Raw genomic sequence first — 72,089 nt, forward strand, 5'->3', positions numbered from 1 at the left:
GCTTAATTGCCTCTCAGGTAGTCTGACAGGAGGAAGTTTCTGAGCTTTTATTTACAAATATTATCTTTAACAAAAATCTGCTGTAATGAATATAAACGAGTGATCTCCTTGCCAAAAAAACATACATCCAAATAACAGACTATAATGTTGAGTGTCCCAAGTTTCACAGAAGACAGTAAGGCACTGAAATAGAAGTCAGCAAAAAAATTTGAAATCAACTATCAGCTTCAAGTTCTACTGAGTTATTGTTGTACTTAATAACTAGCAGAACACAATTTTTGCCTAAAATCTAGGAAATATCTTATTTCAGTCATTCACCTCTTGATGCACTTGTTCACCTCCTTCTCATGCCTGAAGAACAACTACTTCCAAACACCTCCATAATTAAAGGAATTTTCTATGGAGATTTGTAGCTTCCAGATACACAAAGACCTATCTTCTTACTTTCAATACTCTTTCAAATGTTCCCTTATTGAATTAACAAAAAATATATACACGTCATGAGCCTTAAATTTATACATGTGTGTATATGCAGACAGAAATTAATAGTTATTTACATATACACATAGAAAAATGAACAGAGATTGCTTGAGATGCTTGCTTGGGCCATGCACAGTAGCTCGTGTTGAGGTATAATGAAGCACCACTAGACAGAACAGTCACTTGTGGCAGGTAGCTAAGAAATTTCAATAAAGTAAACTCTCAGTATTATCAAAATTATACATTTGGGGCTGTTAGCATGGCCTAGAAAAAGATGAGGACAGGCTCATCTCATTAAATGAGAAGAAATAGTGGAATTAGCTTGAATCTAATTACAAGCCACACTATCTAATGTAAAAACATGACTGTTTTTTCACTCCCATTCATTTTGGCTAGTAATTAGTTTTGGCCTCTAAAATGCCACCCTTTAATCATCCAAACACAGATGTGATTTGCCGTGCAATTTAATCTTGCTTTAATGAAGAACTAATGGACGCATCGCAAATTACTTTCCCTGTTGGAGAAAAATTCTATTTCCTGCTTTTCAAAAGATCAAGAGTATCTTGTGATAATAGCCCAAGCGGCCCTGGCAGCCTCGTCGCACAGAGCAAACAAGCTCTTTTACTCAACTCCCAATTCAATGGAGAAAAAGAGGCTACAATTAGCAACAAAGCAGGGGAAACGCAGCATTACAGCCGAATCACTTTCTGCAGCTCAACCCCCAGCAACCACTGCCTTGTTAGAGCCAGGTCTAAAGTGTCAGGAGCGAACAATGTGCTGTGATAAATTACTCTCTTCAAACAGCTGCACTGCTAATTTTCAATTATACACACAAATGGCTCTCAGATTGGAAGAAAATGGAGTGCATGGGGAGAACAGTAGTAGATTTCTATGTTTGTTTGGTGGTGAGTGTGGAGGCGGGAGAGTGACATCCTGAAAAGAAAGCTGTAGCATGCAGAGTCAGTATTTCAACACCAGATGATGAGCCCTCCCTAATCTTACAGAACCTGGTGGCTTCCTTTTCCCATCTCTGCTAGCCTGATGGAGGAAAAGAAGCTGAACAAGTTAGACCCCTTTTATAGTAAAAAGTTTTAACCATTGCCCGCATCTCTAGCCTTGGCAGCAGATGCGAAACAGCTGAACAACTTGGAGACATGGGTCTCAGAAGAGTTGATTCCCTTTTCCAGCTTTTCAACAGGAAGGCAGTGGATTCCATGTGCTTCTTTAAAGGGGAGATGTGCTGAAGTATGTGAACACAGGATTTTGTGTTGACTCTGACCATATGACATGTTTGGTGGCAGCACTTATTTCCCCATGACAAACATAAAACTCATTGCCATCCAAGCAACTACTGCACCACCTCCTGATGCTGTTGGATTCAGATGACCAGGTGTACAGAAATTACTTGGAAAAAGGTGCTAGTGAAAATAATGAGGGGTTTTATTGAAGTCCCAAATCCTATTTTTAAGTGTTTAGGATGAAAAATGTAATATGGAGGAACAACTAGGATTAGGACCCTAATTTTAATGAACGACAGCACTGGGGAGCAGTAGGTGAGGCAGGGGTGATTTATAATTTTTTACCTGCCCAAATGGAGATAACTTCTTAAAGAACATCTTTCCTTAAGGTCTGATACTCAGATACCATTATGTGATTGTTGCTATTTAATTGAATGTCCAAGAAGTAAACATTTCAAATCCTTTAAAAATCTGGGGCAATTTTTATATTTTAATAAGTCTAGGGAGAGAAAAGGCAATTTTGGCTGATGAGAGTAGGGAATCTACAACTGGAAAATTATAATATGTTACCTAAAGCAATGGCAAGGTTCCTAAAGTTCTTTATTTGTATACAGTGATGATCATTTGCCAAAAATGGCTACTGATCATAGCTCTCACAAAGACATGGGAGAGAGAGGACCCCAGTATATAAAGAGAATGATGCAAAGATGTATTTTCAACAACTGCATATTACTATAGTTCCTTTGATTTCATTATGAAGCAATAGCATTTCAATTTACATCCTTTAAAGTTCTGATTCATAATGTTTTCTCTTTGCATACCTTCAACAGCTTCATACTAACCCTAAGTTCAGAGTGAGTTGTGGAACAGATTTTAAGGTAATTGTAGCCCACAGTATCCCTGAGATAGTTAAATATGAAACACATTATTAAAATGTTTATGGAAAGGGTTGGCAAAGTCATCAGATTTGTTTTATAAATATCTATCATTTCAAATTAAACGGGCAAAAAAAATGTAGTTGATTTTAATACTTTTCAGCCTAGCTTTTTTTCTGCTTCCAATAAATGCTAACATTGTGTCTCCTAATTATAAAGCGCATTACCATACAAAAAGGATTATTTTTAAATTTAAAAATGCCAGTCACAATTTAAAATTACTTTTCTCAAATATGGCTCCTCAGAGAAGCTAAAGAGAGACGAGAACGTAAAGGGGGGTTGGAATGAGAGGGGGAGAGAGAGGATGCAATATTGAATTGTAACAAGACACTTTTATTTTTTTGCTGAAGTGGGATTTCACTCCCTCTAGTTTATAATCGTTACAGAAATTTAAACCTCAAACCATTTCAGTCCAAGCTTATCCTAAGCTTGTTAGTGGTTTCTGATGCTGCATATGATAGTGCTACAGCATTACCATAAATCAGCAGAATTAACTATGATCTTCAGAAGCATGCCTGAAAGTGGGTGACAGAAGTCTGCAATTTGGTGCTCTGAATATTATGATAACATTCTATATTAAATGTTTATAATCTACTTAGAGCTGAGCTTCAAGTATATTTTATATTTGTGATTTACCCAATATTAGAAATCATGGACAATTATGTCTTTCCATGCCTATGTTGTTTGTAATATCCAAAATTAAAGAATATATAAAAACACAAGGTAAGTTTTTTTCCTACCAATGAAATGGTATTAATATTAAGAAGTTAAGGTTTACCTACAGGTTCAAAAATTTTAATGCACCTTTCAATAAATATACTTTACTCCTTTCCATTCACATATAAAATAATCTACAGCACTGACCGGATTTCAGAAACTCCATCCTAATACAATTTACAAACTCTCTGCTGGCATTGGAGATACAGACTCAATTTTCCTTCCAGTCTTCCTAAAAGTAACATATCTAAATTATTCATCTAAGAGTAAATAATGATGATGATTTGCAGAGAATAAAATCACAAACTCAACAGTTTCGATAGGACAAAAATCAATGTTACCACATTACACAAAAATATGTTCTGATCCTAAGCAAGCATGATCCAAAATCAAAAAAAATTCACTGCCTGTACTAGGTGGGGGACCCCATTTTTTCCCTGTTTCAGTTGCTAAAAAATTAGCAGCTAGCATTTTCCTGCATACAGATATAATTACAACTGGCTGCAGGACAGCAGGAGTAGATGCACTGTTGTCAGAATGCCTAATTATGAATATGATAGTCCTGCTGCTAAAAGAGTCTTGAGAGGCAACAAACTCTATCCTATATAAATCAATATATCTCTGTGCATCCTAGCACAAGTAGGTTGAATTTGTAGCAGCTGATAATGTTCATAACTCCTCAAATAATTCTTAACAGGAGCTACAAAACAATGCAGTTTTTATTGTTGAAAATTATGGTTTATACTACCATAAATAGAAACCTAGTAGGTGATCTTGGTTTATTTTTTTTCTGAGGACCATTTCCCTACAAACATCAGCAGGCTGAACTTGCTGTGCCAGCTATCAGACATGGAAGGTAAGACAAGGATACTTGACAAATCCTATTGTAACAGGGTGACTTAATCCTGATTTCAGAAAGCTTTTATAATTAATGGACAAGAAAAACAGAAGCTAAAAAGTCCTTTGCTGTTTCTAGACCATCTTGAGGCCTCAAATTGCCTACTATCTACTGAGACAAATGCCAAACAGAACCAAAATATGACCTGCATATGGTGTATGAGTCTTAGGTTCTTGTGTGCACCCATATTATTAGCACCCTGCCCACAAAGCTCCTGAGCTGGTGACTGGACCAAAGGAGGCTAAGGGTGTCATACTGGGGGATGCTGAAAAGGTTGCTCTTCCAGAGCACTGCAGGGCAGCAGCCAGGAGTCTCAGGGACTCAGCCTTTCTTTTTCCAACATGTAGTTCATGCTGATGAGCTAGACCAACAGGAGCACAACTGGAAGCCATGGCAAGTAAAACAGAAGAAAATGCAACGTGTTCTTTCAATAGTTCCCACCCTAGACTATTCTGAAGGCTCAGAATACACTGAAGAACACTCCAGCAAGTTGGTTTGCTGTAAGTTTTGTTAGAGCTTTTAAGTTTCTCTAAGCTGCAGCTTTTTCCAAGTCAAGGACAAGAGCAGGGATTTACCCTCACAACATTGACTGAAATGTATTTTTTGTGCTAGTATGAAGACTACGAATTAGCATTTTGTGATGTTCCTGAAATTAGAAGCCCCATGAACTAACCACTTTATGATATTTATGCTTTGCTTCATAATGCATTCTCCACAGATGAATCAAAGGGCCAAATGCAATTGCTGTTGTGAGATAATAAAGCATGAAGTGGTGTGTTTGGAATTAAATTTACATAAGACGAAAGATGGTGGGAAAGTTTCTGATGACAGTAACAATCGGTGAGCTCGCTGTGGTGCTGGCTTCTCAGAAACTGCTGAACAAAACACTGCATCAGGAGCATGAATAATTAAAGCAGTATCTGGGGATTGTATCAGTTTAAAAAGGAAGAATAAAAGTTTTCTGGTATTTTCCTGAGTTTTAGGATCAAGACTATGTGTAGGACCTGTATCAGGGTTTTTCCCCCAAAAATAGTCTCATAATGCTATGCAGCCTCCTGGTTTTGTTTTTGCCTCTCTCATAGAGACATATTTTATAGTTAGCAAAGGGTCTGTTGAATTAACGGGGCAGACTCCTCCACAGAGCTCCTGGATTCATGCAAATGTAGCTTCAGCCTTTCATTTTTCACCTTTCACCTTTTCACCTTTCACTCACTTTCCATGAGTGTCCCTGACTCCCCTCTGATGCTCCAGAATGGCACTGGAAGGGGGCAGCCCCTGCCTTGCAGAATGAAGTCCCTGCAATTGCATCACAGTGTTATACAGGGACTGCAGCCTCTCCCATTGCCCAGTGCTTTGTGAGCCCTCAGAATGGAAAAGCACATGGTAATAAATAGTATCATTCACATATTCAATGTACCTCACAGATATTAATAAATTAATATCCCTCTTCCCTCACATCATAGGTTTCATCTTATCATTGAGATAGCACCTTGAGAAACTGAAGTACAGAGAAATTAAAATGTTTCCAAACATTTTGCTTTCTAGAACATGTGAGGCATCTGGTTTCAAAGACTTTGCATGTCTGCAGTTTTAAGCTGAAATTATTTTTGAGGTGTGTGAATACTCAGGCCTTTTAAAGGCATGGCTAGTTATGCCCAAAAAAATAGACGTTCCTTCAAAAAACAGGTGACACTACCTATGCCAGCAACACATCCTGCTTGGCATCACGTGCCACTTTGGTGGAAGAGGCAAGACTGGAATTCAGGATTTCTCAACTCTTAAATCTATTCAGCCATAAAAGTTACTTAAAATAGTTGTTGTTATTATTATCTAGGAATGATACTTTTCAGTTCTGTTCCTCATCAGGATGAGTTGAGAGGCTGGTGACAGCCGTAGGTATCACAACTTTTTAGTCCAGAAATTAAACTTCTGAAAAGTTTTAAATGTATCATTTGCCACATAGTTTCTTTTTCAAGTGAGAGCACTAGATTTCTCTAGAGCAAGAGGATAGTGAGCAGAATTGCAGGCAATAAGTGAATATTGTTCCCCTGCCCTATGCAGGCTGAACCACTGCAGGCTGGGGATAGCAAAGTGACAGTGAGCGATAAGGAATGGAGGAACTCATCCTTCCAAGGAGTCTGAAAAAACACTGCCAGGTTTTTGGGCCTGAATGTTTTTATCAATTATTATCCTAGAGATATTCTCACTGGAGATAAGCACCATGAGACCTCATCAAGACAGTTTGTAACCTCTGAGTAATCAGTTAAAAAAAAGAGAAGAGTTTCCTTTGGCTGATGAGAGCAAAGGGTTTTGCAGGCTTTTTGCCTGTGCCCAGGTTATGCAACCTTTAAGGCAATGACAAAGCCTCCCATCTTATTCATTAAGGTCTCACTGAGTTTCAGAAAACTCTGAAGTTGGAAAGTATCTTCAAATGTATGTTTCCTAAAGAGATTAGAAAGCAGAACTCTAGTTAGCTTTTGTCTGTCTGTTTTGCTGAGGGTGTTATTCTAAGAGCATGCAGGAGATGAATGATCAACACTGAAAACCTTGACGCTTCTTTAAATGCCTTATTTTCATTTTTTAAGAAATATGACAGCAAGAATTAGTACTGGCTCTTCTATTTCAATAATGGTAGTCATGTTGAAATGACAACAAACATCATTACATTTACATGCACATTTATGCAGACAAAAATTGTCATTACTTATTTTGGTGGAACATTTTATAATTTGCCCTATAAACAAATAAAATCTGTATAAGCTGTTTTTAGCCTTCAGCAGTATGTCAACACAAGCAACTTAGAGCAAGACTTACTGACACTGGAAAGTATCTCCTTCCATTTTTAAAGTGCTTAAGATTAAAAATCTAGCATTTATTTTTCAGTTTTCAATAATACAGTGAAAATACTTTTGGATTGCTGGTTGGAAATATAAAGCAGATGGTGGAATGCCACGAAATGTTGTCTATTTAAATGAAAAGGAGAGGAAAATGAAGGTATGTCCATGTGCCCATTATGACTGTTATGTTCTAAGTAGGAAATAAAATATGATAAAAATAAGATGTAAACAGAGAGATAAGTATACTTTCTCTTAGTCCATTTGCAATGAGCAGTTATTCTAATGTTCTGCCACCATAATATCTTTCTCTGCTTTCACTTCTGACTTTTGTTTATGCTGTAATAGCTGTTATAATCAACTGAAACACTTTGTACTACCCTACAGAAGTCTTATGGTTAAGGCCCTACGTACTAGAACACTTCATACACATATCTGTTAAGCATCAAAAATAAAGGGGAATATTGCACAGGCAAAAGCATTTTTTAGCATTGAAGGAACTCAACTGTATTTTCTAAGATTTATGTGTTTGAATGTGCAATTGGGTAATGCCAAAAGACTCAGGAGGGATACGGGCAGAGTACGCATTAGCAAGATGGAGCTCCAGATCTGCAAGTGCAAGTCTTCCACAACTAATACTGGATTTAAAATAAAGGTAACAAAAGAAAGAGATCAGCTATTAAACTATAGAAGACAGCATGGGAACAAACTTGCTGTTACATTTGATTTGTCATGAAAATTTGTCATGGAAGGAGGTCTTGGATCATCTTACCAATAAAGGGGGGGCAAAGAACATAACTTGCTTTAAGATGGATTTTCAGAAATTTATGATCAGAATTATGTGACACATTTGTGACTGCAAGTAACAGATGTAGTGATCTAAGCTGGTTCAGATAGCCTTGCCCTAAGTCTCTATGCTAGATAATAGGATCACATAAAAATTAGCACTGATGAGACCATTTGACAGAGAGGTAGGTACAACATGGCACAGCATGGAGAAGAGCAGATCTGGAATGAAAACATTCAAATGTCCTTACATTTCAGCTCTTCCATGCCAGCAGGATTCAGATGTCAGCAGATGGTGGCAAAGTATCTGTGCACCTCGGCACAGAAGTTTCATATTTTTAATATCTCTTAAGTTAATTCTTCTCTCTCTTTTATACATTTGCTAACAGTGGCAAGTGATTCCAATAGGGAGGGACTTTATGAACCAGAGCTTGTAAAGAGCCTTGCAATCTATCTGCCTGAGTGTTACCATCTGAATGTTACCAAGACCAGCATTTTCACCTGAGAACTTAATGGCTCTCTTTTATATTAACTCTGTTTTCAATATTGGTTACAATGGGTCAAACTCTGTTTTTTAAGTAGAGTGTTATAAACCTGGATTAGCCTCACTGAAGTAAACATAATCATTCTACATTTACAACCATGCAGCTTACCTGAGGATTTTATTTTCCTATTTCTCAGAGCCCTTAGTAGTCAAGATAGCTCCGTAGAAGTACTGAATATGGAGGACAATATAAACTTTGCTATCAGAGTAAACCAAGTAAAAAGTCATGTAAGTGTGACATACATGACTGCTGATATAAGAAACTGAATAAGCAGCTGAAGAACAGCTGGACACAGTCACCTCACCAGGGTCAGGGTGACAAAGGATGACTATCTCTGCCACATGCTTTGGGTCAGTGTCATTGGTTCCAGCAACACAGTCATATCTTCCCTCCTTTTTGAAATTCAAATGTGGACAAAATACATTGCCAACCACAAAGAATCAGTACAAAGTAATACAACCCATTAAAGGAGTAGCTACTGTTAACTCCTGGTAGTTGTTACTATTGCTTCTTGAATTAAAAAAAAGAAAATAAAACTTAAAGTTTCACTTTGAGACAAACTACCTTTATGTTCCCTCATCCTCACAGTAAAAAATTATGTAATAGTGTACAGGATATGGACTTAAAATAGTCTTTTATTTGTTTTCCTGGCCTCAGAATAGAAAATACTGTGTGGTAATCACCACTTATTGTTAAAGAAGGCAAGAAGGCATAAATGTGGAAAAAGGTGCTATGCAGGATGTACCTTCAGGTATGAGAATTAATAGAAAAAATTCTTAACATTTTTTAATGAGTTCAAAAAAAATAGGGAAAGCTCCATTCGGTTAATTCAAATTTGAATTCATTTGGTTGCAGCATATTTGTTGCTATTTTAAAATACTTTGAACAATATGTGCCTAGATTTTATGTTAATGAATAGTGAACATACAGCAAGTAGAGAAATATGTGGTTTGCTCCTCTCTCCTCATTTAGCTTAGAATAACATTGACATACATTTATTTAGTTTTAGTGTTGTCTTATTCAGAAAGATCAAGACTCTCTTGAGGATGTACAGGTGATAAGCATTTACAATTGATTTATTATCAGTGGGTGAAATAACATGAGGAATTATTTAGGCAAAGCTTGGTTTTTAAGCTTGGAGAAGGGTGAGAGAAACATAAAACTAAAACACATTTGCACCAGGAGAAAGAAAGAAAGAAAGAAAGAAAAAAAAGCTATTTAAAAGCTTGTCATAAATGAAAACAATTTACTTGTGCCAGTGTCCTTAAGTGCCACAAACTCTTCTGCTTCTGCTGCTACATTCTCTAATGCATATAGCACATCTCATCTAATCTGTTAGTAAAATCCTAAAGTCACTTATGTCAGTCTCTAATGCAAGCCAAATGAGCCTTCCCAGTAATAAGAAGCTTCGCAGAATTAGTTTTCGTTTTGCAGAAAATTGCCATTGGGGCTGGCACTTTTATCTAAAAATTTCACTCGTGCATAAGCAAAAAACTCATATATTATTTGGTTACATTCCATCAGTATGAGAAATAACATTGTGAGAATTCTATGCATGCTAATGATATATAGAAATCCACCTGCTTTCAGATAAAATGAGTTTAATTTTCTGTTGCCCACTGCCTGGTTGGCCTTTCATAAATTACTTATGCACAGCTATTATTAAAATAGAGGGAAAGCAAATTAGAAAGTCCTCATATCTCTCCACTGGATTTAACCAAGGCAGGGCTGTGACAGCTAGAGTCAGCGTTTTTTGAAAAAATTCTGCTCTCTTGAAAAATTTTGCATCTCTATACAATTCTATGCCACTGTTGTAAACGTTCTGACCTGCCTTCTTACCAAATTAACCTAAATCCTTTCTATTTTTCAACATTAATGGAATCCTCTAGAGTCCTGCTGATATATATTAAAATATATTTATTGGTTAATTTGAATTCCAGCATTTTGTACCTCATTTCCCAGTACTTCTGTTATATCTGAACAGCTTGGAGCTTTAGCATTAGAAACTTACAAATTAAGATAAATACATCGGACAATTATCAGATCAAAACAACTTAACTTTCATTGGAATATATGATTGCACATTTCCCTTCCCTATGAAAGAGAAAATGAGGACTGTCTGCTTGAAACAGTTAATTGGATTTGAAAGTACTGTACATTTCAGCAATCGGTGCAGCTTTTGGTTGGTCAATGACTACTTGACCTCCTGGTTTTCCACCAGACAATTGGTTTTCATTTCTTGAGGGTCTTTTAAGTCCATAGTTCATGGTGACTTTACGTTTAATTTTCTGTTAATGATATTATTTTGTTCTTTTAAGATAAAACTTTCTTGTGATGTTCTGAGCAGCAGTGGCAATCCCATTACTGTGTGAGGAAGGACACCTTCTCAAATTGCATTCTTTTAATATTGCCTGTACTGTTAAGCTATTTTTAAATGTAATTTTAAAACTTTGGGTTTGTATTTCATGTACATTTAAACTGACACTCTGCTCCTTGAAAAAAAATACAAAGACAAAAAAATGTTAAATGCCATTTTTGTCACCTGCCCAGTCAAAATTCCATTTCTAAGTAGCTGGGTCCTGATTCTTATCAGCTACTGGTTTAATGCCTTCCACTTTGTAGGCTGACTCCTGATTAGAAGTGGTGTGGGTTAGTTTGGGCCAAGTATGTGCCCTACAGGTGTCAGGCTCAATCTCTCCATTTTCAAGGCCATTAAATTTGCATCCACACCGTATAATAGTGCATTAAGCCTGTCCACGCAGCAGGCAATTTTCTAATGCTGACAACAATTTTGTCCATAGCTGACATCCCCAGTGCTTTGCTAAACCCAGCCAATCAGTGCTGGCACTAAGAAGTCTCTGCAGTTTGTATACTAAAGCAGCTTTCCTAGAGTCTTGAAGCAATTATTTTGGAGGAGTTTTTCCACTAAATTTACATAAAATGCATATTTATTTGTTAGCTGCCATAGGTATTATTTCATATTGCATTTTCAGAGGGGACTAGAGACACACAGTGCTGGTCAGCTTTCAGACTGTTGTTTGATGTTAGAGCCCTGCAAATCTAACAGCTACCTGCCACCAAGGGGGACCCATTTCCTCTGCCTCCACCATGCCAGCTCCCACAGTGAGGCAGCTCACAGGAGTAAACCAGGAGAAAATGATCCACTTTTTTCATAAGTTTAGTTTTCTGATAGTTGAAGTTCCTTAGCTGGTTTAGCTGGAGCCTGCATAAATGTGAACCTGGGGAACAGAAGCAAGAAAGAGAATACTGCTGGCAAAGGGAAGGAAGAACAGACAGCAGGCAGCTATTAGACTGACTTAGGTCACCTTAGGTATAAGGTGAGATCACTGTCCTTGATTCTCTTCAGCAAATTCAAGTTCCAGTGAAGAACAAACCATTTCTCAATGAGGTCTTTTAATTGTCCATCCATGAAAGAAGGCTCTGGATAGATAGGAGAATGAAAAAATAACAGTAGGTGTTAAACAAGACATAGATTGCAAAGAAATGGAGCTCTGAAAATCTGGAAACAAAGCTAGAAGTTTGGGCTCCTAAGTGAAGAAAGAATAAGATGAAAAGTCTGTTTATGAAATTTTGGTTTCTGGGTCTTAATTTCATGCAAACACAGAGTGAGTAGGAGGTGCTCAGTGTTGGGTGCTCTCTGTCGTAGGTGGCACAGTGTGGTGACACAGCTTTGGTAGCTTTCTGGACTTGGCAAGCTTGCCCTCTGGTGATGTAATCCCTTGGGCCAACACTCAAGATCTTCAACTGAGTTTTAAGACACTTCTAGGCACAGCTACCAAAAGTTCTGTCTGTGGAGAATGAGTGTGGGTCCATCTTCTTGGGCAGAGAACAAAGAAGTGTGACCATTTAAGCTTTGCTCAGATCAGTAACTTTTTTGTCTATGGTTGTGAGAATTTTAGACTGTACTTCCTTCATAGTCCAGAGTTAACACTTGGTGTCCATCTCTCTCCACCCTTTAATGACAATTTAAATTATCATAAATTTACTTGAAGCCAGGAATGTTCTCTAATGGAAAGTATATGTTGCAAAATTAGTGATAAAATTGTAAAAAAATAGGAGGTAGGGTACAGTGGTATGTTTCACACATTATTATATGGTTGCATGCTTGAATAAATTGAAATGTACAAAACATTACAGAAAAGTGCTCTCCACAATATCTGATTATTCCCTGCAGCTTCCTATCCCTCCTGATGATTCAGTATCTGTAAATTACAACATATATTTTGACATAACTCTTACCCTATGCAGTCAAGTCCTATGCAGTTCAGCTTGAGGCCTCAATGACACACAGATAATGCAAAGGATCTCGACACAGTGATACAAATCACCTGCAAATTATTGTCATCTATGACTCATATTTCATGTGCACACAGGAAACCTGGTCAAGACCCCCACTACGAGAGATGTTTGACAAAGAGAGTGAAAAAGATCATGCCAGAAGTTTGAAGCCTAATAGCAGAAGTTGTAGACATATCTATGAGCATAATATAATATGCTACATAAATAGCTTGTGAGACATCTGTAAACTGAAATAAATTGTCCTAAAACAATGACAGAAAATTTTGAGCAATAATGAGCAACTGCATTAAAAAGAATTTAAAAAAACCTGTTTCCAAATTGTTCTTGAACAAAACAAAGAAAGTATTCACTTTATATAATTTACCCGGATGCAGCAGACAACACTGAGTAAAAGCCTATCATGAATTAAAACATATTCTGGACATAAAGAGCACCAAAATCTACGACTTCTTTCTGTACCCTCTCAAGTACAGACTGTCCTGTGCACTAGTAGAGGACATCCTATACTATAAGACCGTTGAAATGCTATAATTAAAGGTCTGTCAGAGTTTCCATTAAATCCCTGATTTTCAGGGTTTAATTAATAATAACAGTGAAAATTAATGTGAGTAGAATTAAAGCCAGTGTGATAGCTCTACTGCATATTAATTCCTGATTTTAAGACTCTACAACATGCGGGACTGATCCAGCTTCCTCTCTTCAAGCAAAACTCCTGTCACAGGGGAACCTCTTTGAATGTAAAATTCCTCATTGGAGACAGAGAGTATTTGTCTGAACAGAGACAGTGCAGTCAGGATCTGAAACACCTATGGTATTTACATGATAAGTTAATTTTTAGAAAGTAAAAATTACTACATCACATAAAGTTAAATGGTTAAGTTCAAGAAATACGTTAAGAAAGGTTAAAAGTTAAATAGCCTACATGCCATGAACATTCAGACCTCCTCAGTGAATTTCTTCCCATCAACTGACTCAATATATGGCTCTGCACTTATTTTTTAAATATCACTGTTCTTAACTGTTTCTAATTTTCCCTAGGAACTAAAGCCCTATGATAGAAGATGAAGAATATTTGTAAGTATTGGGAAATGGGCTTTATCTCAAAGCATGGCAGTAAATCAGATGTTCTGTTACTGAAACAAAGGCTACTGGCACTTTGGATTTGGGTGCAAATAATTTCAAACACAGAACTTTGCATAAGATTATTCTCTGAAAATAAGTGCTGGTATCTCACCATACAACACAAGGAAATTTAATCTTTGGCATAAAAGGATCAAATAAAACTATCTCAGTATGGAAGTCTAGAGAGGGACCTGGCAGAATACTAGAGGATATTCATTTCTCGTCCAAGTAAATAGTATTACAGCTGAAAAATGTGAAAGCATGAAATTTTCTCAACACTGCTGTGAAAAACAGACCCAGAAATACCAGATTTATGCAAAATACTACAGTGAAGGGTGGAGACAGTACATTCTGAAGTTGTTTAATATGTTAAAGAATATTTTGTTTCATATAAAAGCACCTATTATAAAGTACACAAGTTGTTGGGGTTTTTTTTTCAGATTTCAGACTAATAGGTGGCATCATTTTCTCTTAAAACCCTATGTTGCAATGTAAACCTATATCACACACTTCTCTTGTTAATAGAGAAAAAAGGGTTCAAAACTAATTGTTGCTAGAACTGCTAAATGGGTCCATGAATTTCACAACAGAACTTCATGTCATAAAGAAAAGCAGGTATTTACACAGCTAATGAAAGCTATGCTTCTCAGAAACAGCACTAAAAAAACCCACAACAAAGTAACAAAGTCCACCTAATAAAAGATTCCAATTGTATCACAAATCATAAACTGAAATACAATCAGCAGAGAATACAATATGTTTTCAGGAAAGCTTGGTCTGCTTGCAGCACAACCTAAAAAAAGGGTGATAGAGATAAGCAATAAAAAAAAGCATGCTACTTCTTCTGAATAAGTTTAGGGTGGACATTTCATGACACTTTTTAATACCTAGAGCACCAGAAGCCTGTGTCAGCCATCCTGTGAGATTAATTAGAGCAAAAATCATATGGAGATTTCAGATGGAGCTTTGCATTATATAAGATGGTTGACAGAGATGATAAAGGGTGGCAACTAAAAAACTCTGGCATCCTTTCAATTCTGAGCATTCTGAAATGGCTCAACTCATTCATAACTAAGAGAAGCTGAAAAAAGCACCTTTAAGAACATTGTATTGGAGGAAGCTAAATCAAAGTAATGCCAATGCTAAAACCAGGAAAAAGTTACAAATCCAATATTCTCTGTAATTTACTAACATCACTGTAAACCAGGACACAAAGAATTATTAGGCTATAGATAAAGACAAAGTAATAATTAAAACAGAATAATCTGTACCATTACTCTGGACTATACCTTACCTTGTTTCATAGTCTCTCAAAGTTTAAATAATTAAGAAAACAAGCAAAAACCTTGCGATGGGACATAGTTTGCTGTAATCTGTGTCATGATAAAACTAGGAAACAGCCAAAATAGATAAAGCCAATAATTGTATATATATATTGCTGTGCTATGAGCTCTTGTGCTAGATTTAAGATAAGCATCACACCATCCACTTTCTCCTCTCTTATATTCTATAATACTCAAGTCAGATGATAAACATCTGCTGATCAAAGTGAAATCATAAACTGGATAATTTCTATTTGGATGTTACTTTTTAGCTCCACTTATTCCTGCAGCTGGAGCATTTCCTTCCAACAGCTCTATACTGGCTTGTGAGCAACGCTGGCAAAATGCCACAAATTTATGAGAAACTTTGAAGGGGCTTGGAGTTAAAGACTTCTACTTTCAAATCAGTACAGCTTGAATCAATAACACTGCTACTAAACATAAACAGGCATAATGGAAATGTAACAAAGTGAAACCATTTGTATGTCACATCAAAACCAGCACAAGGTCCTCTTTCCGAGAGTGCAAATCCCATTTAGAGTAAGGCCAGAGAGAAAAGCAAGATTATTTCATAATGATTTTCTGCAAAGTTCACTACACTATTTGCTCAGTAATGAATTCCAGTCATACTGCCATGTACTTCATGCTTCATCAACAGAGTGCTACATTGCAAAAAACCTATGACTTCAGTACATTCAAACAAAGGTGAAAAAAGGAAAAATATTATTGCACACACCATTATTTGATTTTCTGCAAGTCAGAATTCATTATAGTATTATTTTGCAATGAAGTAAATTCATGTTTCTAATGCATATTAACTATGGAATCAGAACTCCTTTAATGGATTTCAGGTTCTCAACTTTCACGGTTTTACATTAATTGCAGCAGATTTTTGGGTTTACTTCCAAACCAGCAGTCAAAATACAGTATGCATTCTCTGTGGGAACAGCAACTAGAAAGAGATAAGACTTTTTTTAATGCCGCTTGAGAAAAAACCTTGCTCTAACCACAAATTCTGGAAAAGGGAAGGAAAGTGGGGGAGGTGAAAGGTGCTGTTGGAAGAATGGACATAGATTCAGGTATATGAAATACTGGATAACTCTATGGTAAGATTTCTGCTTTCAACAGACATAACAAATGGGAAGAGATTAATAAACACGTTTCCACTGCCAAAGGAAAGAAAGCAGTTTCTCATATGCTGCACTTTTAACAGTCTTCACAAGTAATAAATAAAAGACAAACAGCACCTTCTGTTGACTCTCAAGACCAAACCTAGACACATAAGCATGGCTTCAGGCACACCCAGACAAAGCTCTATGATCAAGTGCACACAGTGCCTCAGTGAGCTGGAAGGCCTCCCAAGCACAGCACACACACACACGTTGCCTGTGGGCACACCGGACAGAGGTTGGGGTGAATGGGAGATGGAAAGATCAGAAAGCACATCACACTCATGGCTGCTCTGAGTGTGCTCTTTAAGAGCTCTACACACTAAACTATAACTGGCTGCACTGGTACAAGTAGTCTTCTCCTGGCACACAATAGGAGATAGTTAGATTTTGTGGCTCAGATTCCCACATGATCTCACAGTTAGAGTGCTACACAGCTCTCAGTCCCTCTCCTCTCTTACATTTAGACAGAGGCTGCTCCTGCTCACACAGCTACTCTTCTGAAGTCCATGGCTTTAGAATTAGTGTGAGGAACTGGACATGGAGGCAGAGAATGGGTGCTTTTACCACAATTCTTGTAAAGAACTTGCTAGGAATTCTTCAAGAATGCTGTTCTTCTCAGAATTGAAACTTTTCACAGGAGTTTACCAATGTTAGTGAAACTTTCAGAGGGAAAAGTATCTCAAATCAAAGACATATTCCTGACAAAGGTAAGAAAGGGAGGCCTGGTCAGCACCCCAGGATATAGGTACTAGCAAAGACAGGCACTCAAGTACACATTTAAGTGAACCTGAGGCAGCACCTGCAATGTTGTAAATATAACACAGTACTTAAGAAAATACCTACATTTTCCATATTGTTACCAATACAGAAGCTACTTGGGTTCATGAGACTCCTGGATATTGACTCAAATTACAATGTTTACAACACTGACAAGATTCATAAAGGGCTTTTCTTCCTGAGAAAGTCACGGGTACAGTGCTGCTTGAATGCACAGCATGCCTAGAAACCTCAGGGAAGATGTAAATAGACTCTTACCATGAACATATAGAAGCAACAACTGGGAAGTTGCCTAAGGACTGTGAGAGTGCTCCTACAATGTCCATTTGATAATGATGTTACTCCAATGAGTTCAGTGAAATTAGCCTTACTTTACCGAGGGGTCAGAGAAAAATGAAGTTCCTTAAACTAAAAGCCCACCTCGTACATCTTATCATGCAAATTAAATTAAAAAATCCAGTGGAAAAAAGTCCAAAGAAGTTTCTCTGCATGTAGTTGTAAGTCATTTCAGTCACTCAGCAGGAAAGGATAATGGCCATTGTTTTTCACTTGGACAGTACTTATTGTACCACTAGGAGAAAGACAGTCTGTCAAGTTTTTGTCTGCAGAGTCTAATTTTTCACCACACTGCTCCTGCCCTCCCTCTATTGTGTCAGGAGTACATTAGGTGTTGGAAGGGCAATGAGAGCCTCAGCCAGTGGGTGGAGACGCTGGAAAAGAGGGATTGAATTATAGGCAGCTTCCAGAGCCTGTCTGAAAGGCTGTGCTGTTTCTCTTTATGGCTGATACAGATCTATATCCCCATGCCATATTACATGGAAGGAATTAGAAATAGGATCTCTGATATTTCAGGTGACATGTCAGGAGTTTCATGCAACTGCCTATGGTCCAACCAAAATTCAAATATTCTGCCTTTTAAAGGGATTGTATTTATTTTCATCTGTACTCCTAGACTCAGGACCTTATTCTGCAATGACTGACACTGCAATGAAATGCACATCAAAGAGCCAAATACACAGGTAAGGTTTTGTATCTGTAGGTGTACCTTACTCCCCAGTGACATAAATGACAAAAATAAATAGAAATAAGTTTTAAGATAACCCAGAAATCTATGTGTATCATGGTTTGAAAGAGTTTGGAAGTTCTTTTGTAAAGCAAAAGTCAAACAGTGTTTTTATTTGTTTGTTTGTTTATAACTAAGGCCAAGAAAATAAAGAAACAAAGTAACAGAAAAGTATTTTCATGTGACTGTAAGTGCAAGGTATCAACGTCACTGACTATAAATATAAATAAAGCTGCTGCACATAAATCTCAAATAGCTTACTGCAACTACGAACGTAACTTCAGAGTGTTTACAAGATTAATCTCTTCACAGAAAATTACAGGATCATAATATCAAACAAGATTATGCTATGTCCTACATAGTATTTTACTTTACATTTAACAGAAACATGACAGCAAATAAGCACTTTAGAGATACTGAGTAGCTATTGCATGAGGATGGCACCATGGCATGCCAAACACTAAGCTGAGCAACAAGTTTCCAGACCATTTGATCTCCCCGTACAAGATATTTTATTAAATTCCTTATTAAACTCCTTATAGCCTCACTGTGTGCCTAATGGGAAATGCATGCATGGGTTTGCATGACTCCATAGAAATATGCATTGAGTATTCCAACTATAAGATACAGATGAAAGATCTTCTAACCACTGGCTGTTGAGACAAGCAAAAATTCCAGAAATACCCCAGTGTATGGTATCCTGCCCTTGTGACAGAGTGAAGGTAGTTTGCTAGGTTATATGCATTTCTAGAATTCTTGCTATGGCATTTTCTATGTTAAATTCATGTAGTCCACAGTCTGCAACAGATAGAACTTAGCCTGGTTTTTCTGGTTCAGATGAACTGTGTGTTTTATAATAGCCTAGGATGGGGTTCACTGTTTTTTAAGTTTGTCCAGCATGAGAAACAAATCTCCCAGTGAAAGCAAGAAATAGCACCATAAGAATGAAGTTAGAAGCTTAAACCAATAGAAACCTTTCTTCTGGAGCACGGAATAGTGATTAAAATATTAAGTAAAAAGTTTGCTTGCTTAAAGTTCTAGGTAGTGAAGAAAACCTTTTCCCAAAGTCTAAAACCATTTGCTTTACACCAGTATTTTAACATGGCCATCTAGTGACCTTGCACAAAAGAACAAATACACTGAAGAGAAGCCCAGCTTTGGTCTGCAATTACATAGCTGTGCATATATGAGAACATTTCTATCAGAAGCATAAGGTCCATCTCATTTCATTGCATTGTGTGTAACTTCTACTTTCACTAACCCATAAATATATACTGTTTGCAGTAAAGGGACCACCATGCACATGTTTATATGACATACAACAAAAGAGCTTGGTTCTCTGGAGGATGTTCCTGGCACTTTCTCTTCTGTGGCTTCCCCAAGCAAAAGCTGTTGCCTTGACAACTCTGGGGCATTCTCTGACTCCACGCATGCTGGTAGGAGGAAGGCCAATTTCCTTCCACAGAAAAAGAACAACTGCTAAGAAATAAATAATTAACAACTGTGCTGATCCCCTCCTGCCAAAATGAGGACAAAATGAACAACCTTATTACAGCCACAGGGTTTTATAACCAGAAGTAGAAGGATTGAAGCACTGAGGATTCACAGGCACAAATGGGGAACAGAAGGAATCACAGTTACTCAAGACTTCAGGAAAACACCAGGAATGGCTATGGCTAAGGTCAGGCCAAGGTTCTTCTCTTTGATCAGCTACTGTAAAACCACTGGCCTTCCATGGCATTGCCCTTGCTTTATCATTACACTGCTTCTTAAGAAAGTGACAGAAATAAATATAAACCAATAAAAAATAATATTTAAAAACCTAAAAAGGATAAATTAGCAATTTCCACTGCTTTTGCCTAAGTTTCTTTATCTCACATTTTTTGCTCCATTTGTCTTTTTTTGGGTGCAACTCTTCTTCAATTGAGTGTGTTTCTGAAGTAAAAAAGAAGACACAAGAAAATCGATGGCCAGAAAAGAGATCACAGTAGCTGCACTCCACTAGAAAGCACAGCACACAGAGCTGCTGTTTATGTGTAACACAGAGAAAGATGTGAGCATGCTGCCTTGAAGCTCTGGTATTTTCTGTATCCTATTCAGCTATGGGATATTCAGCTGTGTGGTTGCTCTGATCCAAAAATCTTACCACATCTATGAGGAAAATCACATTCAATGAAAGTCAAAGCTTGTACATAGAAAGACAGATATGCTGTCATAATCTTTGAATTCCTCATTACTTTAAGCACATATCACAGCTTTTGGCATTTCTCTCTTAGCAAACCAACTCCTTTAAGGGGTAGTCAAGGCACATGTTATCTGCCAGCAGGTAACTAAGGATAAGAGGTTATGTGTGAACTTTACCAAAATGAAATTATTTTGGACAGCATCCATTAGTAATTAGAGATGGATTTGCAGAGTCAATAGGAGCTAAAAGAACAGGAGAAGCTACTCACAATTCCATGATGACAAGAGAACCTCTAATAAGATGCAACGCACTGAAGCCCCTGAAACAGTTACTTTCCAGAGATAATGGGTTAAAGCATAAGATATAGAGCATCTGGAGAAAACTCAGCATTTAGGAAAACCACATAGAGCAATAAATTAGTTGAGGAATGGAACACAGTGGCAGGGAAGAGAGATAGGAACAGGTAGTGATGGAACTCAGCGCATTCCAGAACCAACGAGGTCGGCTTGACCCAAAGGCCTCTGCCAAGCCATGGGGGCCAAGCCAAGTACATCGGAGATTGCCCAAATTAGGAAGAAGTTCAAAAGTTTAAAGGAGGAAGACTCACGGGACGCCCCCTGCCAATGATGAAGGCAACCGGAACGACCACCAAGATGCTCCTCAAAAGAAAGGCTCCACCCTACACCCCGCCTATACCACGCCTCTATATGCATATGCATGATTATGTATGTACTATGATGTAATTCTGTAATCAAAATGTATAAAAAGGCTTGCATTTGTCACGGGAATTCAGAAATCCCCTTTGCGATTTCTCCGACGCGCGTCGTTAATAAAATACCTCCTGCCTATTTGACTCAAACCAAGTCTTTGAGGCAGCTTATTCTCGCCTTTTGGGGCAAAATTCGGCATCAGCACTCTGTATGCCAAAGAGACTGCAGTACTTCAGTCTACCAAAGGCACAAACCACCACTGAAGCTCTAGCATGCATTCTATTTGTTTATTGTATGTTATTCAAGGAAAAGACAGACAAAGGCTACTGTAATAGCACTTCTCTTTGCAGTCAAATTTAACATGCTACACAAATGGCCAGGCTTCACGAGACACCAACCTGATAGTTAAACTAATAGCATTTCTATTTTAAGTTAAATGGAAGGGGATCAGGGTAAGAAAACTCCCTCTATTGACCACTGACATTGTTTATTACATAAGAGGTAAATGCTTAGAGAAGATCCCATCTCCTTTTGCTGCAGAAAATGTCTTGGTTTGCTGTTAACCTATCTCCAATTACAGTATAGCCATATATGTACCACTGCTCAGAGAAGCAGAGAGCCTTCTGTGTGATTGAGGGCAGGAACTTTGTAATGCACTACCTTTTATCTGTCATATTTTGGTCTACAGCAGTAAATTTTGTATGCTTCTACTGACTACTCCCTGGAAATATGGTAAAGATGTGGCCTTTTATACAAAGATAAGCTACACAGAAATGATATCCAGAGAAAATATGGTAATAGAAAAGAACAGGCTCAAACAACAATGAACAGCTCACAGTCAAATCCAAAAGCATTAGAAGATTTCAGGCTGTGTTGGTAGAGCACAAATCCATCTTGGATCAAATTATTCACCCATTTACTGTGGTCCATTGCTTGGCCTGGCAATTAGTTCAACTGTGGAATGCTACTTATGAGTACATTCACAATCCCTGCACATTCTCTACAGCACAAATGGACTTCAGAAACGAGGAACTGGTTATGGGCTACCAGATGCAAACAAAATAACAATTACTTTCATATAAGGTTTAAAGATGTGTCTGAAAATAAAACACAAGTAAAAAATTCTCATCTTCTAGTTTGTATTCTGGTCAATGTGAGGCAAGTTGCTTAACCTCTGTGTATCTGTTTTGTCATCTTTAAAATAAGGATCATAGCATTACCTTTATGGGTTTAACTGCCTATTTTTTGAGCCTGATAGGTTCATGAATTTTCCTCTTATGTGTAACATACCTGTGAAGCTTGGTATTTCTATGCAGTCTTGTAAGACAGCACTCATCAAGACATCTTAACATGCAGAAAAAATGACCTGCCCAGCAAAAAGTTATGTTAGGGAAACTCCTTTAGTCAAAACAATGTCCACAAATAGGAAAAAAATTTACAATCTGATGTTTTTGCACATTTTTGAGGAGCTCACCTGAGCAGACTGAAGTTAGAAACCAATGCCACTGGATAGGCCTGATCTACAGAAAAAGATTTTTTCCACTCTGTTTGAGAAACAAAGAGAAAGAAAATTATATTTTTAGAACTACATTTTGCAATGCCTTAACTAAAAAATTACAAAAAGCAGAAGTATATTCTACGCTCGTTTTTCCCTAGCAGTTCTGATTCACCATTGCATAACACAATTTTTGCAAAAACTTACAGTGAAATATTGCAATTAGTTTAATCCTGTATGGGTATAAGCTACTGCATAGATATGTAAATAAAACAAAGTCTCTGCCTCTTCCCCAAAACTGCTTAGAGTAATTTTTGTTTAATTAGCAAGCCCTCAGAACGCAATTATTTTATGACTTGGAATTCTGCAGTAAAGACTTCATTCCTGTCAGATGTGTTTTAAACAGAAAGGTCATTTTGGCTAATAATTTCTTTGATTTTATCTCCCTCTCTCCCACAAAGTTGAAAGATTGAGTTAACATGTGATGTCTTAAGGGAAAGGAACACGTTTCCTTCTAGGGTTTTAGAAATGTGCTATAATCTTGACCTACACAAATAATTTCTGGAGGCAAAAGTGCAGTTTGGTTTCTCAGAGTAAGTCCTAAATTCCCCAGAAGGCTGCTAATCATAGCATCAAACAAAAGGGTGATTTTTAACAAGTTTCATGCTTGAGTCTGTAGGATTTGCTCATCTAAAGATCAGTGCTGCTTTTTCTTTTACATTTGCCAGATTCCACTCAATGTAAGCAGGTCCTTAGTTACCTTTCAGCTGACTAGTATCAACGATAATAACAATACATTTTTATTTTTAGAACACTCAAACCTAAAGGCAAGTTAGCACTGCACATGTATGCATGCACACACAAATGTAAGTAATATCTGAACGTTTCCAAAGGGCAACAAGTCCTTTTGGAATAGTAATGAATAGAGAAATCATCTTGTGCCCTGCATGAGATAGGTGCATTTCAAGATTTTCCTGTATAGCTTCCATGAAAATTGGCCCCTAAGCAAGGGTGTGAGTCATTGATGAATACAGCTCTAAGGCTTCACGCTGTGCAGCAAGAGCTGTAAAAGGCATTAGAGGAACACAGGGGAGGAGGAGGAGAGAGAGTGGGGGTTAGGAGGTTATTAAATAAAACCTAGTAATGGTTTTACATGGACATTTTCTGAACAGTGTTTTGAAAACGTACATCCTAACCCACTGGGCACCATTCAGACTACTGGCTGCAGTGCCCTCTGTTGGCTGATGCTCAAAGGGGCTGTGCAGACCTTTTGCCACTGGCAGAACAAGCTTTTGTCTATACTTAAAGGGATGTGCTGTCACAGCTACCCTAGCAGACTTTTAGTGAAAACTCTAGCAGTACTAGTAAAATAAATTACCCTATGTTGGTGTAGCTCATGGTAATTTTTCAAGTGAATCTTGCAGCAAAAGGATGGTTATTTCTCCACTGCAACCATATCCACCACAAAAAGACCATGCCCACAGCACTGATCCAGCAAAAGCCGCAGCCTTCAACAGCACACCTATGCAAAAAGTATAGAACAAACCAAAGAGAATCTATTGGTGGCAAATTTAAACTTCTTCAGACTTCAGAGGTATTTCATTTTTGGCTTACAATTGACCTTTTTTCCCCGAAAACCATTGTATTCAAACTGCTGCCAATTTGTATCACTCATTGGTTGTCAATGGACTGATATAGAACTGATAACACAGAAATTTTCTTTTTTATGCAACTGTGTTTCTCTTATCTAAGTCAGGAGATTTAGGTTGCAATACAAACATCAGATTTTTAGTCAGCACATAAATCCTTACCATGCCAGATTCTTCATCTTTCAAACTTCCTGCATGTTCTGATCTCATATTCCCTTGTGCAGTCCCCTCCATTTCTCTTCCCATTTTTGCTTCTTCCATTGTGTTAGCAGTCTTAGTGCACCCATCTGAAAAAGAAGACACAATGTGCACTATTACATCCCATTACCAAACACCCTGTGACTTAGAGAGGACAAGGTTCACATGGGAAATTTAGTATAAACAGTGATTAAATTACATTAGCTGGCTATATTGGTTTGGTAATAAATAACCTAATAACCCTTTAAATGAGCCTTTTTTTAGTAGATGTCTTAGATGTAAAGTCAGGAAAAAATATTTTCCTGTATTTTAGATAATAAAACTATCACTTGCTAGAAAGAAAATGAAAATCCTAATTGAAATCTTTATTTTCACACAGATAACCATTTAGGGAGCTTGAGCAGGGAAAAAAAAAAAGAATTTTTTTTAAGAGGCAAAAAAAGGACCTGCAAGTCTTTTAAAGGCCAGAAACAAAAGTTATACATTTGTTATACATTGAACAAATAGGCCCAGGTGGCCTATGTAATTGAAAATACAATCCAAAAGGAGTGCAAATAGAGGAAAATAGTTTGTCATGATACAGTTAGTTTTGTTCCTCCAAAAGCTTTAAAAATAAAACAGATTTTAGAAAAAATCCAAACACTTGTGTATATACGTTCTTAAGAATAGTAATTATATATCCCCCTTAAATGAAAAGCAGATAACTGCTGGTTTTGAAAACAATTTTCTTTGGAAAAAAACCCCAAACCTTGGAATACACAGACGTGCAGCACCATCTGCTGGATTAGCACCTCTGGCAGACATTTATGCACTTGCAGAGTATTTTACCACAGGCAGAAGGGAAAAGCCATACAAACAAAAGTCTATCGTGGAGTCAGGATGAGGCAAGAATAATCAAGGGATGTGCAATTTCCATAAAAATTTTGAAAGGTGAGTTGCAGTGATTTGTCACATAGTGAGTAAAGAGAGCTTCACATTTTTGGTAGGGAAGGAAGAGGCCTCTAACATTTACATGGTGTTGTGCCATTCTAGTCCCTGCTGTCTTTCTAGTAGCTTGTAGTGTCTTTGGAATTCAACCTTTTTGTTCAGTCAGGTCCCCTAACTGCACTCTGCAGTTCCTTGGCACGCTCCCCTCCAGCAGGTCAAAAAGCACAGTACTTATAGGCAGCCCTTTCACCTGACACCTTCCAAGCAGCTGGAGCTTCCACCTGCTTATTGCACCAATGCATCACCTCTGCACTGATCCCTTTTGTGCTTACCCCCATTTCTGTTACAGTGCTGAGAGCTGCTGGTCCTAAGGATTCATTTTGAAAAGCCTTCTGTCTATGCACATCAATCTTCTACAAGTCTCCTCCACATGTACTAGAATCAAGAATACATATGTCTTCAGGAGCTTTATTTTTCTGCCCATAGAAATTTTCCTCTTTCTTAACGGTGACCTATCTCAGGTATCTTTTATCCTCCTGCAGTTGACCATCTTTGCCTTGGCCACACTGGTAATAATAGATCAAAGCATTTCTCCTGTCTGGAAGACACTAAGTGTCCTCTGCACATCATTGTCAGCATGGACACCACTGAGCTGCAGACTGGAAAAGACCATGTCAAGAACACCAAAACAGATGACTTTGGCTATCACAACAGCCACAATTATACGTATATGTATGTGTGTGTGTATATATATATATATATATGCATATATAATTATACAATTATACATCACAGAGGCCAAATAGGAAGGTGACAAGAGGCTGCTTGCTGCCAGTTGCTGCCTCAAGCCACTCTATTTCCTTGTCAAGCTTATGTCCTCAAAAATATTATTCAGAATATCTTCAAACCATCTATAACCCTCATGCTATGTAAGACAAGAGAGGCAAAAAAGATCTTCTTCATGACCTTTCTATGTATCAAGCTCACAGGTAACTTGAGGCACTGAACCTCATACCATTCCTCTGTTCTTAAGAAAATAGGTTTTCTCCTCACATTGTTCTTCTTTTTTTGTTCAATACTTTCAAGAATTAATCAAGACTTTCCTCAGCAGAATTACCAGTGAAGTGACCAACAGTCAAGGACCAGCAATAATCTGCACGATGCTGCAAGTCACCATTTTGGTGCATCCTCATCAAGTCTGACTTCATGGTTCTTCAGTCATCTTTTCTTCTCTAAACTATCACTACACAACATATGCAGATATCTAACATGATCAATCTTTCCTGCCATGGTCAGTGTTACTACTGTGCCATAGGCTCGTGTTTCCTAACAAACCTCACTGCAGACTCCTTCCTCCTCCAAACCACCTCCCAAACACCTGAAGTGCTTATTGCTCTTTGTTCAGGCACTTCTTAATCATGCTTTGATTAATTCCTTTAATGTCTTTTCAGATGTTTCAGCCAGACAAAAGGGGAAATTACCAAAAACAGAGGGTTTCTGCAGCAAGACTGTGCTTCCTACCAAGTCCAGTGTGCCTTTCTCCACTTGTGAATGGTGGAGCCGAATGGTACAGGATTTGCATCGAAGTACAGATGGATTCCAGTCAAATTTATAAAGGGTATGGTATGAGTGTTTATGGTCACCTGAATGCAAGCCCTGGCTCAGGAAACCCGCTATTGGTCTCTGAGAGGTAACGCCAGAGTCCTGTTGAGAAACAGGACGTGTGCCAGCACCCTCCTAGACATCTGCCACCGGGTGTCACCGCTAGGAGCAGAACTGCCCCGCCTGGCCCGGATCCGGGTTGGTGCAGCCGTGACAGGGCCGGGGCTCCGGTGGGGAGGCACTGCGCGGGGTCTCTGAGGCGCTGCCAGCCCAAGGTCAGCCGAAGGCTCTGGGCCTGGCGCCTTCCACTTCAGGAGGCTGACAGATCACTGGGGGCAAAGCCATCGCCCGCTGACAGCCCTGGTTAGGAGTGCCGTAAGCACTCGGACATTAAGAAGCTCGGGGCTCCCAGCTCACTCCGGGCCGTTCTCCTCCCCGGGGCGAGTAGCCGGGGCGCTGAGGCGGCCAACGGCCGGGGCGGGGCGGGAGGCGGCTCCCGCCTCAGCGCCTTCTCGTTGGCTCCGCCGCCGGGGAGTCGCCGTTGCTAAGGGGCCCGGCGACGCCAGGCCCGGTCCGGTCCGGTCAAGCTTCCCCTTTGACTGGCACAGCGGCCATGGACAGCGTCGGCAACCACTCCACCGCCTCAGTGCTGGCCGAGCTCCAGTGGGACGATGGCTACGCCGTCCCTGTGGCCAACGCGGAAAACAAGGAGCTGGAGGACCAAGTGAGCAGCGCGGGGCTGCGGCCGGCCAGGGAGGAGAGGAACCCGCCTGCCGACAGCGGTTCCGGAGGGTTCCCCCGGAGGGTTCTCCCCTCGTGGGGGTCGGGTGCGAAGGGAAGGGGGGAGCGAGACCCTCCCCTTAAAGCGTGAGACCCCCGTCCTTGCAGGATGTGGGCTGCGGGGCTGCTCCCGCACCGAGCTCCGCCGGCGCTCCTCAGGGTGCTGCGGAGCCCGCTCCACGGGGTGGTGCCCCCCCCCGTGGTATTGGGTATCCTGTAGATGAACAACAGTTCTTAATGGCAAAAGTATCTTTGCCACTGCCCTTTCTTCTGAAATTTTAGTGCTTCGGAGGAACGTGGCCCATACTTCCTAAATTGTTCGGTTGGTAATTGCAATGTCTGTATTTTTAAGTAGTTGCAGGTAATAAGCGCTCACCTAAAAGCAGTTAATTGAAATTTCTAACCCTTAAATAGCTGCAGAAGATGCAAAAAGAAAAACTAAACCTGCAAAATGAGCTGACTGACTTTGAAGAGCGTATAAAAGCAATGACATCCCATTTGAAAAACGTCAGACAGGAGTTCAGCTTCACGCAGGTAAATCGCTCCCTATAGGAGATCCATTTTGTCAGACAGACTTGTAGCCTTACTATCTTTCTGTTGGAGGTATCCCTAGATATTTTTCCAGCATTTCTGTATATTTTTCAGGCCTTTATTTCAGGATTTCCACAGGAAACAAACATTAACCTATATAACTCAAGTGATATTATTTGATGTTCATTAAAAACATCTTCCAAGATCAAATGACAGTACCTAGAAAAAAGCCAAAAAGCCAAGAAAGATGTATTTTAGAATTCTTTATGAATGGGGATTTTTGAAGATGCTAAGAAAAAATTGGTCAAGGAAAATAAACTGGAAGTGTAAGCAAAAAACAAATATATAATGGCTTATAATATTTTCATAATGGTTCAAGAGTTAGTGGTGAAATGCCAGTAAAGAGTTGCTTCATGGACATGAAAAATGATCTGAGATAGGTAAGGTGTAAGTCTCTGTTTGCACTTCAAGTTAATTGACCAAAACAGGTGGTTGAGATTTCAAAAAAATCCTGACCCAAAGCTGCACACCTTTTAGGTAAAACATATCCTAGGTGAAAAAGCCTTAAGAAATTTCCCTCAGCAGAACAATTTTTGTTTGGTTTTTTTGGTGGGTTTTTTTGTTTTTTTTGTGGTTTTTTTTTTTTTTTTTTTTTTTTTTATGTGTGTGAATTAGAGCTAAGTTTTAATCTACACATAAAGATACAGCTCATACTAGTCTCTGTATAAAGTAAGCTTCTAATAAGTAATAGATTTGTTATTATACAAGGAAGAAAACCTCTGTTAAATCACTTCTGTCATATAGGTCAGACAATACAGAGATACTGCTGTAGGCAGCCTGCGTGGTGTTCTGTCTCTGAACAAAATAATAAAATTATTTCTTTTGCTCTGCATCCTGAATCTGACATAAAGCTGCTGGTGATCAGGAGACACAGATTTTGACTCTGAAAGGTTCAGATTCTGAATCTTGGGTGAAATATCTTTGAATTTTTTTCTTAGTGCTGTAAATTGTTGATGTGTGGATATCCAACACCATACAATGTGTGTGCATGTGTATTTATATATTAGAATACATATATTTGAGATAGTAAAATCCAAACAATAAAGTTGCTGTGAAAATTCTTGCATTTACTTGACAAAATCATATTGTCTCTGACTTGGGATTTGGTCACGCATAAAAAAAGTGTTTTGGTTTGGTTTGGTTTTTTGTAACATGCCTCTTGTTTATTGTAAAATGCTGAACTGTATTATTCTCTAGTCTCTTTACAAAGCCAGAGAGAATGAAATTGAAACTGAAAAACACTTCAAAGCCATTGCTGAGAGAGAACATGGACGTCTCAAAAGTGACATTAGAAGACTGGAAGATGAGATAGTTTCCTTAAGAGAAAAGAAAAACAGTCAAGAAGTAAGGTTTAAAATTTTTGTCACAGAACACCTATATTGCAATTAGATTTTGACACTGAGAATCTCCTTGCATAAACTGTCCAAGACTTAGCAAATACTAACCAGATACTGAAAGGCTGCACTTCATGTTCTTATAGCCCTTAATACCAGATATACAGATACACATCCATATCACCATCTTGTTAATGGTTTAAAAATTGGTGGCAAATGTTCTTCCTCACATAAACTTCAGACATGATTTCAATGTAAAAAAATTGCTTTGCATTGAAAAAAATATAATTAATCTAATAGTATCTAATTACAGGTGTATTTCTGTTTAATGGAACTGTCACTTTTTCTTTCTACAAATAATTTAAATTATGTTCTTTTTTTATTTATTATGTTCTGTCTTTCATCTCACTAATTCCATTTATAATCTTCAGTCTCTCAGAATGGGCAGCATGATGAAAATATCCTTGCTATTCAGCTGGATCCAGAGTTTCTCACAGTTGTGTCAGGAAGCCTCTGCCTCTTCACAGTCATGTGGGGCCATTTACAAATTGATGTGCAGGATAAGGATCTAAGAACTGGGCCTTAGTGTGTGAGGAAGAAACTTTAGTGTGTGATGCCTCAGATCAACTTATTATGTGAGATAAATATTCCACATATAGATATATCTTGTCAGAGGCTGACTTTAAAATTATTTCCATTTTAAGTTTATGGTAACCTAATGTCTTTTTTCTTCTTTAAGACTAGGATGTGTATTAGTATATTATACTCAAGTGTAATACACCATTAAAAAAAGTAAACTTTAAAATCTTTGACAACCTAATATTAACCCTTTAATTTATCTCTGATCTTACTAGAATACTATAAATAAAACCACAAAGAAGCTGGAAAGCTTAAAAGAACAGATGAACTGTGATGAGGAAGTTCTGGAGAGCTGGATAAAGGAAACCAAACGTAAAGACAATGATACTATCACAATCCAGAAGTATGCACTGCAAGATGAAGGGAAACTGGGAGTAAGTAGAAATGACAGCAGCTTTGGGAAACAAAACAGACAACCATTTTAGCATGTGAAGACTTTGTTATTAAGTAAGATGGACATAAAATGCTGCAAAACAGTGCTTTTTCACTGCTTTCTACTTGGCACAACAGTGCAATACAATATGAGGTTCATTTTAAAAGTCAGAGAGAACAGGTTTTTAAAAAAGTGAAAAGCATAATTGAAGAAATTCATTTGTTCACCTGGGTAAAATCAAAGCCTGAGTTTTTCGGAGGAAGTGCTCATATGGTAACAAAGCCTAGAAAACAGTGTTACTGTATTTAGAGAAGAGTTTGTTCAAAAATGGATGCCAAACATAGACAAATAATGTAGATTTTCCCACTAGAACTGAATTTGTTAATATTACTGGGAACAAAGTACAGCTGTTTCAGTAAAGCTGCCTACAGTAATGAGTAGGTATAAATAGACACTCCAGTCACAAGTTCAGACTTTAGAATACTGGCTTTTTTTAGTTCTCAAGTATAATATAAATTTAGAGGTAAGCATCCCATTTAATATTCTTTTGAGCCTTTAGATTCAGGGAGAAGAAAATTGATTTTTTACTCATTAAATACTAAAGCCAAAAACTTTAGCTTACCCAGACAGTCTGACTGCCATCATTTATGTCAGCAAGTCACACAGCAGAGTAGGAATAGTAAAGTGAAATAGCTAATGCTAAAGGCACCATGTACACATTTACACATGGTGGAGGGTTACTTTAGCCTAGCTCCCTAGCTCCAGTTTCATCCCAAGGGGTGAAAAGAGATTAGAGCCTCTTGTATGACCAAAAATTTGGAAGGCTAGAATCTGTTTTATCTTGTCCTCTGAAACACCATAAAATTCATGCCTCAATAATTTAACCCCTCATAGCAGAGCATTCAGAATTCACAAGACATTATATATTTGTTTTCAAATATATTATATTTTCACATCCTGTCATTTTAGGCATTAACTCTTCAAGTAGAAAAGTTGGCCATGCAAGCAAATCAGAAGCGCAGAGCCCTTGATAATGAGCTTACAGAAACCATAACAGCTCAGGTTTGTGCTTCAGGTTCTTGAAGATATTTTGTTACATATGAAGTTTTTAAATCAAAAATCACAGGTGTGCTTTCTTTTAAACAGATAGAGCTTGACAAGACAGCTGAAGATTTTCGCAGAGTTCATCAGGAAAGGCAGGAAGTCATCAGGCAGTGGGAGAATGCAATACAGCAGATGCAAAAAAGAGATCAACAGATTGATCATTGTGCTTTGGTAAAACTGCTGTAACTGATCCTTATATCAGCCCACTTTTGTATCTGTACTATTGAAAGGAATTTTTTCAGTCACACATAGAATGATTTGGTCTTTAAGATGTTCAGGGTTCTTTTTGTGTTTATCCCTGTATTTTATTAAATTGTTTCCAAGTTCAGGTATTACTGGATTGTTTTCAGAATTTATTTTCAAAGCAGCATCTCTCAGTGTAAGTAATGGTGCTCTGCTTGATCCTAGGTAAGATTTAATTTTTAATTTCAAGGTTGCTGGAAAATACAAAGCAATTTCAGTTTTTTCCTGTGATTTAATGAGAAGCAACAAGATGGAGTGTTATTTCTAAGAGTGTAAGGACAGTCAGCTGCAAAGAGAGGATTCTGTGCCTGGGATAAGATATAAAAATGAAAATAGAACATTTATTATTGAAGAAATTAGCATTACTACCTCTATGAACAAATGCATTACTAAAATAAATGGCAGAATCATGACAAATAATCATATTAAGGTTAAAAATTGGTCCTTCAGTACATTCTGCAACTGTAGAGAAGCAACAGCAATCTTCTAATCCAAAAAAGATCCTGTTGGGTCTTATGACCCAATATTCATTTCTAAAAGATATGGTCTTCATTGGTTTTGTCAATGTCTTATGCAGAGCTGGCACAATGGCAAGAGGTACAAATTAAGTAAATTTTTCAGTGGCTTTGTCAGAAGAAGGGAGAACTTCCCACAAAGTTCTGCAGGGCTATAGCACAGATGAATCAGAAAAAGACTGAAAGATCAGTGGAAATAAAAAATTAGAAATGTAAATTCCAAAGGAACAGTGTCTGTTTTTGAAGGGAAGGGGAAAGCATAATTACACATACAGGAAGGCTCTACCTAAATCCTGCTAGTATTTTCCTGCTGAAAGAATATTAGCTTTGTTATGTTGCCCATATGGGTATTAGGTTCATATATTTCAGAAGATTCTAATCCAAAACAATGGTAGTATTTCGTGTGGTGATGTATTGGTGGAACAAATTAGTGAAATAAAGTAATTTAAGAATGATGATGATTTAAGATAACTGAGCTGTCTAATGCAAAGAGTAGTCATAACAGTGATCCTCTGGTTGCACCCTTTATTAATCTAACCCATTTTAACCAATGGAAGCAAATCTAAAATGTTTTTATCCTGACAGCTAATAGCAGAGATAAAGCAGGAGATCAGAAATAAAGAAATTGTGCTGAAAGAGAAGACTTCCTTTTTGGTAAATGAAACTCTTAATAATATGGAATATGAAAAGAAAATTTCTTCGGCTGACCGGGAAGCTGCCAGCCTCCGAAATGAGTATCAGTATCAGGATACTTGCAGAGTGCAGCTGCAGGATGAGGTAAGGATGACCATAAAGGTCAGAAAATCAGACTCAAAATGTAACTTCTAAGTACCACTCGACTAGATGGAGGAAATATAGGAAGAGCATTTGCTTTTCTCTGGTTTTATACTGGATTCTTAATAATTCAAGAAAATCTATGCTCTTCTTGGTGTACTGATTATTATTTGGATCTGACCCCTTTGCTTAATACTTTCATTGGTAGTGGTGAGGAGATCAGCTTGTATTCTCTGTTGTGTTGGTACAGAATGGGCTATTTATTTTCTTAAATGTTTCAGAAGGAGGCATGTCCTGCCTTTAGCATTAGTAGTCTGCAGTATGGTATAAAGATGAGATAAATCTCCTCCAGATTTCAATCAATTTTTATCCTGTACTCTCAGAAGTGAGTGTTGATGGCTTGAGTCAGGTTAAAATTCCTAAAAAACTCAAACATTTTTTTCCATGGCTTTCTTATCAAGGGGCAGTAGGAGAGGGATGCCTTGTAAACAGGCCATCCTGATGTTCTCCCTGCTTAAAGCCCCTGCACTTAAAGCTAAGTATGAGCTGTACAGCTTAATTATTTAAATACCTGTAGAAGTATTTCTAACAGGTAATTGAAGTCTCATGGCTCTGTTGAGAAAGGATACACTTGTATTACCTGAGTAAGTATTCCTTTAAGAAAATGGTAATATAAGCAAGCTTGGTGATTTAAAAAACTTGCACCTGCTGTTGCCTTAACTTTGGAGAGCTTCTCTGCAGCAGGTGGTTCATAAACTGATATCCTAATTAAACTGTAGGTAGATCAGGCAAGGTGCAGGCTGTTACATTACCCTGTAATTCATGCAAACTTGGTTTTCATCTCTAAGCCATGAAATTCTTGCTTGGCATTTTTTTACAATTAATACAACATAATGTGATAATGAGAAATCTCCCATTATTATTAGGTATTAGAACAACTGTGGCATGCAGATGAGAAACAAGAAAAAGACTTACAGTTCACCTGACAACTTGTCACCTCCAAGTTTCTCATTCTGGTAGAGTCCAGCTATTTTCCCTTGATCAGGTTTCTTCACCTGTGAAAGTGAAGACAATTAGACTTACACTGTGATACTGCAAAGACTAAGAAGCTACTGATTGCAAAGTATTATTATCTTGTTGAATTAGTGTATACTATCATGTAATTTTTACCAAATTAAATGTCTGTCTATTTTTGTCACAGCATTCCCTTATCTGAATCAGAATAATTTTGTATACAACGATTTTTGAATTGGAAATATTTAATAGATATAAAACCACGCACAGAATCTGTTGGGTAAAAACTGCAGCCCACAGCACCTTCATAATTCTTTTAATTACTAAGTATTTTGTATTCAGACGACGTAAATTAGATTTACAGCACCTCAGAGTTTGTGGTGCTTCTCATTTGGAAAATATTGTTAAAAAGAAACAGAATATTCTCTAATAAATAAGTCCTTTACACTTTCAAATAACCTAAAGTACCAAAGCTTGATTGCTCCATTTTGTGATTTATTAGCTGGATGCTTTGAAATCCGCTGTGGACAGAACTGCTTCTGATCTAGAGTCTTTGAGAACACAAATAACCAATCTGAAGAAAGAAATTCTGAAAAAACAAGCCAGGTAAGAAAAAGACCTTTAAAAATACCAATAGGAAGGATTAATAATATAATCAAATCCTTGAGCTACCAAGAAACCTTAAATAATGTTGATGACTAAAGCCTCCAACTTTCTGGTTACTTCATGTCCTGCACAGTTTCTGTCACTGGGCAGTTAAGGAAATACTCCTGTTCATCCTTGTTTTTAAAAGGCATGAAAAAAATCAAGGTCTTGATTATCATAGGGTAAAGGTTGGCCTGCTTTGTTAGGCAGCTGCTCAGGGAGGTGTGCTGGTTGGTTTTGGCAGTGTTCTATATGCAATATTCATTTAATCTGTCAAATCATGTAATTCTGTTTAGATTAAGCTTTCTCAAAGAAAAAAATGCAAGTCTTTCCAATAAACTGAAGCTTGTGACTGAGGAGACACTCAGTTCAGAAGACAAATCTTTGAGGATGGAAGAAATACTAAAGGAAGAAGAAAAAATTGTCCAGGTAAAATGTTTTTCATGGTTTCTGCAAATGAGGGTTCAGTGAATTTTCAATCTCTAGCTAGAATAAGCATTTATGCATTTAAAAGGAATGCAATTATTAATATAACATGTAGGTAAACAAAAGATGAAGTAATGTGCATATACGTATGTCAGTATCAGTGCTAGGAAAACCCTGGAGGAAAATAAGTAGTCCTAGTAATTCAGAAGGTGTCCCTTACAAACCTGCAAAGAGCTATGATTTTGGAAAATCTGGATTAAAAAATAGTTTGAAACCTTCTTACTAGATTCAGCTGGCCTAGTCTCTCTTTTCATTATTTTAATTGTACTTCATGATACTCTTATACGCTTATGGAATGTTCAATTTAATTTCTGGGTCACTTTAGATCTTATTTTCATGATGAATAAAGGATTTTGTCTGGGAAATGGCATGTACAAGTTGTAATATGGGGACTATTTTTTAACATGTGGGATATTTTTTAAAATCAAACCTACTTCTTATGCTGCAAGTTTAACACAGGAAAAAAAAGATCCTAATTAATTATCTGATTACCTGCAAAGGGCTTTTAAATAAATTAAATATTGCAATGTCATCATCTGAACTTTCCTACATTTCAGAAACAAATTCCATTTTGTCATTTTGCTGCTAATCCACTCAAACAATTTTACAACTTAGCTTGTGACTGAGCTTGGTACAAATATTTTTTATGCTTGCCTGGACAACTGAGCACTGGATATGCTGAAGCTGTCGTTACTGTAAGATGAGCAGCCTAAATGAATGAGACAGCAGGTGTTCCCACACAGGTGACAATGTACCTCTATCTGTGTGTATCACTGTAGAGTAACTGTTTTTTCTTTTCCTAATTTGTGTTTCCTGTAGCATGTATGTGAAATAATCCCTTGGCATTGACCAAGTGTTATTTTTTCAAACTTTTGAACTCCACAGGCATTAACTGTACATTTTAAATATAAATACAGAAACTAGAGAGGGGATGTCTTTCTGTTACAGAGTTTCTTAAATTACAGGCCTTACTTACTGTTTGGTTTGGGGTTTTTTTCTGTTTAGTTTCATTTTTTTTTATTATTATTTCCAAGTTGGACTGATATAACATTTAATTAAAATGGGAAACTTATTTGCTTCCCCTTAAGACTGTTTCCAGGCTGGCTGAACAATTAGCAGGGTTTCTCTACTTGCATCTGTGGCGGATAACCTAAGATGACATTGAGCTTCGCAGCTCTACAGCTTCAGGGTGATATCCTAACTGGGATGAACTCTTCCTGAACAATGTCTGTAATGCATTAGTCAGAAGCATGCTTTCCATCACCATTAGACACACATGGCTATTTGCTGCATCTATTAATTTACTGTGAAGAGATATTTACAGGAACAATGTGGATGAAATGTCACCGTTCTGTGCTTCAGTTCTGTGATACTTCTTCTTCAATCTGTGGACAAACAGTGTTGCACAGTGGAGCTTACTGAGTAACCTTATCTCTACTAACAAACTCACTTAAAGGGAGAGAAACAATTTGTATTTAAATAAATTAATTTAGATATGCAAAAAACGACTACAAAATGAAGGTCAAATCATGATCCAGTTTTAATTAGTGCATTCCTCATTGTTACTAGCTTCAGAAGCACAGCTCAGAACTGGGCACATGCATAAAAACTTCAGAAATTAAATACCTTTGTTCAGGCATGATCCAAAAGCTCACTGACACCAGTGTAAAATGCTACAGACCATAATGATTTCATATTAAACTTACACCTGCTTTTTACATCCTGAGTTTTGGATTTGGAATTGGACTTGCAGCAAGTTCAACTACAAAAAAAAATCTGGTAGAGTATGATAAACTGTTAGAGAAGTTAAACTTATCTTTTGCCATTATTGAAGCCAGCGAGATTGTTCACAAGCAAATTTCAGAATATATTCATATAGAATCCAGAATAAACATATTCTTATGTAAAAAGGAAAAAGAAAATTATCCCAACTTTGTTTGGTTTCTCTACATATCAGGTTACCTAAAATATTCAGCAGTCTTAGTGTAGCAGACACCACTTAAACCTCATTTCCTGCACTGATTTAGGCATTAATGGCAACTTACCACTGAGAATAAGGAAGTAATTCTAAAATGTTTAATTTTTCAAACAAAATTACTCCAACTTATATAAACACACATATGTACAAACATATGCATACACAGGAATGCTTTGTATTATATGTCTCCAAATATTCAAGTATACTAGAAGAAATAAGGAGGGTTTTTTTGAAAGAAGAACAGGAGTTTAGTTTTCTGAATGGCTGAAAAGAGCAGCATTCCCACAATGAAAAAAAAAAAAGTGATATAATAGTAGGGTAGGATCCAAGTTGAAATGAAAAAAAAATAAAAAAAGAAAAATAATTACATTCACTTCAAGTCCAGGACTTTACTTGCCAACAATTTGGAGACCTGTAAGATTCTGTATTTATAATTAATAGTAAGGTATTGAAAAATTTTCAACTTTCTATATATGATCAATAAAGGCACTAACTCCTCAGAAATCACGTTACTTATTAATTCTTACTCCTTAATCACTAGGAAAAAGAAGCAGAAATCAACCAGTTAAAAGAATTATTTTTCAAGAAAAGTCAGGAACTAAAGCTGCAGAAGGATAAGGAGAAGTGTGTTCTTGCAGAAATTGAGGGAAGTCGAAAATCACTTAAAAGTCTTAAGAATCGACTGCAGAGATTCAATGCAGATGCATTAAAACAACAAGAATTAATATATAACCAGGTAAACATATAATCAGGTAAAATATTAATATATTTTATACTAGGATTATTTCTTGGGTCTAATGAGAGTAAATTGAGCTGTGTAATTTTTTTTAATATCTTGCTATTTTGGAAATAGTGTGCAGTATAATTTGGAGTCTGAATTTATTTCTGTCTCTAGATGTGTGGGTAAAATTGAAATAACCAAAACTTGCTATAGTAACACATACATTATGCACTTATATATTTCATTATTTTTTGGATCTTCTGCTTTTCCCACTGATTTCTCAAATCGGTTCTTTACTTTCATCCCCCTGAACCACAGACACCTCAGGGTAAATTTTTGAAGAAATAAAAGAGGTACATGCCAAAATCCTGTTATTCACTAATTGGATTTTGTGCATATTTCCTATGCATCACTTTGAAAATTTGTTCTTTTACATCAGCATCCACTGGTCACAGCAAGATGGCAACTCATCAGTAAGCCTCCCTACAGCAGAGTGTGCTGTGTGTGCTTTGTTACTCTTCTAGAAGATTACTCCTGAACCATCACTGCACATCAGTCATCTAAGAATATTTTGCTAATGAGGTCTATAAGCCATAAATTATTATAAAACAATAGCTTAATTGGGTGACTGTCCTAAAGCCAACATTTAGATTCAAGCTAACATCCAATGTTTTGGCTTTACAGGAAGGCTATACTTGCTTATCCCAAACTATTAATTATCTTTAAAATTACTTTAACAGGATTTTTATATTCAGCAAATACAGAGGCGGCTGTCACGGTTGGAAGGGGAGGTTAATGAAGATGAAAAACAAGTTTTGGAAGCAAAAATTGCTGAACTTAAGAAAACCCTAGAAGAAAAGCAAAATACATATGATGTTTTAAAAGGACAGCACAGGAAACTTCAGGTAACCTCCTTGGAACATCAAGTTGACTGCATTACCTCTCAGAAACTGAGTGAACGAAGCAGATTGGGTCTTATTAATTAATATATTGGTATTAGATTAAAAAGATAACTGAACTTTGTGTTACCCCGTGTAGAATACTTCATACGTTCCCTCTACTTTGCAGAAAAATGGGTCATTAGTGCACAACTCAGACACCTTAGTGTGAAGACTTAGAATGTCAAATTAAGGTGTCATATCAAGATGTGACTGGCGGCTTGGAAATGCCTGAATTTATCTCTAGGACCATACAGAAAATGGAGAATGTTATTCTGTGATGCTAGTTGGTATAGGGTAACATTATGCAATTGAAGGGACAGTATTTGAATTAGTTAACCCCATCCAGATAAATAATTCAGAAATACTGTTTTTCTGTGAGAATTTTGCCTATAAATGCACATTCTCCTGTTTTCCACTATGCACAGACTATCATTAATTCTCTAAAAAAATGCACTTATCTTTAATGTACATATGAGCCAGTCAGTTATTCTGTACCCAATTTCTAATTTTTATTTCTTTTTAGCAAAAATGTATTTATTTCTTAATCAGCTACATTTTAGCACATTAAGAAAACTCTCATCAAGACAAAAGTCAGATTTTTAATAAAACACCAGAGCTTATTTCTCAGAGTGATAATTAAGGAAAAAATGAATTAATTTAGCTTGGGAAAGGAAATACTTATAGGAGAGCTTTTTAACTGGAGATCCATGCAATAGCAAGGTTTAATGTTGGGCAACTGGTGCCCACACTTTGTTTTTGAGGAGATGCAAAACATGAGCTGTGAGTATAACCAGACACTGAGGCACACCTTCAGGAACTTGTTCATATTCTGTAGACAGTTTTATGAAGACAAACTATGGGTATCAAAGTCATAGTCACACACACCAGGAGCTTTTTAATTTTTTTTTAATATATTGACCAGAATATGTGATTATACTACAAGTGCCTTATTGGCTGAAAGATCTATATTGTGTAATTAATAATCACTATACTCTAAATAAAATCAACAATGGCATTACTATTACAACAGCACTCTGCATGAGGACAGTAATGCTCTAGGCACTGTTTGCAGAGCAGCATATGGACACAAGAAGATAATGGTCTCTGGTTCCAGGACTTAAAAATGTATCTAATTTAAAATTAACTAGCAGCTTTTGTTGCAACCCACATTTGCTGAAATAAATTAAATATAACTTGTTTGGAAACAGAATGATGTCCATTTGATCAAGAGAGCAATGGAAAAGACAGGAGAAGAAACAGATGGCATGCTGATCAAGATAAATGAACTAAATATTTTCAATGAGAGATCAGATCAGGAGTTAAAAAAAGCTAAAGCCACTAAGCAGGTACAGTATTATTTTGAAACTTTGATAACAGAGCACACATTGTTGGTTGGTTTTGGTGGACTGTTTTTTTTTTTGAAACACAAACTCTATTTCATCTGGAGGCTGTTTAACCCCTCTCACAGTGCTACATTATTTTATCTCTTGGAACCCTCTGTGTAGTTTCTCAATATACACCTTCCTTCCCAAACTATGAAGTAATTTCCATCATTGTTATCTTACTTGGTTCAAATAAGATATTAACTGCTTCAGAAGGCTCCTTGTAAAGTCTCCTTATTTTCTCTGAAACGTCCTAAACTGAAAGAAGGTTGTAGATTGAGAAGTCTAACAACCCATAACTCAGTCCAATTAAAAATCCTGATGAATTCATGTAAAACCATTCAGGAAACAATCTAACCCTATCATACTCACTATGCAATCTGTTAGCAAAGGAGGAAGTGAGAACACTTTTAACTGCAGAACAAAATGAGTCTTACAGTTGTATATACATTAAAGATAAAATAATGGATGCTTTATAAAAAATGTCATTTAGAAAACAATTAAAAACAATGCTTTCTTATTTTGAGAACTTTTTGGCATTTATTAGGAGATGATGGTCGAAGATAATCTCTTAAAACTAGAGTTGAATCGTCTTCAAGATATTCTATGTAATAAGACAGAGAAAGTTCTAACACTGGAAAAACAAAAACTGGAGTTGAAGAGAGCCATAGCACAAAGGACTGAGGAAATCAGGATACATAAGGCAATGCTGGATTCCCAGATAAGACTTGTGGATCAGGAACGGCAACGCATAAGGTACCTTTTCTTGAATTAAACTTTTAAGGTTTTTTGAGTACATTTTATATGGGGACTTACTGAAAAAGAGAAGCATTTCACCCAGTTTCATCGATTAAGATAAAATAAATCTTGTTCCAAGTTATATACTGAGACAGTTGAGACTAGCAAGAAGTGCCTTCTCCAAAATCCAGCCTACAGCTTGAGCCACTTAGTGAACAGAGAACACTGTTTTTTTTCTGTTTGAGATGATCCTCTACAGTACTGAGAGGAAACCTCAGTTAAAAACATTTTTTAAAGTAAATGTCATGCACGTGACCCTGTATTTTTCAGAACAATCAGGTAATGGGAAGTCATGTGACTGGCAGTATAGCAATGTATTTCAAAGAAGAAAATTAAATAGGGTTTACTCCCAATTGCTTGATAAAACTGTAATTTCTAGAAAAATTTCATAGAAGTCCATCTGTTTTGGAGCTTTATGTTGGTGGCTTTTATTTGGTTGGTTGTTTTTTGTTTGGTTTTTTCCTTTTTAACAAATAAGCTGTCCCCTATGTGTCCTATATAATGAAATTAAACCTTTTGAATTATGTGTGTATTGTGTTATATAACATGAAATAACATCTCCCTTTAGCAATAATCAGTGCAAAGTATCTGGGACAGTTTTAGCCCTGAAATCCCAGTATCTGTATCCAGCCAAAAATCAATGCTGAACTGCTGAAATCTGGCAGGCTTTTTATTCACTCCTCTGCTCACCACACCCCACACAATAGGAAATTAGAGTGATTTAGTGTGACTGAAGCTTAACTGCTCACCGAGGGTGCAGACTGTGTGGCTTTTTTCCTTTGATAATTACACAGCTAATTGATGCTTCCATGTAATTTGATTTGGGGTTGTTGCCTCCTGTTGCTGATGCTCATGTAGTAGTGGCAATATTAAGATAGTATCAGCAGGGGGCAGCTTGGCATTTAAATCCCACAGCTGCACAAACCTTTCAAAATTTTTGGGGAGGACTGGGGCACATGGCCTCCCAGGATACAGCGATGTGACAAAAATCTGACTCAATTTAGAACTGCAAAACAAGTGTAGATAACCAGGAAAATGGATGATTGGAACCATGAGAACACAAAAAGCTACAAAAAAATGTAGTCATGCAAGTGCTACCTTCCTGCCTCCTGGTACCAGTGCAGACTGGTGAAATAACACCAGTAATTTAATCTGTTATAGCAAGAACTGCCCACAAGACACTACCCAAACCCTTTGTCAACCTGTTGCATTTTTTTTTCCAAAATAAATCAGTGCTGAATTTCAAGATCGCCTAAGTAAAATTGATAAACTGAGGTGCAGATATGAACTTCTTACTTACATGATGATGCCACCTGAAGGAGAAGAGGAAAAAACTCAAATCTACTACATAATTAAGGTATTTTAGTAACATAATTCATTTTAATTCAAGTATTTAAGCTATAGATTTCCCTAGGGTCTATTTAATTCACTAAGACAACCTCCTTGCCTACAGCTTACTTTCAGTCTGCTTCACATTATCCAAGTGTTGGTTATTTAAATGCTGCAGAAATTTCATATACTGTGGTCAGTCCTAATGTCAGCTGAGCATTAATTTTTAGCTGTTTGAAAATTTTCACTTTCGTGCTTGTTAATTTACACACTTTATCACAGTCACATGATCTTAAATTCTTCTAACCTGCAGTGTTACTTTCAGGTATTTATTTCATCATAAGTGTAGAAACCTTAAGGAATGTCAGCTTTCCCCTTTTTGCATACTTTAGCTTTTCATGGGGAAAAAACCAGAAAAAAACCCAACCATCTTTATCCATAACACAGTATCCTGATTCTGGAACAAAAATCTCTTCTTTTTGATCTCTACAGATTTTTTTTTTTTTAACTCTTAAAGAAAAAGGCAATCTTGGCTCTTAAGTTTGGCATTTTTTAATGATGTTATTTCTGCTAATGTGAGATCCAGCAGAAGACCCTCAGTAAATCCTCTGTAATCACTGTAGCTGTTTTCCTACTACAACTAAGGAGATTTCCCACCAGATGAGATTTTCTGAGGGACTCTAGAAACTTGTCCCTTGACCAGCTGATGTGTTTTTAAAATTTTACTGATAAATACATTAAGACTGGCAAGTGAGTAATTCCTAGACAAACTGGCTGACTTTTAACACTCTGTTTATGATTTTATATAATGTACAATCTCAGCTCTTACTTTGATACTGTGGCTAAGGGAACAGATGTGAAGTGGTTGCTGCAGTTCACATCAGCAGTGCAAAGCATGGAAATGGCTGGTACACCCTGTGGCTACTGCTGATCAGGACTTCATGAGCATAGATGAAGAGGCAGATACCTATAATGAAATGCACCTAGATGAAATACCTCAAAGAACTTCCAATACTTGAAGTTACCTAGTAACTCAAATCTCAGTACAAGCCTGACAACACAAATAAAAGTTCAACATCAACCTTGTATTTTAACCCCTAGATACTGCAGGTTATTTTTTTGTATTATTTTCCTAATATTTTAAGTATGTGCCCAGTCACCTAAAATACCAGTTTTATTTTCAGGCTGCACAGGAAAAGGAAGCACTTAAACGTGAAGGTGATGATTTAGATGCGAAGATCTGCAAAGCTGAAAAAGAAATTGTAGCTCTGGAAAACACTTTGTGCATAGTTAATAACTGCAACACCAATTACCGAAACTCTTTCAAGGAAGTCACTGAGACAAGTATGTAAAACACAAACTATTTCCAATGTGTTACAGATGGAATGTAGTAATTTTTAATTCAACTATAGTGGGGAAATTCTATGGCACAAAAGAAGGAATCCCCAAGACAGAGTGAACTGGTAGTAGCACAAGGAGTGTAATTCACATGCTTCTGCAAGTAGTTTAGCAGATTAAGCACAGAAGTGTAGTAGGGTGTCATTAACTAATATTTACATTTTTACACCTGCCATATTTGATCTCTAAGTTTACACAGATTTTGTGAATTGTCCTAAATAGCAGCATTCAGAAGAGGTAACGCATAAAGACAGTTATGGGGGGGAACAAGTCATTACTGGGAGAAAGGAGAGAATGCTGAAGTATGTAGGGCTAGTGGATAAGATTTTCCATGTACAAAAAGCATGACTTTCTCTGCAGTGCTGCATCACACAGAGCTACTCATTCAAATGACAGAAGCAGAGCAAACTGTGGTTGTTGCCCTTCCTGTAAGTCAGCTCAGGCACAAAACTGTACCCAGAGCAACAACACAGGCAGCACAGACTCATGTACTCCAGGGATGAAGAATGATCCCTTGGCTACACCACTATTGCTGACTTGCAGATGCAAGGAGAGTAGTAACCTATTATCTGGGTAAATGATAAGGAAGAGTAAAACTTGAACTGCATTATTTTGGTGTAGTGTCAGCAGATTTAAAAATATGGATGACCTAACTACAAGTTTTTGAATACTGGCAACTCCTCAGAATTCTGGAAATTATCTTCATCTCTCATCTCATCTCATTTCCATTTCCGTTGTGCCCTCTGCTGGCTCTGGAAACAGTAAGGCTTAAATCATTCTCTCTCATGAAGCCAGTTACTTTTTCACAGTGATACAGAATTAGTAGTAAATTATTTAAAAATACTTCAAACCAAATTTAAACCTTGAAGTCTCTATAATACTCCCAATACTAAAGTACTGTGATGCAGTTAATTCAATGTGAAACTTAAAAATGGAGTTGTATACACACTTTGTATAGCATTAATGCTGCCTCATTGTTTGGGATCACAGGTGAGGAATATGAGGAAAAACTGAAATTAGAGGGGGAGAAAAGAGCTGCTGATGAAAAATACAGATACAAGAGAAGACAGATCAAGGAACTGCAGGAAAATCTCCAGGTAGGCAAAAGGTTCAGCCACATAGGCAAGGCTGCAGCATATAGCTAAATCTTTATGAAAGAGAGAGAAACTCTAGAAAAAAAATTTGCCCATTCTCTTTATATAGCTAGAAGTTTCAAAATCCAAGGTGCACAGATGCTCTTTCCTGGCACCTAGGAAAGCAGTTGTATTTTTGTGTAGCATACACCACAGTACCACGTGATCCTGTCCAGTACTGCCAAGATTAAAATCCACACATCTTGTGTCCTCTGCAATCTAAATCCCAGGTTTTTTCTAGGAGAACACACTCAGTTCTATTAGCATTAAGGGTGCTTCAGTTTAAATGGCATTATTTGAGCTAAAGCAAGCACTGCTAAATTAGGCACTGAAATAGTTGTTACTGTGCCAAGTAGACACTACTCACAAGCACATCTGAAAATACATACTTACCACTTCAGTACTACTACCTCCTTCAAGTATTTTTTAAAAGTATTTAAATCATCTGGTAGTCTCTGTATCCAAGTATTTATCCACTACACAGCCTGAAAGGCTGTCAGTTTGAGTTGGTTTAGTGTTGGTACTAATTGCTTGAGCTACATTTAGAAACAAGTAGTAGAGACCCTCCCACTAAGTACTACAAAAAGTGAAAGGATATCATAACTACTATATAAGCTAAAGCTACTTTTCAAATGAATTTGCAGAGCATGGAAAAAAATTTTGATATGGTACTGAAGCAGAAGGCCCTCTTCCAAGAGCAAAACAAGGAAAAACAAGCTCTTATTTTGCAGCTGAACAAAGACATTGAAGAGCAGAAGCCAAAACTAGAAAGGGTTTTAAAACAGGTCTGTATATTCACTAATAACATTTTCTAACTTTATATTGATAGATATAGCATAAAAGCATTGAATTTAAACTTAAGGGGTATATGAAAATGTGTTGTATTTTTGTAATAGTAATGCTTTAAAAAATTATTTTTGTTATTGTGTTAAACTGTGTTAAAAGTGTTCCAGACTTTCCAAAGAAATTCGGGCTCTGAGGCAAACTCAAACAGCAACACAAGAAGAAAGAGACATTGATCTACGTGAACTGAAAAGCTTCAACAGGACCATTGACAAATTGTTAGCTCATGTTCTAGAAGCAAATCCTGATTTAACTACACCCTTTCAAATATACTTTGACCAGGTGAGCTTTCCAGTGAGATGCCAACAAACCCGATTGATAGGTCTAGTCTGAGTGTCCTTCAAGGGCAACTCCTCATTTCAACAACAAACTACACTTGAACACCATTTCCTGCTTTACCTTATCTGCTTACAACATCTCTTACAAACCTTTCTTGTATAACCCCAGTCCTATTACACAACCCTAAGGTCAACTTTTTTCTTTCCCAATTTTCTAGTCTAATTTAGAGCTTCCTACAAGTGCTTCTGCTGGTGATAGTCAAAGTTCTCGATCACCATCCATACACTCACTAGCTTCTACCAGGTAAGTGCTAGCAATGGTTTTTTAGGTTTAGTTTGGGCTGGGTTTTTATTGTTGGCTTAAGCCAACAAAATTAGTCCTTAAAGAAGAAAATTTCCCACTCCTGAAGGTCCTCTCAATCTCACCTCTACTTCTTGAACATTCTATAAAATAAGCATTCTCCTTACACTGTTCTATCTTCCAGTTTAGATTTAATTTTCTAATTAATTAACATAATCAAGTTCCCTATGGCATCCAGAGTTTAAATAAAGCAGTAATTGCATAATAATTAAGTTTACTTTTGCTAACTGTGGCCTAAATAAAAAATGTCATTTCACATTATATAAGCAGAAGTTGGAGCATTTTGTGAGCTCCCTTTCCTATTTAGGCAGGCAGACATGTATAATTTACTAATTACCTTTTTTCCCCATTCAGTACATTTCAACTGATAGTGTCTAATGTGTTGAATCAGTTATGACCCAAAACATGCCCACGGGTTACTTAAGTGATTTGTGTTAATGTCTACAGAGATCTTTTTGTCTACAAAGATCTTACCTAGAGTAAACACTACTGTTGGGAGGCTTTATTATAAGCCACCAGTAGATGCTCTGTTTTAGATACAGGGATTTCTGTGTACTGATGAGTAAATTTTTGTCCTTCAGATCTTCCAGAAGCACAAGTTCAGGCTCTAGTCAGTCAACTTCTTCACCCAAAGTCATCGATCTGAACCTGCCTTTCAGCACTCCTGCAGAAGCAGCTGCTGTTAGTTCTGAGCCATCCAGCAGAGCTAGCACCTCTGGTATTGGTAAAAACAAGAAATAGTCTTAAGGAATCTTTTCAAGGCCACAGTAAAGGCCTTATGATAGTTGAGGCTTTTTAAGTGGTTTATCTATAACTTATTTAGCAAGGTAGCATTAGCATTAATTTCTATCACAAATGTACACTCAACTTCTACAGTGTGCAAGAAATTATCTACATGTTTTAAGCACACGCTTTATATAATAAAGTAGCATTTATATTACTTTTTCATTTTGCTTTTGGAGAACTAAAGATATGCAAAAGCCTTTAAAGCCATTAATTCACTTATCTCATAATGGTGACTTTTGTTAAAGCTGTTAATTTTTGTAAACTGGTATCTTCACTGCTGTCCAAACAGATTATATTGCAAGAATTCAGGAAGAAAAACAAATGCTTCTTTTCAAGGTCAACTTTGACTGGTAGTCATATAGCCGTATCAGATCTACATCTAAATTGAGATGACACTATATGATTAAAATCAGTACAACTCTCCTTTTTCTGTTCAAAATTCTGGAAGACTTTTTTTGCATCTGACACACATCTATAGAATTACTTGGAAAACTTGCAGCTGTTGGTATTGTACAATTTGACACATTGCAGCTCCTTAGTATGTTTGCCAAACTTTTCTGGAGATGTAAAGAGAGCATAACATTTTCCACAGTATGGCTGCTGCTATCCGTAAAGCAAATACCTAGAAACAAAAAAACCCCAAAGATTCACTCAAACTTACCTGGAAAATAAACACTGTTTTAAAACTGTCTTTACTTCATTTGGGTTTGTTTTTTTACATTACTTAGAAAATGGTTTTGATGCCTTTAGAGAATGTAACACACTTCCCTTCACAGACACTGGAGGGTTCCATTCACTTAGGCAGCACATGCACAAGCATGAAACATCCCAGCAATGTTAACAAAAAAATCAAGACACAAAGTTAAAAAAAAAGAAAATAAGAAAATTTAATGATCAGATCAGCTATATACATTGATGGTACATAACTTTCATTCACTTATCACCCTTCTGTGGCAGGAAGCTAAGTTTGATACAAAAATATCAAGTCAATACCCCAGAGGATGAGAAAAAAAACACACAAAACACTCCTATAGTCAAAGTGCATATCTGATGGCATTAGAGCTAACTACAGTCCAGAGGTATCAAAGGATTTCAACCCATCAGACAGAGAATATTGTACAGGAACACACCAAATTAAGAGCATAAGAAACTTAAGATTTTAAATAATGGATATTTTGTGTAAGATATACTTGCATCTCTTTCCACTACACAATCTTTAAGAATTCTTAGATGTTCTGCAAGACAAAACAAACTCTGCATTACTATTGCCCTTCATATCTGTTTCCTCGAGAGACACTCAGAAGAAAGTTTATGTAACTACACTCACTCATCAGAATAGCATCTTCTTAGGTCCTTTACTGTTTCTTATGCTTACTTCCTTTTTCCCTTTCAAACTCAGCTATTTGATTGAATATGTTAACTAAGTTCTGGGGCAGGTTTCTTTTAATGCCACTTTCTGTTTCTGCTGTATCATTTGAAGACATTTCTTCATCTGGTTCCTTTGTTTTATCAGTCTCCTCATAACTTCTTTTCCTACTCTTCTGCTCACTTTCATTTTTATGCTGACTTAACACGTGCCTCTCACTACTGTAACTTTTCTCACCTTCACGTGAGCAGGTGCTTGAGTATGATCTGTACTTTCCCACAGACTTGCCAGAATAGTCAGACCCCACTGGAGACATGTAATACCTATCTTGAACTGAGCCATATTTTTTATACTGCTCTTTTCTCCCCTCTACCTCCCTGTCTGATTTCCTAAAATAATGCATCCTGGGTTTATCATCTGACTTATGGTATGAACCTGAAGAACCTCTCCAGCTGGAGAAAAATCTCTCTGTTTTGCCATATTTTTCAGTTTTGCTACAACTTGGCAGAGTTCTAGAGCTACTGTAATAATCTCTTGAATCTTCAGACCTACCTCCAAAAGTGTCTTCATCATCACATGAAGTCCTTGAAAAAGAAGAGTGTCTGTCTTTCTCTTTTACCTCTGTTTTGGGACACACTAAACTGTCCTGCCTTTCAAGAAGTTTGTCTACATCAAAATTTTGGTTAAGAAAGGAAGCAGAGGTATCAGCTGGAGGCGAATACCACTCCTCTTTCCTCATCTGATCTTTATAATGGGAAGAAGCTCTAGATGAGCCTTTTTTGGAGCTGTGGGCAGACTCAGATCTATTCCGACGCTTTTTCCTATGTTTCTTGTGATCAGAGGAAGAGGAGGAGGAAGAAACTGATACATTTGAGGAAGAATCACTTGAGGAGGAGGAGGAGGAGGAGGAAGAGGAAGTTGATACTTTCCTTTTTTTCTTCAACCTAGAAAACATAATTAACCTGTGAGATAATCTTCATTATATGGCAAAAATTCTATGTAGAAAGGAAATCAGTACTCCCCAGAATATGGCTGAAATTTGACTGCAACACATGAATGGAAACTGAATCTGACCTGGCAAGACAACGCAAATATAATTTCTGTACCAAAAAATTAAGATTAAATCCACTGAGCAGTCTGTTATAAAAGGCATCTTTCCCAGATTAATCTGGCATTACACTCTGCAAATACTTCACAGGACATTTTTAAACAGCTTCTTCCACACCTGTCTCCACTAAAGGTTATATGGACAACATGACACTCCCCACAAAATGTGTGGAGGAAAAGCAGCTTACCTCAGTAGAGATCTACCTATCTTACTGCTGGACAATCTGTTTGGAAATGGAGTGTTCACAGTCTTATCTGCACTTACTGCCACAATCAGAATACTGAATATAACAAAGTTACCTTTTTTCTTCTTTTAAGAGTTTACGTAATTTTTCTGCACTTGTTTCTACTTTCTTTTCTTTCTGTCTCTCTTCTTTGGCAGCTTGTTTCTCCCTCATTTCCAAAGATTTCTTTTTTGAACCCAAGCATCATAAAAAAAATCACATTAGAAGTGTTAACACGGGTATTTTTCCCCAATATCCCCAACCCCATTCAAATGTATAACCACACCAGGGATGTTTTACCAGGATTTCCAGATCAAGAATAAATATTGTTCAGGAGTTTGGCATTGGCCATTGTGATAATCAGGGTTACATTAAGGACCATATTGCAGTTTTTGTTCCATTCAAAAGTATATTCGACCAGCCATTGCAGTGGTACCCGTGATCCAGTACACGTGAAGCATGGAGCCCAAAAGGCACAGGTAAAATAGGCAAGAAAACCACAGTATTACCAATGCAGAGAAAAGAAGAGGGGAAAAAAAAAAAAAAAAAAAAGAGAAAGGTTAGAGGGAAAGTATCATGATGTAGTTCACAAGTAAATCATTAAATCATGGCAGGACCCATTTTAAAATGTATTCAGGTTGGCCATGTTTGAATACAAACCATTTTGTACCAATTTCACAGAGCAGTTTGAGGCATAGTTTACGTAAGAAATCATGTTCCAAGGGTTTGTTGGTGATGAGCAGCACCAGATGTCAGACACAGGAACAACGGTCCAATTCAGAAGAAAATGCATTGGAGAAAAACACATAATCAGTATTACAGGAAAACTTACTTCAGTGTTGTTTCAGCCATTCTAGCACAACAGTGATATTATCCAACATATATAACAATACAGGTAAATGCAAAAGAGCATCTCATCAGATGAAGAACCCTTACCCCAATTAGATCTAATTAGGGCTATTAGAGATCATAACTTCTGCCCTTCTATAGCCCTAAAGAGTAGCTCTATTTATACTGAGTGAGCAAACAGTCTATCATTTTCAAAACTTAGCAACCCCCTTAACAGATTCAATGAAGGAAACCTCAGTTGCCATTAATGCTATGCAAACAAACAACCAATAGCTAGCACCGTGGGTTTTCTCTGCTGCATCTGTGACCCATTATACCAGGAAAAGGTAAAAGGAGAGTAAAACTCATCTCCTTGCTGAGAATATTCTTCATAATTTTAACTGAGACACCTCTTTCCTAGAGTAGCCAGCAACAGTTTATCTATGACGCAGTTCAGTTTTATTAACAAGATTATCAGATCTCTTTCCCTTTCTTTCAACACAACCTGTCAGCATTATGGCTCCACCCACTGAAGAAGTGTTGATCAGGGCCATCTACCCCAGTCTAGGTTCTTTCTTACATGCAGAAGCATAGAACAAAATAACCCTGTTCCTTAGTTCTCTGTTTTACTCTTTGATCCTCTCTGGAACACATCACAAGAAAAGGAGGTAAATAAAAGAACAAAAGGAAACAATTCAGATTAACACAGAGCCCCAGTAGGGCTCACCTGGGATACATGCTGCATGCATGAGATGAAAAAGAGACAGCAGAGGAGAAAGCTAAGATACTCAAAAGTGCCTGCCTGCCCACCCACCCTCCACCTCCTTCTGTTTTCCTTTAAAACACCCCATTATTTCCCCTCTAATCTTCTTGTGAGTTAGTTTTGACTGGTGTTACTCTGTCTTTTCATAACTACTCCAAATGACAAGGATCTGGCTGGTACGATGGTGTACCATGTTTGTGTGGCTGGCCTAAGTGTTTAACACATTGCATGTCTGCATTCACAGAATGTCTTAATTTAACACTATTAATCATGCTTGTGATTAATTATCCTTGCTTTAGCTGACAGGGTTAACAGGTTTTGCTCTTTCCTCATATCCACTGTTTGGCATTTCTTTACTATCCTTTTCAAAAGAGTGGAGTCATCAAGAGGTACCTTTCTTCTGGTAGGTATAGCCATAATGCTCACTATAAAAAATTCACGTTGGAAAAGGGAAGTAGAGAGTAAGACAAACCATTAACTTAAACTCTCCCTGTTCAAAATATTTAGTATGATTTTTGATATTCATTTATTTTCATTGAAAGCATTATATGAAGAGAAAGTAAAGAATCACCTGCATATGCTTACGGAGTTTCGTTAAGGCCTCTTCTGCTTCCTGAAAGGTCTCATCCAGACTCAAGGCTTTTTTATAGTAATTCTCAGCATTTACTAGTTTGTCTTCCTCTTCCAACCTAAATTCAAGTGATAATTCAAATACAGTTTAAGAGACAGATTTTGGAATTGTTATTTTTGGGATTACCTTCTTATCCACACTATGACCCTACCACTGCATCCCCATCAAGATCCTAGCTACCACCTTAGTCCACCCTCAGTAAAGAAATAATATCATATTTCTGTCGTTATTATATTTTAATCCTCATCAGAAATACTATTTGAAACTTCAAGTTTCAAAAAACACTTTATTTCTTAACACAGAGTTCAAAAGAAATTACTTGAATTTTCAAAAGTAAAATTTTTGTTAAGAGTGGTTGGCCTGTATTTCAGCAGAGCAAGAGAACATCATTTTGGTATAAATACTTTCTTTAAAATAAGCCTTCAAACCATTGGAATATATTCAAACATTCCAGAAGTCCTTATGCAAGCAAGGTGAAAGGATATCAAGGATACCCTACCAGTGAAAGGATATCAAGGATAAAGCCTCAAATATTTTGCCAGGATTTTAACTGGGATACTGGAGAAAGAGTCAACCAACTGCAGAAGCAGGTATATTCCCAACAAAGACTTTTTCTGTTTAACACTATCAGAACTGGAAGATGTCACTCTGTGTTTTAACCAGAATGGTATTAAAAAATGCAAGAAAAACTGTTAACAAAAACACAAAACCCCAACACTTACTGTCCACCTCTTTCCACCAGCGTCTGACAGAGATATTTTCTTGCATTCCTATGGGTAGGACAGTTTTCTAAAGCAATTTCAAAATCACCTATGGCTTTGTTCAGGCTTCCTTTTGTTGCATAGCTAGAACAACAGAAAAGATGAAGATTTTAGTGATGTTTTCTTTCACAAAATGTTGAAAAAACCCCTAACAATTAAACAAGACAACTTACAGAGCTCCACGTGCTACCAAAGCTTCAACATTTTGTGGGTCAATTTCCAGAGCCTTGTTATACTCATTCATGGCTTCCACGTGGCGCCCAACCTTAAAATAATCAACTCCAGCCTTCACACTGGAGAAAAATATTTAGAAAATATTATGTATGATTAACCTATGCAGATTTTATACTGCCAGTTACTCACAGATTATGGTTCCAAGCAAGTGACAGGGAATAAAACCTGACCTCATTATATCCTTAACAATGGCATTTCAAATTCATAGAATCATAGAATCATAGAATAGGCTGGGTTGGAAGGGACCTCAGAGATCATCGAGTCCAACCCTTGATCAGCTACCGCCACAGTCACTAGACTATGGCACTGAGTGCCATATCGAGTCGCTTTTTAAATGTCTCCAGGGACGAAGAGTCCACCACCTCCCCAGCAGCCCGTTCCAATGTCTGATCACCCTTTCCGTGAAAAAATTCTTTCTAATATCCAATCTGAACCTCCCCCGGCACAATTTAAGACCCTGCCCTCAATTAATGTGATATTGACATATGCCAAATTAATGTGATATTGACATAATTCCACAACAATCTATTGTCTTTACTCCAAAATCTTAAGTCACTGGAGCTAATTTCTGCAGATGGTGCTACTGCATTTCACTATTTTTCATTCATGGAATGAATATTTAAATACTTTCTTGCACAAAACTCTATGTGAGTTACCATCGTCAAACTGAAACTGGTTTAATTACACCCAAAGCTAAAAATAACCATTAGACTAATGACAGGAGGTGAGATGGCACACATGGAAATCAGTTCATCTCAAGCTCAAATATTTTGAGGTTTGGTATTTCATATTACCTGAACATTTCTTCTATATTTACCAAGAGATTAACTTTTTGGAAGAGAACTGAGGTGAGTAAAATTTCAGAACTTTTCACTACACACTTTAAAAACAATTATGTTTAACATTACAAGCAACATTTTCAGCAATTAATCAAGGTTGCAATAAGCAATAAGCTCTGCCAAGAAAAAATACTGCATACCATTTCAAGGCCCAGGATGCAGACTGCTTCTTCCTCAATGCAGGGGCAAAATCTTCTTCACTGAAATTTTTCCTTCATGGAAAAAACAAACAAACCCATTAAGTTTGCCTTCCAAGTCTACAAAATTATACTTGCAAGTTTAATTAGCTTAACTTTAATACGTAATGGAGTTGAAACAACCTGAAGTATTACTTGTACAATGCCTTAGTGCTCTTCCTCAGTCAAGAAGGTTCTTTCTTATTTCTGAAACCAGCTTTTCCCAACCCATCCTAAAAGTACTGAATTGAAGCAGTAAAGCTGCAGCACATTTAACAAAAATGTCCCATATTCACACCTGCTTTGGGGCCTAATATTTGTATAGGGCTCACAACACCATTCATTGCATATGTTTGAATCTACTTTACTGAACAAAGTCAGATATATTATGAAAAACTGGTAACAAATTTCAACATCCCGTGTTCCAGTCCAAAGATGGTGACAATATCTATGAAATAAATTCCTAAGGTACATGGTATGAAACAGTTTGTGTGATAAGGTCTCTTGCTTATTCAGAGCAACAGAATTTCAAATAGAAATTTCCTACTCTGGAGAAGGCTCAAATATTTAAGGACGTGTAAGCTGTACTCATGCAAATCAAAATGAAAAAGGTTTAAGTACAAATGGTCTAGGACTTGCACTCACATCTCTATTTAAATGGATCAGAATAATCTCCACAGAGCTACAGGACAGGAACAATGTGAAAATCACTTACATTTGAAGACTTCTCAGCAAAGAGGGTGGATTTGATTCACTTAGTCCTAGTTTTTCTGCTAAATATTCAATTAATGATGGATTAGCAAATCCTGGGGAACGATGCAAAACCTCTTCAAATGTTTCTGCTGTATTAGCAACTTCCAGGCTTCGCCTTAAAAAAAATGAGCAGTGTACACAAACCTCACAAAGTCTATACTGAATTTTATGATGCTCATATTTAGGATAAAAATGTCTACAGTGTTACGTGTTAGAGCTCACAAGCTGTTCTCCTCTACAAGCACGTACTTTCCAACTCAGCAGTAACCCTTGTATCCATTAGCCTAAGTGAACCTTAGAAACCTATTCTGGCACCCCTCCAGCAATCTCCAGGACATACAAAAACATTACAAAAACTGCAGATAACCAGGAGTTATAACCAGACAGGAGTTCTGTCCTCCTGTCTTCTAATAGTAATTTTAAGAATTTCACTTTCCATTCTCTCAAAGTTTTTGTTTCTTGGATGGGATTTTTGTTATTTTGTGCAGGTTTCTTGTTTGTTTGGATGGGCTTTTTTTGTAAACACAGTCCCACAGTGGCAGATACCTCACTCTGCTTTTTGATTTCCTGAAATTTAAGCAAGGATGCTAAAAGATCACACCTGATGTACTCAGAAAGAAGTATGTTAAACAGATGAACCACAAAAATTATGCAACCATCCAACTGAATCAGAAACACCATCAACAATGACAACTTTAATTTACAGTCTTTCAAAGATGCTTTTCAGACACATTAAATACATATAGCAAGTACAGCTCAAGAGCAGCATGTTCTTACCTATAATGTAATGGGAAGTCATCAGAAGTAATTACACCCAGTTTTGTACTGGAAAGACTAGGGGGAAGAGCTGAGTTGTAAAGTGACACCGTGAGCTTCTCATGGTAACGATCAACGTCCTTGACTGCAGCTATAGAAACAATAAAAGGATAAAATTACAGAAATGTCTCAAAACCAAAACAGATCCCTGATAACTTTTGAAGCTACTTACCTCGTATAAGGTCTCCATTTTGATAATAAGATAAAGGATCTCCATGGTTGCTTTGAGAAGGCACATCTCTCAAAGGACAAAGAGCCTACAATAGAAGAGAGTAGTAGTACTGTAAACAATGGTAAAAGTTGGGTTTTCTCCCCTCCCAGGATAAAGCCAGAGGTGAAGCAGTTTAACCTCCGTGCATAGCAGAGCCATAATAATTAGTAGCATGGCGTCACTACAATAATTATGCACCCATAAATTATGGAGTTTTCAACTCAAAATGTAATTGAGTACGGGTCATAAAAAGAAGCATTTGCTAGCTCAGCAAAGCACCATAAGATGTCAACAAATTCAGATATTACCCACCATCCCGAAGTTCAGTTTCACCTCTACACACATCACTCCGTTAACAGATGAAAAAGACATAAAATACATTAAAAAAAGACTACTCATCAACAACAAAATATTTTAAAAAGCTGTATCTTACACTAATTTCTAAATCTGATATGTGCCGTATGATACCACTTCCCAGACAAATCAACACCATGAAAAAGCCAAACTCCCGAATGGAGGTGATCCTCCCTATCACGATATCGCCACGTTCGATGTCCCGAAAGAATAATTCTCTCCTGTCTTCCCTGGGGACCTCCATGAAGCATTCCAGGGGAGGCATGACAGCGTAGTACTCTGCAACACCAGACATTCACAGTTAGGAAACGACCGAACTCCAGCCTGACAACACAAAACCTTTCACCCCAGAAAAAAACCCTGTGTTAAAATCCGTGATGCTAACAGCAAGTTTATGCAGTGCTTACAAACAGCAAAAAAAAATTTTCATCCTGTTTTTAAAGACACTGCTGATTTAAACGCAGTGTCCTGCCCCAAACCCAGCGGCTCTTCTCCCCTCACCTTCATTTTCCTCAATCGTCTCGCAGGGAGGGCCGTTGGGTCTCCAGGAGTGGGCAAAGAGCAGATCGGCCTTTTTGGCAATGAACCGCTTGATCTCGGTGTCAAGGCTCGACGTCTCTTTCCTAGGGCGAGGAGAACCCGGTGAGAACCCTCCCTGCGGCCCTCGCTCGGCTCCCTGCCCTCCCCTTTCACCTTCCCCTCCTCTCCCCTCCCCGGGGCTCCCTCACCAGGTGGCCGGCGGGTGCGGGGCCCGGCGGGGCGGCTCAAGGGCAGTCCCCGGCGGAGGCAGCAGCCCACGGAAATCGGGGTTATCGTGCTGCTCGGAGCGGAGCAGGGAGAGCAGCGCGGGGCCGTGGTAGCTCAGCGCTTGACGCAGCAGCTCCCGATCCATTCCGCCGCCACCACGCCCGGAACAGGAACCGGCGGCGGAACCGGACGGACGGATGAGGCAAAGAGAGGGGGTGGAGGGGTGTAGAACCGGGGGGAGGAGCAGCGCCCTCTGGCGAGCTGGAGGACTGTTCTGAGAGGAGCAGGGGCAGCCCCGGTGCTGAGGGGACCCTACCCTGATTGCGGGCCCGTTCCCGGGGCTCCCGCTGCCTACTGTTAAAAAGCACCGCGAGAATAAGAGAAACTCAAAGGGAAAAAGCGGCAGAGGTGTCCGGAGGCTGCGCGAATCCCCGCCGGTCGGCAGCGCCCAGGGAGCTGTCCTGACTGTGTCGGTAGGGGGCGCTGTGCCCCCGCCGGTCCGGGACCGCGGGTGGGTGCGAGGTGCGGGGGGGCAGCGGTTCACCGGGAGCGTTCCCGGTGTACGGGAGCATCCCGGTAAATAATGTTTAACTGTTTTCCCGGACGTTAACTGGGAGCGTTGGAGTTGCAAATGATCCGGATTGCTCGTGCCACCGGGGAAGTTGCCCGTTGGCTGCGAGTCAGTTGTGAAACGTTAGCGCTAACGGCGACAAGGGTTCAGGAATGGGTGCGGGAGCTTACCGGGAGGTGACGGGGCTCATGCCAGAGGAGAATAACCCCCAGATTCCCAATCCTGTTTTATTTGGGCTGTCCCGTCGGAAGTTCCTCCCAGTGAAGCCAAGAGTCGTGCGGGGGGCAGGCGGGCAGGCTGGGTCAGGATGGCTGCGCTGAAACAAAGGGAAAATGGGGAATTGTCTGAGGAAAAGGGAATGTACTGAGATGTACTGAGATTAAGGCCTAAAGTGGTGCCAAGGCAATTATAAATGCTAAAAAGACACTTAAAGCGGGAGGCTCTTGATGCAAATCACCTCTTGTGGCTAATGGAGAAAGGTGCTTAAAACCAGCTGGAATTAATCCAGGTCTATTAGAACGATCCCAGTTCTTCAGTCCTGCAGAATAATTTGGCCCTGGCATCGCATTTAATAATTAATTTTAAAAGGAAAAGAAAACCCACCGCAAACAGCATAATGTCACTTCTAGTCTCAGTACAATGTTGAAGAAAAAAATAACAATCTGGCTGTCAGCAGATCAGTGACACTGCTCCTCAAGGAAGCAGCCTGCCTGAGAGGGCAAGGCTCGGATCAAAGGCACTGGTCTCAGAAGTTCTGTTCAAAGCCAGCAGGTTTATTACTGGTGTAGCAGACTTGAGGAAGACACTAGAAGGGCAAATTTATATTTTACTTTCATTTCATGTCCCGCTGTTGTAATGTAACAATAGATTAAAAAGGCACAACACTTTGTGTGTACCCAACAGCTGCCAGGATTTTGATTTCGTGTCTTTGTGATCTCTGTAAGACCAGATGTGTGCTTAGATTTCTGGTTACAATGGTGGGAAAAAATCCCATGAATACTAGATAGAAATTTCTAGACACTAAGACGAGAAGAGGTCAATGCTCCTTCAAAGATCTGGTGCAGAAAGGGATCCTTTCCTGAGTGAATCATGCTGCAAGTACAAAGTCCCAAACTGAGCTGCACAATTGCAAATAATGGCAGTTTTATTTGAGGGAATGGTATTTTGAGGAAGAGTTAATTTGTGTTGCTTATCAAATATGAAGAGCTAGCAATAAAAGTTGTTTGAAGCACAAACTCTGCTTGTGTAAGCATTTCTTCAGTCTAATATGCAGATACACACACACAATGTACAAGAAGTAAGACATTATGAATAAATACTTCAAGTGCGTTATGGCTTCTGGACTTAATGTACCAGCAAAAAATCATGGCAAAAACTGAACACTTGTAATTATGGGCTCTTCTTAAAGACTTTTTATTCTATGAGTAGAAATCAATTGCTTTTTAAGAAATTCAGTAATTTATATCCTATTAACACAGAGAATGTACTTTAGTTGTCCCTGAATATGAAGGTTAACTTCATATTTGAAATGAAGGTTAACTTCATATTTGAAATTATCACTTCATATAGTGATCATTTATCTGGGTCCAACAGATTCTGAAGGTCTCTTAATCAAAGAAACTGAAAATAGTCCAAATAATTCCACCTTCAAAAATAGGTTTGCCAAAGCAGGGTATGTGAGCATGAAATGTAACTTTCTTTCCTGTTTTCCATGTTGTAATAATGAACTCAGAAGCGAATCAAGTCTATTGCATATTGTGCATTTTGCCATCCTTATCTCTTACAGGATGCTTCCTGGCAATCTGCTGGGATTTTTAAAATACTTCTGCATGTTTTCAGTGGTGAAATTTTTTTAAATTTTTTTTTTCCCCAGTGTTTGCTTGTTTTACTTCAGTTACCCAGTAGGAAATATTTTTGATAAAAGCATGTAGCAGCCTCCACATTTCAGAGATGGATAATGCTAAATGGAACAGAATGGTTTAAACCCAGTGGTATAAAGAGTGCTAAAGAGACCCCAGGTTTGAGGAGGAGGAATGCTCCACATGCTATGTCATTAATCCTAGGGACTGCCTGGATGAATAGTGCTTCATCCCACCTGTTAAATAAACAGAAGGTGGGCAGGAAATGTCCTGAGTGTGCAGGAGAAAGTGGTACAAAGAGGAGCATTCCAAATACTCTGAACCCGGACATGCCTGAATGAGTTTGATATGAATTTTCTGACAGTTTAGGTCAATGCATGATAAAAGACAGCTCCCAAAATCCATCATGCAGCCTGCTAACTCTCACCATACAAAGCTGATGCACTTAGACCACGCTAGCTTTGAACCCAGGGTGAAACTCACAGTGATAAGGCCCCTGAGCAACCCAAGAACTGATAGGCATGATAGAATTTCAAAGTGTACGTGTGAAATACTAAGGAGATTTTCATCAAACTCCAGTAAGCACAGTTTGAATGCAACAAGGTCAAGCTGCTTTTCAAACGTTCCAAACCATCCCCTATCAGTGGTGATGCTCACAAGAAAACTGCATGGATTTTGTGTCAAGAGCCACATTTTATCACTGACAAAAAGATTAGATCCTCCTAGATCATGCTTGTCAGAGTCTCATTTTCTGCAAAATTTGAACAAATTTGAGATAAACTTTAGCCTATTGCAAATGGGAGTGAAAAGTTCAACTAAATATGTTCTTTGGGCAAAGAAAGATGAAACCAGTAGTACTAATGAAAATTAACATAAAGAGCTATACTTCCAGCTGTGTTGTCAGATTTTTGGCAAATTCTGCCCAAAGCAGTCCTCTTGCCCAGACTTTCTGTCAGCCTATGAAGCTGCAAAGGGATTTCTCAAAGCTGATATGATATCCAAGATATTATTTTAGACCAAGAATGATGAAGGGAAGTTCAGTACAAAATAATTGCTAGCCGGGTAGTACCTCTAGTCTGAGGAAAATATTATCTCTGGAGGCAAAGCATTCTGCACCAAATATTACAGAGGAGATGTGAAAAAAACCAACAAAATCAGAGTCATGGAACTACCCAAGCCACATCCATCCAAGCATTTCCCTTTTTAAGAAGTTTATCATTAAGTCCAACTTTGGCATGGTCTATGAGAAAGGGTACAGTTTCAGTACCATGTAGACTCACCTGGATATATGCTGACCACCTCTCATGGATCTTTGCACTTCTCAGATTTCTGGAAACATAGAAAAAGAATAGTCAGTTGCATGTAATAAATATGCAAAGACAGACTGTGGGAACTGGCCAGGCTCTGAATCAATAATTAGACCCTGTTGGAATTCAACAGAAATAATAGTTAGGAAATGTCAACTGTGAACCCCCTCTGACTTCTGGTGATTTCTGTCAAACTGCAGGCAGTGGCACTGCTGAGCCTTTGTATGGCTGGAAGACTTGTGCACTTTTGTGCAGCGTTTTCTGCCTGCAGATTAGTGACAAGTGTTTGAAGGTTTCAAGTAAGACTGAAAATGTTACTGAAGGAAACATTGGCATTGACTTTTTTCTTACCTACATATGAAAAACCAGGCTGTTGTGAATGAAGGTTTGTTTATTTGGCAGCAGCACCAGTCAGGAAGCTTAATGGCAATCATGACACAGACAATATGTGTACACCCACCTGTACAGCTTGCAGCATATCTAGAAACACTGCCTACAGAGCAAATTCCTATGATATATGAGAGACTTGGCAGAAGGAACGTTGAGCAGACAGGTTTTTGTAGGGATTTTTAACTGATTTTCCAGCTTCTATCACTCCATAAACTGATCATATCTAATGCTTTGTAGCAACAGGGAGTTTTAGGTAAGTTATTGCAACTTACAGTAAGCAATCACAACTTTCTAGTTAGCAGAGTAGATCATTACTTATAATCCAAAATTATATTTCTAGCATATAAAAATACAGTAAGAACATTTGACCTCAAGTCTGCAAGCACTACAAGGAGATGTCTAAAGTTAAGCATGCAATTACTTTCAATTATTGTGTCTCATACACAGTAGAACAGTATTTATGTTTTTTTTTGTAAAGTCCTTTCTCCAGCAGCTCTCATCTATCTAAACTGTCATGTCACATGTAGGAACTTTCTAAAGGTACTCAGAGAAGTCTCTAAAGTATTTTAAAGATCTAAATCAGCTGGAGTTCTTCTATTCCTAGTAAAACAACTTATTTCTTTTTGTATCTCATGGCCAGTTGCTCTAATATTCCATTTGTGCAACATGCATAATAAATGCTGCCTAAAGAGCAATGACCTGCTGCTGTTTGTAATGGGAACTTCAGGGCTTCTGATGGATTTTGGATGGAGACTTTGAGGCTTCCCATGGACTTCACCAGGTTTCAGGTCAAACACTAAAGTCAGAAATCAGTCATTAACCCTACTGTGCCTTCCCTGCTGTCTACAATTAGGGAAGCATTAACACAACACATCAGTGCAATCAAATGCCAAAGTCCAGGCACTGGCTGGGGCTGCTGAAATGTAATATACATCTGTTGATTTTCTCTACATCCTTGTCTTTTTACCAGTTGTACTCCAATACATAATCACAGGGAACAGAAGCTCTAAGACACATGAAAATCTGGAGCTGAAACATGAAAAGAGGAGGTAGATTGAAATGAGAAAAAGTAATACTTCTGTAGAAGAAGGATGTGTATGTGTGCAGGTAGCAATCATGGACTTAGAGTAGAACTAAGGGACCCATGGCAAAAGTACTACAGAATTCTTGTCTTTAAAAACAAAACAAAAACCAAAACAAACAAAAAAAGCTCCCAAAATCCCAGCCTCTAATATAGTGTCCTGAATAAAATGCAAAGTGAAAATTATGCATTGCACTCACCTTTCTTTTGTAACATATTCTATGACGCTGATGCCAAATTCTGGTTTTGAAGGTATTGGCAGCTAAAGTTGTAGAACAGTACCTGAGATTGTTTCACAAAACATAGAAGTAGGTTAGGCATGTAAATACCTTTGCAAATTCTGCCCCATGTGAGGATAATAATTAGTACCACAAATGAAGTTTTCACATATGAAAATGGAATTGTTTTCTGTCACAACTAATTACAGATGTAACTCTGCTGTGTTGATTGTGAGGGAGGAATAAACATACACATTTTAAACAGTGGTATTTAAAACTTCCCTCTTGTAATTGTGATCATATGTTCCTTTTAAAACTGGCAAATGTATACATGTGTACCTGTGTAGGAGAACAGTAAGTGGGAGAAAGAAACACAGATTTTTCCATCTGTACAAATCGTCAACATACTGTCTATAAAAAGCAATCAACAAAGTCCTGATTAGCGCAAATCAGCCTGGTCAAAATCTAAGCTGTACCTTCAATTACTGTGAGTTAATCAAAGCTCCAATACAATGTTTCCTTAAGTTGGAAAGAAATTATGTAACACTTTCCAAACTGTTCTGAGGCTTGGTTCATACTAGATAGCATCCACCCAATCTAGAGTTTAAACAGAAGGTTAATAGCACAGGAGAAGTTTGGTCCTGAGGAGTAACACATAGAGCAGATGTGGTTGCACTCACTCGTTTTCTCTCCCTGCCAGAATGTGCCCCTGAGAAATTTAAATGACAAGTAAGGAAATAAATTATTATCTGGTCTTTATATGCCATATTCCATTATTTTTTATCTTTTGCTTCTCTATTGTGGTTTTTAATCTCAGAGTGCAAATTCAGTGCTTTGCTTTCCTAAAACTGAAGAAGTCTGCCTTGTGATCACAAAATACATGTAAAAATACAAGGAACAGTTTTTCTGCAGAAGTAGTGAATTGAAATAGTGTGTGGCATCCACACGGCATTTTTGGTCCTGCGATTCCGAAGAGTTTTGGAAATTTCAAAATATTAGAAGCATTTCTCTCCAAACCACAAGGGCAATTTTGCGCTGAGTGCAAAGATAAAAGGAAAAGTCTCTCCCAAGCAGAGGTAGCAGTGTCTTCTTGCAAAGAGTGAAGCAGAGGAGAAATATACAGTATCTTGTGGCCAGAAACTATCTCGAGTCTTTGACAGATCATTTGTTGCAAAGGGCTGTCAAAAAACCCCCAAAACTCAGTTCTGGGCCCCTCAGTTCAAGAAGGACAGGGAAGTGCTTGAAAGAGTCCAGCGCAGAGCTACTAAGATGATTAAGGGAGTGGAACATCTCCCTTATGAGGAAAGGCTGAGGGAGCTGGGTCTCTTTAGTTTGGAGAAAAGGAGACTGAGGGGTGACCTCATCAATGTTTTCAAATATGTAAGGTGTGAGTGTCAAGGAGATGGAGTTAGGCTCTTCTCAGTGGTGACCAGTGATAGGACAAGGGGTAATGGGTGTAAATTGGAGCATAGGAGGTTCAAATTGAATATCCGGAAAAATTTTTTTACTGTAAGGGTGACAGAGCCCTGGAACAGGCTGCCCAGGGAGGTTGTGGAGTCTCCTTCACTGGAGACATTCAAAACCCGTCTGGACACGTTCCTATGTGATGTACTCTAGGTGGCCCTGCTCTGGCAGGGGGGGTGGACTAGATGATCTTTCGAGGTCCCTTCCAACCCCTATGATTCTATGATTCTATGATTCTATGAACTCTAGAATAAGTAAAGGGAGCACAGAGGACAGAGAAATTATAGGGGGAAAGTAGATAAAAATATCCAGTCTCCTCAGTAGAGCCAAATGGAGGCATCAAAATATAACAAAAGCTATAATGAGAAGTCTAAGATATTTTAATTTCAGACTGAGCAGCAATAGGTTCCTGCTGGTACCTATAATGGGCCATAGTCTTCAGTATTCTACTTCAGCAATTGCATGTTGCACAGCTAGGAAATAAAATAGTCATTTGGTCTTTAAAAATTTCATTAGAAGCCAAAAAGAACAGAAGAACACCTGGCTAGTGTGATATACAAATCTTCTTTTCACAAGGAAAACATAATATTGCCTTCATGGCTTAAAATAATGATCATAGAAAAGAAAAATATTTTGTAATGTAAGATAACAGAACAAGACCTGTATAGCTTCCCTGATACCAGAATGGAGATGCAGACACTTGTTTGTAATTTAGTTGGAAAAAAAGCCATTACTAGCAAAAATCTGTAAACTCCTTAGGTAGAAAAATATACAGCAAAAACAGTTTACATTTTCAGTGGGAGGCATTCTTAGGGGCATCAAGTTGTCAAGCAGTGTAGCAGCATGACACAATTTTGTGATTACATGCTGGTTCCCTGGCAAAACCCAAAAACCAAAACAAATGATTCTTTCAGTGGAAAAAGCCACAGTCCTCTTATCTTGTAGCATGGCTCTCACAGCTGAAAAGACACAACAGCAGGATGGTAGAAATTAAAGTCTATCAGCAGGTGAACTGTAGTTTGAACACACCACTTCACAGGGGCTCTCTTATCTGCCTTCGGTCTCCCTCATCCATTTGGGCAAAGACACCAGATTTAAAATCTTGCCTTCAGTTGTTGACTCTGCAACATGCTGGACCTCAAAAAGCAGCTGTAATGGAAGTCCATGTATTTTAATCTGAATTCTCAAAACAGAGTTAAGCCAGCTACTTGGGTACATGAAACCAGTGGAGACAAAAAGTGTCAGAGAGCGGCAAGGACCTCCTGCCTGTGGAAGGGAAGGGGAGCTGGGTGGTGTGCAGGGCAAGGAGGCTGTGGGAGCAGTGACCCCACCAAGGAGCTGGGGTGTAGATGAGCAAGACAAGAGGGCATGGACCTAAGCTCTGTCAGGGAGGGGTGAATCTGGAAGGAAAGACACAATCTGCCAACTCACAAACAGCAAAAACAGATGTTATTTTTTAAAACTGTATCACTTTAGAGTTGGTTATAAGTAATGAAGTTAATTGTTGTAGATTATACACTAACAGAAGATGATTTATGAATTTAAGAGTCTTTTGGGAATACTAACTCAGTGTAGATCTACACAAACTCATCTTGGGGCTGGAGTGGTCCCAAGTCCTATCATGGGTCTGAAGTGCTTTTGTGGAGGTTGTTGTATCCCAGACAAGTGCTAACAGCCAGCCCAGTCCCCGCTGCTGCTCCATAAGGCACAAAGTGGACTGAAGTTGATGGGAGTTTGTGATAAGGTCATGTCCTGATGCTGAAATAAATAAATTATATGCTGACATATATTTAGTCAAGACATTGTCTAAGTCTTCAAGTAATGAGGTTTAAACTGTTCCCTGGGAGAATTTTACACTGTACAGTTCATTTCTATATTAGAGCTTTTATTTTAGTATCCAGCATAAATTTTACATTTCTTCATTCTATCTGCCTCTGGACTTCCTAAATAATTCCTCCTCCTTCTTGCTGCTTACCCCATTTGTAGATTGTTGGCAAGTTTTTTGATTCGCAACCACTTAACCTTCCTTTCACTAACCTATAACTATTGATCCAGCCCAATCTCCCCTCTTTTGTCTATTCAGAATCCCTCAGTAGCTATTTCTCCCATACACTGAATGACCTTCAATTTGTTTGCTGTAATGACCTACCCAGAAATGCATGTATTCTGTCAGAGCTGTATGGAGGTGAGTAATTACCTCCTTAAGCATGTTGCATGAGCACAGGCACTCCAATAATTTCTCAGTCCTTCACATTACTTCTTTCCAGATTTGTCCATCACAGTTAAGTATGAACAAATTGAATTATTTTTCTTGAGATAGATCAGCCAGCATTTTTCTGGGTTGAATCCAATTTTTGTTGCATTTAATCAAGTTTTGAAGACCTTCAAGAAGCAGATTATTTGTTTCCCAGTTGCTCTCTATCCCTTTTTTTATAACTTGTCCAGAGCACACCCAAAGCACAGTCAGGAAGTTTCATTAACTTGTGATTTACTTATTTGCCTAGGTTATTAGGGACTGTATTTTCCTAGGAGCAACCACTGTACAATTAGTCACCTTTTTCAAAACCCAGCATTTGCCCATTTGCTATACTAGATCTTGATTTTACTCTTGACTCTTGATGTTACCTAAAATTAGGTTTTAGGAAATAAACAACTGTTTGTCTTACATTAAAATCTATTGTATCAACTGAACCATATTCCACTAATGAAACGAACTCCAATTCTGCTGTATATACACACAGATGTATTTATGATAATGAGTATGACACATTGCACAGATTATAATTTTGAATTCAATATTCAAAACTATATACATCAGTTTCTAGTAATATAGTAGATACTGCAGCAACTGCTGCCTCCAGCAATAGCTCAAGCAAGCCTGCAGCCTGAGACAGTATAATATACTATTTAACTATAGGATAAGCTGCCCTGGATTGTGCACTGAAATAATCAAGAACCTTCTGCCAATTCTCAGTAATTAAATTTGCTTTAGTAGTCATAGAATTTCTTCGGTTTTGATATCTCCATATAGAAGCCTGAAAGTCTGTTTGAAGAAGTTACTCTTACATCCTTCGTCTGTTGTGAATAAATTTTCTTCCTGCATCTGAGCCAGAGCAAATGAGATACCATTGAGCTTTTGGAAGCAGAGCCCAGAGCCACCTGCGTCTTCCTGGCTTTAGCCTAAATCCTTTTTTGGATTTAGACAAATAAGACATCATGTAGCAAAATCCCACTGTTCAGGGCTCTCAGCAGCTGCTAAGAACATCTGGTTATTGCTATTTAGCTAGAGCATAGAATCTTTTCTGCCTCACGTGTTTCCTCAAGTTTGTCCTCACAGAAGGTTGCAAACAGGAGAAACTCTTCTCTTTTTGCGACCCTTGTATAATCCTATTGATTTACTCTGTGTTCAGCTCAGTTAATATCAATTTATCCTTTTATGATCTGTTTTCCTCAAGGTTAATAAACCTATGCTAACCATTTTAGTTCCAGCTATTACTTGTTTGTGCCAAGCCATGAGGGAGAAAAATGAATGGAGATCCGTGCTGTGCCTCTAAGCAATGCAGCACAGAAATCCCAGCCCATGGCACAAAAATCCCTGATGGTTTCCACAGAGCTGGAGGCAGCTGCAGCCTTCATGCTGGTGAACCATGAAGCTGCTCCCTGTACAAGCCCCAGTTGGGGGATACCTCTGGTTCATTCGTGTCACCCACTCCTCTCAGGAACACCTGCCCTATGGTTTGACAGGGGATTCAACTGAAGTTTGGTGAGCTAAACGGGCTGTGACATAATTCAGGATCTACACACTAACAGACAGTCTGATTTATGATATATTTTTCAACTTTGCTGCCTCCTTCACACAAGAATCCTGCAGGCAGCTTTCTATGGCAACAGTTGCACCATGGGAGAACCCATTGCTGTTGCTGACCAGCACCAGAACCTTCAGAGAGTGCGCACAGCTCTGAGGTCTTGACAGCAACATAGCTGCTCTGGAACAATGCCAAATCTGAGGTAATGCCACCAGCTTCACAGGCAGACTCATTAGTTCGGGAACATTGCATTAAAGAAGTAAGACTGCTCTCAATTTCACCGTGTGGTATAGATGTGCCCTTCACAATGCCTGAGCATGGGAAGCTCTCTCCTGGCTAGCACCCCCTTCGGCTTCTTTCTGTTAGATATAACAGCAGAACCTACAGAGTTCATCACATACAAGACAGAAGAAATCAGGATATATGTCAATGTAGTCCGTAAGCCCCTGGACCAAGCATATATAAAAATATATATGTATATATGTATATTTATATATAAGTGAAATAGATTTGACCTTGAATAAGGACGCATTCTTAAGGAATGGCCTCTGCATTCTCTCCTTAGCACCCTCTGAATGTATTTTAAAATGCTCTGGGATCTCCTTAAAACATGCTGAAATCTCCATGAATTCTGAAAGCTACATCAGTCTCCCCAGGTTTTCTGGTAATATTGATACAGGCAGGTCAGAATTTCATGATAGCAAACACCACTTAAATCACAACACAGGGCATCAGTGAATTTAGCCCAAATGCATTAGACCACAGTTCTATTTTTCAAACCATTACAGGGAAATGTACCCATGTATAACCTGAATGTTCCCTCTAAAATCCAGTTACAGTGGATGTCTGTATCACCTGTAGCTTTTTCAGGCAGCAGTTATTTCAGCTTATCTCTGAATCTGAGGCCTTTAGCTTAGAGAAAAAGAAACATTTGAGAAAATATAATCTCAGAAGAATAGTATTAGAAGGCAAAGTAAGGCTTAAATTTATCTTAGTGTGCCCTCCATTTTACCTATTTCAGCCAAGACAAACATTTTTCCAAGAAAAACAACTAGATCACTATAGATCCTGTGTCAGTATTGTTTTAATTAGATCTGTAGGAAAGAGAAAGCACAATATATAACTGCTGACTAACTAAAACCCAGCTTCAGGTATAAATAAGAAACAGGTTAGAGCAGGACACAGTGCCTGAAGATTTTACCAGGCAGCAGGGGAAACAGCTGAACTCTTGACAGACTCTGCAGCTTTCCTTTGCCTGTTGTTTTCTGGAACAGTGAATGCAGAAGCCATTTGTGAGTCACTGGCCAGTTCATAATAAAAACCATTAAAGTCACACCTAAGCTTTCATATGTCACAATGAAAACAACTACCAGTAAAAAAGCCCAAAGAAACAAACAACGAAAACAAAAAATTCCTACCCAGAACTTGTCTGTTTCTCAAGGAATAGTTTCACTAAACTTTCTGGAAAGGATTTTGCAGTGTGCATTCCAGGTGGTTGATAGTCCCATGGCTGACATAAGTTTGGGTGGAAAAAAATCTATGTAAAAGCCCATAATGGCTCTCTTACAGTTACTGTTCCACTGTATATATATATTTATTATTTTTATCATGATCGAGCATCAAAAGCAAAGGGACATCTCCTGAGTACTTGCTGAGGGCTTTTAAATTTTCTTTTATTGAGAAAATTAGTTCCCCAGGGAACTAATATATTTTACTTCAGAGAGAAGCACAAGGACCTAAAGCTCTATAAATATGTATTTTTCAAACAATTTTACTCATTGATTTTGTGCTTGAAGGAGTTCAGAGTTCAGAATGGCCTTTTGAGGCTGCATGGAGTCCAGCCATGTACACTTACAAATCTGCTATTAACTGTACATCCTTGTATGCCTAGGCTATAATGCATAATGCTTTAAATCACATATCTAACAAAGTCCAAACTAAAACATGACAAAGATGATGATGATGAGAAATCATCATATGGGGATACAGAGCCAGACACCCTCCTGGCTGCCAGCTCTCCAAGGCTCTGCTGATTGATCAGCAGAAACTAAGGCTGAGAGGGTTACCCACCACACCACTGCTGCTGTTCTTGTGCTGTCAAGTGTCACCAGGGCACTATTTATCTTCAAAACAGTCTTGTTAATGCTGGCTCCCCAGCTGGGAAAAGCAGGCAAAAATGGGAATGACAGGAGTTCATTTCTTGCTCATCAGCAAACTCTTAACAGGAACCCACCTCCTCAGATTTAATTATAGTCAAAAATTCCCTCTCCGCTGACTATGAAAAGGGATGGAATAAATCTTACCTGACTCAAAGCTAGAATTGGACAGAGATCATTGCCTGCTGGAGGAACAGGTACTTTAGCTACTTTAATATTTGGAGTTTTATTGATAGTCTGAATCTTGAAAAATATTTAAAATACTGTCAGTAATATAAAATTATTAGAAACAGGTTTCTAAGAATATCTAAGACTATCATTAGGTGCTTCCCAGAGCAGCATATAGAATCATAGTTTCTGCTGCTGTTCTGAATAGTTTCTGTTGCAAGGGAGCTTAAAGATCATCGACTTCCAGCCCCTCTATCATAGGCAGGGACACTTTCCATCAGACCAGGTGGTTTGAAGCCCTATCCAACCAGGCCTTGCACTTCCAGGGATGAGGCAGCCACAACTTCTCAGGGTAACTTGTTCCAGTGTCTTACCACCCTCACAGGAAACAATTTCTTCCTAATGTCTAACCTCAATCTACCCTCTTCCAGAATAATACCATTAACCCTTGTCCTACTGCTACATAAATATTAGTGTTTGCAAACCCTAAGTATTACTGTTTGTCTTGAAGACTATGGTCCTATAAAATGATAGTCCTCTTTCGTGTAAGAAATATTTTCTTACATTTTATGATTTTCACAGTTTTGGCTCCCTTGCCATTAATTACATATCTATTTCTTAAAGTTTACAAGTAACAGCTGCCTTTGAGATAAAAGCTGATCAGAATAGCAGGGGGTGCAGGGACAGAGTTGTATTCTCTTTAGTATCTTCCCATGGTTTTGATCAAAGTATGCAGAGCATTGCATTAAGCTGAGACTGAATTTCATGGCATGCAGCCATATTCAACTGGCAAACAGAAATATAATCTCCCATAGTTTATTGTATACAGATTGTATACATAAGTGTCTGTGCTTATCTTCTCTCTGTCTCCCATCTCCATTTTTTCCTATGAAGCGTTCATTATATATGTGCAAACTGAATTGTTCAGGGGTGTTCAAGAGTAGAACCTAGCCCATAAACCAATTAAAGTCACAACTGCTTTCACTTTACTGTCTGCATTATGTTCTCAATTGCCAAACTCTGTAGCCATCACAGCACGGCTCTAACAGTGCAATGCTGAGTTCCATCAAAGGTCCTTAGGAAATATTGGAGAGTAATTGTTATTGTAGACAGCCCCAGGCCTTGCTTTTGTGAACAGAATTATTATATTGATGCATAAATCCACACTTTGAGAGCAGAATATAAAGCTTAGATATGTTTTGCATTGCTTAGGAAAGGACCCAGAAGGCCATAGTCAAGTATGTTTGAAATGGAAGAAAAAAAGCCTTTATATGACTATTCAGATTTTCCTGAAAGAAAATGGACTGCCAAGAAGATAAAATAGACTTTTTAAGGTTGTATTATTTTCAAATGTTCACAAAGAGATCCTGCAACAGAAGCAAAGAAATCTATAGGTATCATTAAATTTTGCATATCCTATTGTTTTAGTGGGAGGAGTAGCATGATGCCAGCTAGATTAAAATGCTTCTGACAGCATAAGACAAAACAGAAAAAAACCAAAACCACTCAAACTGAACAAAAAAACCCTGCACTAATCATATGAGATTGAATTCATATTTTAAATCATACCAGTATAGTAATAAGTATGTTCATTAAAAACATGGAAACATTAATGGAATACCAAGCAAGTGAAACACATGGCCAAGGACAAAGTATATGCATTCATCAGGCTTCATAAAATAAAGTTTCCTCCAGAAAATTTCCAGTGAGCTCTTATCATGTGCCTGTATTGAAATACCAGCACAGACTAACTGCATTTTTCTGTTTTCATTTTATCTATGCACTTAAATTCTCCCCTTATTCTATTTGGGATCTCCCCCTCTTCCTGTCCTGAACTC

The 72,089-nt window shown here is 38.0% G+C and overlaps 2 protein-coding genes across 2 annotated transcripts; one reads left to right on the top strand and one right to left on the bottom strand.

The window, feature by feature from the left end:
- Positions 1-27,530: 27,530 nt before the first annotated feature.
- Positions 27,531-47,376, top strand: CCDC39 (coiled-coil domain containing 39). The gene is made up of 20 exons (XM_008497835.2): positions 27,531-27,699; positions 28,170-28,289; positions 29,544-29,690; positions 30,535-30,693; positions 31,662-31,754; positions 31,839-31,967; positions 33,140-33,331; positions 34,845-34,948; positions 35,284-35,416; positions 37,993-38,187; positions 38,913-39,077; positions 40,322-40,459; positions 41,043-41,251; positions 42,527-42,650; positions 43,807-43,966; positions 45,011-45,117; positions 45,798-45,938; positions 46,099-46,278; positions 46,493-46,578; positions 47,217-47,376. Exons 1-20 carry the CDS (start codon positions 27,589-27,591, stop codon positions 47,374-47,376), a joined length of 2,853 nt encoding a protein of 950 aa, XP_008496057.2. The 5' UTR covers positions 27,531-27,588.
- A 907-nt stretch (positions 47,377-48,283) lies between these two features.
- Positions 48,284-57,397, bottom strand: TTC14 (tetratricopeptide repeat domain 14). The gene is made up of 12 exons (XM_030456548.1): positions 57,213-57,397; positions 56,986-57,107; positions 56,564-56,763; positions 56,092-56,176; positions 55,881-56,010; positions 55,066-55,218; positions 54,315-54,386; positions 53,275-53,394; positions 53,063-53,185; positions 52,281-52,398; positions 50,195-50,304; positions 48,284-49,731 (listed from the first exon to the last, which is right to left on the bottom strand). The coding sequence occupies exons 1-12, from the start codon at positions 57,374-57,376 to the stop codon at positions 48,777-48,779; spliced, it is 2,352 nt and encodes a 783-aa protein (XP_030312408.1). The 5' UTR covers positions 57,377-57,397; the 3' UTR covers positions 48,284-48,776.
- Positions 57,398-72,089: the final 14,692 nt, after the last annotated feature.

This window comes from Calypte anna, chromosome 9 (assembly GCF_003957555.1).
Source record: "Calypte anna isolate BGI_N300 chromosome 9, bCalAnn1_v1.p, whole genome shotgun sequence".
NCBI lineage: Eukaryota > Metazoa > Chordata > Aves > Apodiformes > Trochilidae > Calypte > Calypte anna.

Bases quoted from the DNA above. Each gene is read 5' to 3' on its own strand.
- TTC14 (XM_030456548.1), bottom strand. From the start codon at position 57,376: ATGGATCGGGAGCTGCTGCGTCAAGCGCTGAGCTACCACGGCCCCGCG. The intron at 56,011-56,091 runs GTAAGTAGCTTC...TTGTTTCTATAG, and splicing joins AAATGGAGACCTTATACGAG to CTGCAGTCAAGGACGTTGAT. The intron at 53,395-54,314 runs GTATGCAGTATT...ATTTTTCTCCAG, and splicing joins GCATCCTGGGCCTTGAAATG to TGTGAAGGCTGGAGTTGATT.
- CCDC39 (XM_008497835.2), top strand. From the start codon at position 27,589: ATGGACAGCGTCGGCAACCACTCCACCGCCTCAGTGCTGGCCGAGCTC. The intron at 31,968-33,139 runs GTAAAACTGCTG...TTATCCTGACAG, and splicing joins AGATTGATCATTGTGCTTTG to CTAATAGCAGAGATAAAGCA. The intron at 34,949-35,283 runs GTAAGAAAAAGA...AATTCTGTTTAG, and splicing joins ATTCTGAAAAAACAAGCCAG to ATTAAGCTTTCTCAAAGAAA.